This window comes from Ixodes scapularis, unplaced genomic scaffold (assembly GCF_016920785.2).
Source record: "Ixodes scapularis isolate PalLabHiFi unplaced genomic scaffold, ASM1692078v2 PGA_scaffold0__279_contigs__length_252992795, whole genome shotgun sequence".
Classification (NCBI taxonomy): domain Eukaryota; kingdom Metazoa; phylum Arthropoda; class Arachnida; order Ixodida; family Ixodidae; genus Ixodes; species Ixodes scapularis.
The window spans coordinates 57,825,157-57,896,947 of NW_024609835.1; the positions used below are offsets into that span (position 1 = coordinate 57,825,157).

The 71,791-nt window shown below is 46.7% G+C and overlaps 2 protein-coding genes across 2 annotated transcripts; both read right to left on the minus strand.

Annotated features, from left to right (window-relative positions):
• Positions 1-1,753: 1,753 nt before the first annotated feature.
• LOC8027995 lies at positions 1,754-40,626 on the minus strand. The gene is made up of 2 exons (XM_002410141.5): positions 40,125-40,626; positions 1,754-4,680 (listed from the first exon to the last, which is right to left on the minus strand). The coding sequence occupies exons 1-2, from the start codon at positions 40,399-40,401 to the stop codon at positions 4,043-4,045; spliced, it is 915 nt and encodes a 304-aa protein (XP_002410185.2). The 5' UTR covers positions 40,402-40,626; the 3' UTR covers positions 1,754-4,042.
• LOC121834775 lies at positions 28,311-30,950 on the minus strand. Its single transcript, XM_042288549.1, has 5 exons — positions 30,774-30,950; positions 30,217-30,423; positions 29,685-30,144; positions 29,447-29,622; positions 28,311-29,078 (listed from the first exon to the last, which is right to left on the minus strand). Exons 1-5 carry the CDS (start codon positions 30,887-30,889, stop codon positions 28,595-28,597), a joined length of 1,443 nt encoding a protein of 480 aa, XP_042144483.1. The 5' UTR covers positions 30,890-30,950; the 3' UTR covers positions 28,311-28,594.
• Positions 40,627-71,791: the final 31,165 nt, after the last annotated feature.

A 71,791-nucleotide genomic window follows, 5' to 3' on the forward strand; every position in this document is an offset into this window, starting at 1 on the left:
GAGTTACATCAGGTTCACGGTGAAAGAGAGAAGCGCAAAAGACTATAGAAACATTTACGCTGATCGAAAGGGGCTTTAGGACTACCTAATAGATGGCGCCACAGTGCCAGCGTGTTGAAAGCCCCTCTAACCTGTGAAAACTGGCACGAGTGGCGCGCACGCGCCACTTCTGGGGAGAACATGGCGTCTAAAATCTAGCTCAGTGTTGCACTATGCCGCCATGATCTTCCCATGGGTAGGACGTTGCACGTGCCTCCGGCATCGACGCACCTTGCGTTACTTTTAAAATATGAAGTAAGCGTGTTACGAGAATAATCCCTGGAGAAGGAAAACAAGAGGGACAAAAGACAAACACAAATCTCCATCCACAACTAGGTGACTGGTGCGCGACCGAAAAAATCCGCCTGGTCCGGGTATCGAACCCGGGACCTCTTCATTACAGGTGGAGCGCTCTTCCATCTGATCTAACCAGGGGTTAGACGTCAATAGAGCAAACAGGTTTTATCAGCCGCCACCAGTCTAACACCAACAAGGGTGAAACCTTGCAGTTTAAGGTTATGATTATAATGCAATTAAATGCAAAGGTGCAAGCGAGCTGGACAGCTCGCTTGCACCTTTGCATTTAAATTGGATTATAATCAAAGCGTGTTAAGCGGCTATGCCCGAGTCCCACTAGAGCGACAAACAAACAAACGACAGTGACAAGCCTCAAAAGTTTGCAGCATGCTCGCGATGGTACCCTTTGCAGGCGTTTAGTCGTTCGGTGCTCGTGAAGTAAGCACGAGTGATTGCAAGCCTGCCAAAGATACCCTCGCGTGCATGATGCTCGTGTTTGAGCATAGCATCCTTCATTCTACAAAGACTGTCAAATCCCGAAAGTGTCTGGTTCGAGGCTTGTCGCTGTCGTTTGTTTCCGCTTGTTACTCTAGCGGCACTCGGGCATTAGAGAGGAACGCAACGCGCAGAGCGCAGTCAAACGCAAATGTGTGAACCAGACTTCGGGGACACGCCACCGTTTCCCATTTCTTACTTGACTCTGGCGGAATAGAGAGCACCGCAAGATCGGGGCCGCAAACGGACCTCTCACGAACGTACAAAAACGCGTAACTTGAGTATACAAAATGCAACGCCTCATTTTAGCCACCTACACATCCATATGGCACGTTGATTCACGAGGGTGACATGATGCTATAGATCAACAACACCGCTGGAACATATCACCAGCAGCAACACCCTCACTAATCACCAGTAAAAAGTGAGCTGAGGAGGGGCTTGTCGCTCTTTCTTCGAGCGTGCTTCGTGTTGTTTGTCAAAAAAGAACAAGTGCAGAAATCATCCGCGAAAATATATTTGAACTTAGAAGTAGTAATGCGCTTAACTCTGACCGAGAAACTGACTGAAGACAGGATTGTTGGCGGTTGGTTCGCACTTTGGCGACACCGTGAAGAATGATGAGCTAACTTTCGACTGGCGTGACTAAAGCAACCCAGGTTGCCGATAGCGGTTTTTACAGCGGAGCCGTTAAGGGCTAGTTTCCCCAGGATCGTGTCCCCCGCAAAGAAATTAAGACACCGAGCTCTTGACACCTACCGCCATTTATGAGCGACGGCAACAAGGCACGTATCTGGTTGCCGCCGTCGCTCATAGATGGCGGCAGCCTTTTCGCTCTGGCTTGCGGACTTGCGGCCGGCCATTACTTTCCGTTGTACAGCTCCACTGGTCTTCCTTCTTCACCAAAATGGAAAAGCTGGAAGTCTTTTTTTTTTTTTTTTCCTACCTACAAATGTAATATTTGCGCTATGGCAACCAGACCAATGCTTTTGCCGCGTAGCTTGATAAACTTGCAAAAACTGAATACAACATCCCAAAATACGCACTTTTTCTGCATAAACAGCCTTTGTCATGTTGTTGCCTTTTTAGCTGAAGTTTTTTTTTCACGTTTCATGAACATATATAATTCGATGTGAAGTTATACGAGTACTGGGCCAGCCTCGAGTGTGCCGATTGCTGAGAGGCGATAAGTAGAACGCAAGTGTACATTGAAATACAAAAACAAAAAGTGTAAATACTTGCAGTTTATCTATGTTAACTCGAATCTAGAATCGTTACCGATTTATTATCGCGAGCTACGTAAATCCTGCCAGAAGAACAGCAACCAAAAACGTATGTGCATGTACACACACGTGTAACAGCCGCCAATTATTGCTATCAACGAAAGGACCCTACTGTTAGAATAGAAGGCGCGGGTAATTTTGGCCTAAAGGCAACATCTGCTTTAAAAAATGTTATGCGGACTTCGTAATTCCCTTAAGTGTTCTCACTGGTAGCAGCCTAATTGCGAAGAATCCCAAGACCGAGAAAAAAAAGCGACATGTAAGTGCTGTCTTTTTTTTTTTTTTTTTTTTTGTCTGTATTTGATTATACAGGTCAAGGCCAATAGGGCGATAAATGAGAAAAAAATAGAGTTTAAGACTCGGTCTCGGGATCTTCGTGATTACACTAAATTTACACCAAATATTACGTCATGATAGCAGCGATGGATTTCATACGCGCCCCGTCCCAGTTTCAATGCTGAGCGCCGGAATGATTTTCAAAATGTCATTAATGAAAAGGTAAAGAAGCGCAAGGTGTCGATAATTGTACTCCGCGACCCCTTGCTTGTACTCCGTTGTTCTTATTTGGGCCTAGTGATAATCAGATCAACTGCTCGACACACTCTTTCTTAGCTGTTAAAAAGTGCAATGCAAAGGAACCTGCGAGCCCACGTCACTGTAAAGAACGCAGGAATAAAATTACCGCAATCAACACCGCTCGAGAAACATCTGCACGCCCAGCATTTCCAAGAAGCGCAAAAGAGGTCAATCATTTTGGTAGAGAGGGACACACCCTGACACGCAAATGCCACCTGAGCTAAGACAATGAGCATGACACTTTGGAAGCGTATGGTCCCAGCGCACACTTTCGTTCCTGGATAGAAAATTTCTCTGGGTCCTGACATTAAATGGAGTTCTTCCGTAGAATATAATGACTGCTTCTCCGCCTGAGTGTTTCTCGGTGACACTGAGTTCTGTATGTTTAAAGACGTATAGAAAGACGGAACTAGTCAAGAGTTTGGATTCAACATAACGATAAACTAACATTGAACATTAATCTGTAGAGACTCAGTGTTCCGAAACACGTTAAAGTTGTCATGTACATCATCTCTTCGTGCAGTTCACTAGAATCACCTTGTTTCGTAGACTGGAGTGCTTGACTTTCAGTGACCTTTCCAGGGTGTAGACACACGGGGCGTTTTACAGTGTGCAGTTGAGTTAGGTTTAGCTGCCGGCCAAACCGAGCAGCATTGTTGCTCGGCTGGCCAACAAGCCCTGGTGCCAAGGGCCAAACCCGTTGGTCTCGCACGGGCGTTACGAAACACCTATCCTAACGTACTCACTTTAGTTCATTAGTGCACATCAACGCAGATGATACGCCAATCGGTATACGGTACAAAACAAACGTATAGCCCCCGTAATATTAAAAGTTGTATCAAATTATGACTTTCTCCGGTGCATCTCAGACACTGGTAGCACAGCGCTCACTTTGTACTTGGAACCCTGTTCGCACCAACAGGCTCTTGTTCATCTACCCCAAGCTCTACTTTACATTTATCTCAACCTCCCGGAACATATCGAACAACCTCCAAAAGGTGGCCGATTACATTAAGTTTTGGCTTATGGCACAACTTCCCCCTACCATCACAGACTAATCCCATTTTCTTTCGCAGGACCACGTTGAGTTTAACCTTCCTTTTTTTTTTTTTTTTTTTCAAGGGCACCCATATGGATCGCTTCTTCTCATTTGAATTCATTGATGTGGTGTTAAACTAGCTCGTTGATTGAGAGTCATAACGGTAAGGGGCAACCCTCAAGGCTCGCCTTGTAGGCCGCCCGTACCAGGCCAGAAGTAACGATACACACAATGGCCCCATTTGGACGGGCATTTTTCAGCCAAGAAGACCGACCACGTTCAGACCATGACCCTGAAACGGAGCTGCTGAGCCTCATTCCGCCGTATCGGAGTCGTCCTCGGCGACAGCCTTGTTGTCTCCGTGGAACGCCTTCTGGCTCAGTGCCTTCACCTTGAGCCTCCAGTACTTCCGCTGCAAGTCCGCGACGGCGTGCTGTTTCTTCAGCAGCTCGATCTTGAGCTTGTGCTCTTCCTCCGCGTGCAGACGCTGCAGCTCCGCCAGCTGGCGTTCTGCGAGGGCACGTGCCGCCGCGAAGTTGGCCGTCCTGCCGTTGTCTCGGCGGTCCTCGGCGGCGCCATCGGCAGAGCTGTCGTCGGCCAATTCGACGTTGGCGACGATCTCCTCGACCTCACCGTTGCTCTCCATCACCGGGGCCCCGGTGGCGGTACGAGCGTACGTGCGGGACACGCCGTCCGGAGACCTCGGGTTGATCCGCACGTCCAGGGGCTCCTCGTCGGTGTTTATGTGGCGGCTGTTGTTTCTAGCCGGCGTGCAGCTTCTGTTGAGGTTGGTGTGGCAGCCGTCCGACGAGCGAAGAGGAGAGTCGGGAGGGTCAGGCACCTCCACTTTGATACGGGGCAGGAACGGCGACGGGAGGCTGGGGAAGCCCAAAGGCTGCGGCGTGGACCGCAGGAAGAACTCCATCTCGCGGAACCGGTTGTGTTCTTCCGCTGCACGAAAAGGACAGAAGAGGAAGAGTACGGTCAGTAGATGATGGCGAATCTCGATCAGACAACATGTTCTTTTCCGAAAACATCGCGCAATCAATTCTTTTATTGATAAACTGGCTCTACTATGCTAGCTTGAAGAATCTGTAGCGTCTACCTTCCCGCAAAGTACTTGGGAGAGATCAAGAAAGTATCTGCGCTGTGGCACTGATCATGAAGCTTCACCATGTTGAATGCCGCAGCGTACTGTTTTTCCCTTCTTTTTTTTTCTTTTTTTTTTTTTTTTTGGGGGGGGGGGGGGGGGTTTAGACATATGTTTAGGCTCGTCCTTCGCCAATCTCCCCACGTAGATTGCAGTGATTGACTGTTCCAAGTTTTTACTCTTTTCCGGAAAGTAGACGCTCTATATTGCTTAGAGTGTATACAGAAGCTCCACAACAACAGTTCGGACGAAAGACCAATGACAAATAGAAGATTGGACAGTAAAAGCGCTTGTCCTGTCCAGTTTTCTATTTGTCCTTTGTCTTTGCAGCTATCTGTTTTTCTATCTTCAATGTGTAACCAACTAGACCATCAACGTATATTGTGCGCAGTAGATTTTGAATGAAAACAAAAATTCTACGACTGAAGAAAGTTGGGGTTAATTGTACGAACATTCGGTCGAGCAATAAAAAAATCGGTTTTCGAAGAAACACCAACGAAAACGTGCCCAATATTGTTCGAATAGTCACAGGTAATTTGATCGCCCGTTCGGCGTCGTTTTATACTATAGTCACCGACAAGATAAGAACGGCACGAAGGAGCTTCAGTGGTAACCCCTCCAGCACGAGCTTCCTAACTTCGACAATACCTTGGGGCGCCGCGTGCACCTCGAAAGCGCGCGCGGAGACCAAGCCCGGCGGAAGGCATGGAGCGCGTGCTCAAGCAATATCCCTTTGGCTGGAGCCCGTGCGTTCGAACCAGCCGTTTTCATCCTGTAAAGGGGTATTCACACGAGGGAGAAATCCCGGGGATTTCTCCCCGGCACGCGCATCCCACGACGAAAACGTCTGGCTTTGCCATGTGCAAAAGCCTCGCGTTTCGTCTCGTGATGCGCGCGTGCCGGGGAGAAATCCCCGGGATTTCTCCCTGGTGTGAATACCCCTTAAATGACTATGCGATGAAAAACTGAAAGAGAGGAGGAGGTGAGAGCGCGCGAGGACATCAGAACGCCGAGCTCTGGTTGGACTGATTAGTGGTTATGACTAAAGCTTGCTGCCTTTGTCTCCACTGGACTCGTCGAACGCGGTGGAACGCGGAACGCCGGGGTCCGGCATTTGGCTTTCGCGTTCGAACGCGTTCGACGGGCGCAGTGGAGACAAAGGCACCAAGCTTTAGTCATCACCACTAATCCCCCCAACCAGGGCTCGGCGCTTGTGACGTCCCCGCGCGCTTTCGCCTCCTCCTCTCCCTCAGTTTCTCGGAGCATACAACAAACTAAACACACATTTGCCGCTATACTCCCCTCAGTAACGGGGGGGTTAGTAGGTTGTGAGTGCGTCGTTTTTCCCGGTCACTCGAGCGCTTGTTACCATCAGGCTACCTATTGTACGTGCATAAAATGCAGCGCAATTAAACTGGCACAGCAAATCTCCACCATTTTTGCCTTTCAGATTAAAATCTAAAGTCGCGTGACGCGTTGCGACGCCAAGCGCGCCGCAGGATGCCCAAAGAGCTATGAGAGGACACGAGCAAGTTCTGCTGCCTATATTTAGGATAATCCGAGTTCGACGACTCGGCTCCAAAAACCGGAACGCTCCGAGTTGACGTGCTTTCAATTTTGACAAGGTTGGTCGCGAGCCTCTCCAATCCCACAAACAAGAGATGCACTCCATCCGGGCGGCATCAATGTCTCGCTGGCGTAAGTGGGGCCGCGCCACAGCAGACATGCACACACGAACGCAAACACAAAAGAGTGCCGTGAACTGGTTAGGCTTCGGTGGGGCTGTGGCTCACAAGACCATACACAGGCACACAGGCAACGCCAAATAAAGAGAGAAAAAAATGGAAAAGAAAACACGTACTACCGTGGGAGAATTCGACCGTACGATTTGTTGTGTAGTTTTGCCAAACTCTCGCGGCTGCGCGGTAGTAGTCGCTCCGCCAGACTTTAAGTTTATGAAGCCTCTCCTCCGAAGCCAATCGATCAACTTTCGTGCGAGCGCGGCATTCCAATTTAAGTCTGCTTTGTGACTGGACAATCAACTTGTAAGAAACATATAAAAAGCCATTCCGAGCTGCGCTTCACTTATCTTCGGTCGTTGTCCCGGGGAGAAATCCTCGTAAGTTTTTGATACTCTTAATACATCGATCTCACCAACCAGCTTGACTACGCCACCGCTGCCGCAATGCATCGAGGGAACTGTAGTCTTTCTACACGTGCGACGACCTGGCTGGAGCTCTGGGCGTGCAGGGCACGAACAGTCTCGTGCACTGCCGATTGCCTCCTGTGAACTAAAGTTATGACTGCCTCGCGCATGCGTCGAATGCTTGGTAAGATCGGTCTATTCGAGCGGATCCTCAAAGGCATTAGCAAGCTCCATCTCCAAAACAGGCTTGGGGGCGCACAAGAGCGCTCTGCCTGGGTCGTCTCAGGTTCGAACGTTGGAGTAAAGACGCGGGAACGTTAAACTCCCCAATTCCATCGCAAGGAATGGTGGTGGCGCAAGCTTGTCATGCGCTTGCGTGTAAGCCTTATATCGGCACCGCCTTTACGTCGAAATATTTGACATGCTCAGTACGTAAAACCCAATTGGGGCTGGTCCAGAGAATCGCTGCTAGCCTATCGTTCCTCCATTCTTCGCTGTGCTTAATTTGTTCTTGTTGTGCCTGTAGTAGATGCAGTAATTGCAGTTGTAGTAGTAAACTGCAATGCTTTCAGGATCAGTGAGTGTAGCACAATTTCCATTTGACAAATGAGACCGCCGAAATATGACGATAACTCACTCGGCGGGCTCTAAGCATCCTAGGAATCTATAAATCATAACGACGCGCGGCCTGGACCTGTGACCAATGAAAACGTGACATTTCGTTGACATTGCGAGCGCTGTTATTACAAAATGCGTATGCTTTTGTAGACCATAAAAGCAAATAATAGTAGTCGGAAAATGTTAATATTTCGCGGAGAGGAGAACATAATACTGCGCGCTCGCTGGGTTGAATTGTAGTCCAGGCTGTATGGGCAACGGGCCGCGCGCCCATACAGCCAGGCTGTATGGGCAACGGAGGTGCGAGGATCCTTCGCTTGTTATTGGATGATAGCGACTCTGGTTTAGGAACATGTTCCTCCCATCGCCGGAGATCACCTCGGTGTGCTGCGATCTTTGATTTTTTTTTTTTTTTTAATAGGGATATCGGCCGCGTATCGTCATGATTTAGGGATATCCAGTATGCTTAGAGCCAGCAGAGTGAGTTATCACCATACTTAGGCAGTTTTAAAAATTTCCTCATGGCACCTTTAATAAATGTACAAACAGTCATTTCTGGTACGCGTATAATGATTATTTTTTTTTACCGCAGTCTGATGATCTTGTATGTTGTAAACACTTTTACATTTCTTGTAGCTCAAGTTTTTTTTTTTTTTTTGCCTTTTTCCAGGGGAGGCTGGAGTTGCGTGCCGAACTAACAAAATAATATGGTGCAACACCAGCAGAGATAATGAATTTAGAACAAAGGCAAAAGATGAGTTTCACGGCAATAAGTACACGTCAATTTATAGCCACATGAAATAAATTCGAGCCCCTTATGGAGCGACACGAAGGCTGCTTGGGCCCAAGGCCTTATTCACTCATACACGTATGTCCAGCCTCGTGTAGTCACTCTTGCTGGAAGAAACCATCATTGAAAACAGGTTAACTAAAATTGTTTGATGAGCGCCAGAGGAGGCAACATTCCGAATTTTCATCTTATAGATTTTTTGACGCGGAAGGTGAAGTACAGCGATGCACAAGCCTGGAGCAATCGGAAGAAGCTCTTCAATAGAAAATTTACGCATCTACCGCTAAAGTAAAAAAAAAAAAATCCTTTGCAAAAGGGTTGCACAGTACACACGATAACGCAACACCATACTTCCGGATTCTCAAACTTGTTCCTTGAGAGGGCATTCAAATACACCTTGCAGCCGATTTTTTTTCCGCTCCGATAAATTTAAAGTTAGAACACTCGCATTCGTGTCCATGGCCGGTCAGCGAAACAGCATTCCTCACGCTCGCAGGTACATGTACACACAGGTACACACACGTTACACACACACACAAAGAAAGGGAGACATACCCAATAATATTGAAATACGAGAAAGCTTGTATTCAGATTACACACACCGGCTAAAAAGAAATTAAAAAAAAAACGGGTGCCCGAGAAGAATCCGCGCGACGTCTATTAAATAATGCTCGGTACGGATTTCCATCTCAGAAAGCTCCAGCAGGCCATAAAAAGAAACAAAATCGAAGCTTTGGAAAATACCGAGCCTGCCTCCACAAGAGTCGATCTCTCTCTTGAGGCAGAGATAAGCCCAGAGGGAAAGATGGTCCGCAAAGGTAATCATGACTTCTTTGAAAATGCAAAGCCACGCTCGCAGAAGGTCAGTTGTGTCCCGGGCTGCCTCATGGTAATGCGGAATGTGGACTTTAGTGCCGAATCGTGCTCGTCGCGAGCGAACGCTGCGGCACTGCATCGAAAACAGGTCCTGTCGTATGCCTGGCTAGCAAATATAGTGTCTCGTTCGCTCGCGACCGTTAAAGACCCGATCCGGTCTCTACCTCGTTAAGTTCTTCAGGATAAGAAATGCAACGTGTCCCTAGTTCTTTTGAGTTTTTTTCCTTTCGGGCACGCGCAAAAGAAAACTTGCCTTTAAACGACCATAGTTACTCCGAGCCGATTAAACATTTTCCCCGCTATTAAAGGGGTCATGAAACGATATCGGGTCGGAATGTTCATTACAGAGGCGTACTGGTCCTGGTCTGGCCCAAGTATACCCACACAGAACACCACTGATTCAGAAGCTTCTTTGTGGCGATGAAATTACGAGGATAAAAGCGGACTATTTCTTTCAGTCTTGCCTTCGCAAAGAATGTTATCCCATAAAAGGCGAAAGGTCGCGAGATTTATCTTTGGGCCTCGCACGCGACCAACGAGGCTGTATTTTGCAGGCCTGCCCTAAGCGCTTCGGATGCGAAACCTAAGCGCAGTTCACAAATACTACATAGACCATTCCGATAACGAGCTTCTTCTGACCGCGGTGCCATTTTAAACGTTCGTGCGTATTTAAACGTTCGTGCGATTCGCTCGCTTTCCCAAGCAACGAACATCAGCGTCCTATAAACCTTTGCTTCGCTTGTCAACCAGGGCGGAAAATGCTGAGTCACCGAGCTGCGCAGACGTATACGCAGCGTCCGATATACAGGTTGCACGAACGTTCCGCATGCCACGTTGAGCGTTGGCATGCGGTCGGACCTAAAGGGGCCATGAAAATTTCACCTTCTTTCTCCTTAGCTTGAATGCTCAACTCAAAAGCGATTTGAGAACTCACGTCGTCGCGACGTGCTTGGGCACCGGTGCGATGACTCTGAGCTTTCGCCGTTGCTTTTTAAGCGCACCATGGAGCTTGCCATCGGGGAGTGATGATAAGTTCCGTCAGGGCACTCTTTGGCCACGAACACGAACACAAATATTCGTCGACGGACTGATTGTCGCCGAGCGCCTACGTCCGAGTGACGCGATTCTCGTGTTTAACGCGTGAGTTGGGGTTGGTTTACGTGCTCTGGATACAGCGGATGTAACGTAGTGAAAAGGCGGAGAGCTTTAGAAGGAAAAGAGGTACGAAATAGTCCGCTATATCAATGTTTCTACCGAAAAGCTGGCCTTCGGCTTTCTACCCTCTTTTGTTTTCCCGCTAAACGATATGCGATTAATAAAGCCCCAATCTAAAATCATTTACCCCAGCCTAAAATTCATTACATGGCCCCTTTAATGCGAAACGGAGCATGGGCAGTGGAGAGTGCACGCTGGGCTGTTGATTTCTAAACATTGGTCTGGTGTATTAAACGTGTTTCCTGGCGGCCATAGCTAAGTGCGCCAACGGTGAACGCGTGCTGACATCGAGCTTCCACAGTTTTTTTTAAACGTGCATTCCGTACCATCAAGATTGACGGTCTTAGCAGCATATTAATGTGAGCGCTCGTTCTGGAGCATACGCTCTAAACATCGCCCCCAAATATGGCGTCCAGTAAATACCCTCTATAGACGTGTTTCGTTTCGTTTCCTTCTCAGTCACGTGGGTTCCGTTTCTGGTATGCGGGACGAAAAAATAATAAAACATTTAAACCTGGAATTTGGAAGAAACTATAGGCAAGGGAAAACAAGAATGTGGGACAATCACGCATTTTTCATGAAGTTATTCCAGCGGCGTGGAGAGATAAGAACGATGTTTTGACGCATACCAGAAGTGACGACATTCAAGATGGCTGCGCCCTTCTGGAAAGGTGCATACGTGGGCTAAAGTTTCACATTCAGAGCACAACACTCAAAAAAAAAAAAAAAAATTGGCCGATTTTAGAGCCTCACAATTTTCACCTGCATCCGATAACGTCTTGACTCGTACAATTTTAATTTAATAACGACCGCTGAGCGCTGAGGTCTCACTAAATATATATTTCCTCTTCTAATTAGCCTTTAAAAAAATTCTGGCTGGATTACTTATTTGTTTATATATTTTAAATTGGCCTTAACTCCTGCACGGCTAACCAGACATGTACGTAACGCGTTACTAGGAACGAGTTACTCCTACCTAGTTACTTTTTTGGTAACGAGTAACCTATTATTTTTTTTTAGAAAAGGGACGAGTATCGTACTTAGTTACTTTGAAGGCCAAGTAAGGAGTAACGGTATTTCGCTAGTTTTGAGGAGTTACGGGTACGACACCGTTTGAACAGCCTCGTTTTAATTCTAACCTGAGTACGCGTCTATTGCGACAAATGCAGATGGGCAACCCGAAAAACAACTAGACAGTATGACAGTATTGCAACGTTTGTCGCTGAACACGTCAGTCGAACTCTTGTTGTGTTCGTTCGTTTTGTTATCGTTCCCCATCTCCGGGTTTACAAGATGTCGATGTCTTTCACCCAGCGAACACAATAATGTTCGTTGGTTGAACCTTCTAGAACCGTGAAAACAGAATATAAACCCGGAGGCTGCAAACGCGGGAAAACACAGAACTATTATGAACTTCGAACTTTAGAAGCAGAACGAAGAAAAAAGAGGGCGGAATCTTAGATTCACCAGCTCTTCCTGGAGCACAACACCACGGTTCCTTCGAGCGCGTCAGTAGAAAAACTCAGCAGTGCAGCCATAGATGTATTCTTACGGAAGAGGGGAAACATAACTGAGGAAAACATCGATGGGCAGCTACTGCTTAAAAGGACCATGAAATGAGCTTTTTACTTTTGCCAAATAACTTTTACATTAAACCTTCAATGTTCACTGAATGCCGAACAGGCATCCGTTTTTGTTTCGGTTTATTAACTTCTACACAAATAAATTAATAAAATATTGACTTTTTCTTTCTCTCCAACTCACCGCAAAACAAGCTGCGGCGTAATTTTGACGGTCGTGACGTCCGCCGGCACCGGAACTTATCTCGGCAGTAGGAGAATGGCAGCGTTAACGAAGGCGAGTTAGCGGTGTGCCGGTAGGTTCCACTGTGCTGATGGCGCTGATGCCACCGACTCTCTCCTGTTCGGGGGGCGACGGAAGCCGAAGTGTAGGAATCGCTTCGGGTTTCAGGCGGCCGGGGGGAAGGGGGGGGGAGGGGGGGGGGGGGGGCTTTTGGAACCTGTTTGCATTCGTGGAGAACACTGTGAATACGGCTGTAATCACACTCGGTGTCAAAATGCTCCGCGCATACACGAATGCCCTTAGACCCGGCGTCCCTTAAACCGATGAGCCTGCAGAAGGCGCTTCGACGTGGTTCATCGGGTAGCAAGCGTTTAATCTGCAACTGTTTCTTTTAACCACCGGACTGCAGAAACTGTGATTCGGGCACTTCGGTACGCTGCACCCTCTCGGCATGGCGACCGAGCGATCGATCACAAACAATGTAAACGCTACTCGAGCAGCAAAAAAACGAAAGTCTGCTCTGCGAGCGCGACCAGGTGCAAACCCGGGCAGCAGACGACGCTCGGGGGTTGACTACGCAGGCGCAATCGGGTGTTTCTCTTGCTTGGTTTACCACACGATAGATGGCGCTTGGCTCTCAGCATTATCAAATTAGGCAATTTTCGTCACATTTCTAATTAATCTACAAAACGTGGATCTGAATATTATTTAACAAAACTTTTAGGAAGCATTTCCCGGCAGTGCTAGCCAGGTATGCTCTTACCCAATAGGCGACGTGGATTTGGCTGACGTGCTGCGGTTCCGCGGAAGTATCGCAGTGAAAAGGCTGAGAGCTTTCGAAGAAAAAACGGTGTAAAGGAGTCAGGTTGTCTTTTAACAGTTCTATAGCGAAAAATTTTTTTGGACTCTATTTTTGTGTTCTGGGTTTTTTTTTTTCACACCTTTTACGACGTGCGAAGGATGAAATTCGATTTCAAGATCGTTTCATGGTCCCTTTAAGAGCAACGACCAGTGAAAAGAAAACAATAAACCATAAAAAAGGCAGCTGTGTATTTGGTCGTCAAAGTAACGAGACAAATAAGTCGTTACTTTTGAGGTAAAGCAACGCGCTCCTTTCGAGAATTGGTAACGAGTAACGTATTTAGTTACTTTTGGGGATAACGTCTACATTTCTGGTGCTAGTGCTGGAGCAGACAGGGGTAACTTTATTTTTAATAGTTTTCCTAACCACCCAAACTCGAAACCTGTTAATGTTGCTGTTTACTTGTCCACTCCCCCTAGTGATCCAGTCTATATGCACCCTTGCAGCGCCTATCACCCAGGAGAAAAATGCCAAGTCACTTGGCTATGGCAATGCCACGTAAAAGACAAGGCCTGCGAATGACATCATCATTAGTGGAATCCCGAACGGTATAATGCGGAGCGCAAGTTCGTCTGCTTCTTCAGTAAGGGTTGCGGTGACGTCAGAACGTCGAGCTCCGATTGGAAGTATAGTGGGTAGACCTCAAGGAAGCTAGCCTTGAGGTCCACCCACTATCCATCCATTAGAGCCAATAAGAGCTGGGCGTTCTGACGTCAGTCAAACCGCAATACAAGAAGCAGACAAACTTGCGCTCCAAATGGACTCCCCCCCCCCTCGTCCCCAGTTACGTAGTTAACAAATCCAATATAATGGATGAAAAAAAAAGAAGAAAAAGGCACGAGATTACAACTTGGAACAAGTAAAAGAATACACAAAAGGCAAAACAAGATTGCTATTCAAAACGTGAGCTTCTCCCAGAGGTGTGGCAAGAGCAAAACGATGTTTTCCCGCATAGTGGAAGTTCCGCGATTCAGGATGGCGGGGCCCGCCTGGAAAAGGTCTACAAGAAGGCTGCCGAGTCAGACATTAGGCTGGAAAATTGTTCGTCCTCGTTCTCCAAGAAATTTCCGCCGTACACGGGGCGCGTCCCTGTATCTCGGGACGACACCTGAGCCGGGCCACTCGAGCAGACGTCGTCGCGCACTTATCAACTGCAGAATGAACGGCGACGCTATCTGCGGATTCGCTGGGTTCTCCGCTGTCCTCTCGACACGTATCTCACTGTCCTCGGCGCACTTTCCTCTCCTTTCTCCCCGAGTTTGCCTTTAATTATTTTTTTTGTCGGTATCGAGTGCGCGTTCAGATACTTATTCAAGGGTGAAGAGGAGTAAGCCACGTCGAGGGTCGGCCGTGTGTGTTCCTGCGCACGTAGGGGTAGATATAGTAAAAGCAGCTGCTGCGAACCAGTAAGAGGATTTGCAAATCAAGGTTTAAGAAACTGAAGAATTCGACATGTCTTCGCGTAAATTTTGGAGTAAAAGCTGCTACATTTATTGCGGGGATTCGAAATATTAATAGAATATTTTTAAAAAAAGCTTTACGTAGAAGGGAAGGTACTTATGCGAGTGAGTGATTCTTGTATAGGACAAAAGGGCTAAAAAGACGGCAGACATGTTAAAGGACGACGAACGTCACACGGCACTACTTGCAAATAAAGCTTAATAATAAAAAAAAAAACATACACGCCGTGATGTCACACGTCTTTTTGATAACACGGTGTATACGCTTTTTTGTGTGCATGTGTGTGTGTGTGTGTTTTTTTTTTTAATTAAACTTTAGTTGCAAGTAGCGCTCTGTGGTTTTCGCCGTCCTTTAACTGGACCGTTAAAATTTTAAAAAACAACGTATACCGAATAGTTCGAATTCTTAACAACAACTCATTGTCACCTACGACCTCGTGGATCGTGGACAGCAGCCTATAAGGTCGCAAAATCGCTGGCCGCGATCCACAGGGAACCAGAGCAAGCAATGCATGCCAGGACACCTAGCCACACCCTGTCACTTTTAAATTTTTAAATTATCGACGACTTGTATTTAAAGCGTCTTTAAGCTGAATTGATCTTCGATATGTCGCTCTATTGGCGACGTGAGCAATTGAAAGCGTTGCTGTGATCGGCCTTCCACGATTGGCCGAATGCGTACTTTGACCGCAGCAAAGGATCTCATACGAAAGTAAAGCCCGGTTCAGACAGTTGCGTTTGACTGCGTTTCACTGCGTTGCGGCTGCAAGAAACCAGGACATCCCTGCTGCTTATATCGCGTGCCAAGATGATTCTTTGAATTGGGTTCCACGCTTTATACGAAGCACAGATGTGCCGGTGACTCGCTTTCGGTTCTCGGTGCAACGCAGTCAAACGCACTCTAACGCAAGTGTGTTTAAGTGTAATAGAAGAACTTAACTTTTGACAGAGTTGCCAGTGTTGGTTTCAGAGCGCAACAATTTCAAGCTTCCATCATGTTCATTACAAACACCATTGAGCTTGTTGTTCGCAAGGTAATGACGTCACAAGAGGGAACCCATAAGAGAGCGCCACAAAAAAAAAACATCTCGCCGCAAAGCTACCAGAGCGAGCTAGCCCGCGCTCCTGGCTTTGAGACGTGCATTTCTAGCGCGAGTGCTCGTTTTGCGGAAGAACGCTTCGAAGCAGCGATATTGCGACCTCTTGTGCTTGTGGCATTGGCGGCAGCCTCAACTTAAAGGCCAAAAACCAGACACGAGCTTCTGCGAGGCAGAAGATCCTCCTCAAACTGGGAAAGGAGGAAACAGGCAACGGTGGGCAGGGTAGAAGGGAGGAGAGGAGGAAGCGGGGAAAACGTGGAGAGCGCGAACAGGTCGCCGGCCTTTAAGGATGAACGAAGTATTGGCAAGTATTGGCCTCGAGACCCAGATTGATGTGAGTGGAAGCGTGCTTTTGTTTATCCGTGGTTCTCCATGATGCACGTGGTGATTCCATCTGTCCAGAATACGGGTAGAGACAAAGCATCCGCACTAAAAACAGAGCGCACGGGCAAGGGTAGAGAGCACGAGCTCTTAGCAGTTGATTCCAGTGCGCGAGCGCTGCATTGGCGCCTCCCATGGCTTCGGCCTTGCGTGCGTCGTTTTGTTCGGAGTGAGTGTAAAACAAAGCGTAATTCTGCTTTTCACCACATGAGCCGCGTCGATCGAATCTCGAGGCGATTAGTTACCGAACGCTAAAGAACTTCAGGCAGTGGTTCATTATGTTCGCACTTCTCGTTTTCTGATTCGTTCTTCGGCGTTTTCATCGACTACTTGCACAACCTCGTTTGGAGCGCGGGGGAGCAGACGTGAGTGGCTGTCTACTCTCGACACCGTACGGCACTTGCGACGCGAGGGACTGCGGACATCGCGGTGTTACTCCGCAGTACGCAGAGCCTACACGATTTCTTTAAACGTTCCGTTCGTTTTTTTTTTTTTTTTTTTTTTTGTGTGTTGTGCGGTTTTAACACCGGTCTCAACGCCAACGAAAACGACGAAAACGTTTGTTAAACCGCAGTCCCCGCGAAATGCCCGGAGGGTGGCGCTTTAGTCGGCAAAATATAGCCGCGGGCGAAAACATCAAAAATTATGGTCTATAGACGATTTAGTAATCGCCTGGTAGACGTAGAGATCCAGCCAGACTGAACATCTTGATATTTTTGCTGCCCCCCTGTGTGCGCATCACGAGTCGCGCGGGCCGCGTTCATAGACAGTGCGTCATAGACGCGTTGAGGGAGTTTTGCATGGGAGCCGCCATAACCGACCTTCAATATTTGTTTCCTCTTGTTACGTTTACTTCACTTTATTATGACCACAGCAGGGCAAGTTATTGCCATTTTAGATTCTACTGTGTCCTTCTCCCTAGCGTTGGCCTTTGTATAAGCTCGTCAACGCCCGCTTCACTGGCTCGGCGTCTGGGTTAAAGACAAGATAAGGTCAGCAATGGCGGCCGCAATCTGGCGCGTGTGCAAAGAGTCTATAACTCGGTGAGAATAGTAATCCAAGTCATGTTTTAATGATCACCGACTACGAAGTGTCGATTGTAGTAATAGTAATATTTATGGTAGTTCAGAAGAGCCGCGGCGTCGATCAAACTTACAGTCGATGTCGCCAGCGACGCAAATACTGAGGCGCGCCCATGAACTGGGACGGTGCCATGTAGACGCCCGCGCAGAGAGCGAGAAAGAGGTATACAAAAAAACAATCATTTGGAGTTTGATTTTCGTCACTCAGCTCAAGACAGCTGCGACGTTTCCAAGCCAAAACACGGCAAACCCACTACAACGCAGATGAGAATGATTTAGAAATGTTTCTAACAGGGTGGCATTTCGATAAAATCAAAATAAGCAAGGTATCAGGTAGATGCGTGAGCCTTGACTGCCTCTAGAGAGCCTTTGACTTTTTCGGCAGCAACATTCACTCGTTTTATTAGTCTGGGAGAAATCTCGCTTCTGACATGCCATTCTCATAACCCGTCTAAAAGCAATTTCCCTTATGTAACAATGTCGTACTGTATTATGCCGACGAAACAAAGGCCAAGCTTGTTGGACGTACAAGTTAAAAAAACCTAACAACCTAGATTTTTTTGTCGCGTTTAGACAGAGTTTGCTTGACAAATGACATTTCGGCTTAAATCTTGTCACGTGAGATGAACTTTAACAATGATTCAAGCTGCCAAACGCGACCTTGAAACTGGAACTTTCGCAGGATTTGGTTTTATGAGAAATTCCCTGATGTATTCTTTTACGAGACGACGACGCATCAGGATTTTAGAAAATTAGTTCGCTGAGGACATACTGTATGTTCTAAAAGAGGTAGTTGGCATAAATCACTTTCAAAAAGTGTCACTTCGTCACTTTTCACGCCAGTCATGCCTTAAAGGGCATCTCCGCCGTAATTTTGATGGTCACCGATTTCTTTAAAATTTTCACCATGTATTTGGATGCCCTTCCTGAGCATGTGTACAAAATATCTCGGAAAAATATTAATTTTTTTTAGAAGAAAATGAATTTTGAAATTTACATGTACACACCCAAATCACTTGCTGCAGCCCTACTGGCAACACTGAGCACGAGCGGCACAAGGAGGCTGCCATGATGGCGCTGACGTTGCCGTGACGTCACATGTTGGTCAGGGTGCTCGCTTTGTAGCTAGTTGGTGCTAGCGACTGTCTGCTTTTTGCTTATGTTATCGGTTTATACAGTTATGTAAGAGCACGTAATGGCGACTGGAGGAAATTGGTGTTGTGTGTGGAAGCGTCGCTTGAAAACACGGTCTACTAAACCCGTCTATTGTCAGACCCCAAGATATAACAAAAAGTGCCTCCAATTAAAAGGCATAACGTCGATCAGTTTTTCTTGGCGTGCTAGCAACAAAAGCTGCCTTACCATTCCGCTTCGGAAGCGGCATCTGGGTCCACATGGCGGCGGATCACGAATGCAGCCGCCGCTGGCGGTTTTCTCGGAGGCGATGCCGGCGGATCGTATGAGAACGGGTTATCGTCATCGTCCTTAACATCTAGCAGCCTATCCTCATCGTTGCTCGATTCAGACGAGCCTGATAAGTCCATTTTTATCCGCGGCACGAACACAAAACAGTGACCTGCTGCCAGGCTGGCCAGGCTCAAACTGCACACCAAAATGGCGGACCAGTCGAGTGGCAAGTTAGTTTCGGTATCGGTTTCAGCATATTTTAACGATTATAAATTATGTAAACAGTTTTTTCATGATTTAACCGCTGCTATAGGCTAAATTTTTAGTACCCTTTCCGAAAATATGTTTTCATAGAAACACTTCCACAGACTAAGCAAATTTTGACATTTTTCACACTTTTCTTGACGCCACATGGAGTCATTTTCGTTACGGGCGTGGATAAGCGACTCCAGATAGATCTTGTGACAACTTGCCGTCGCTGAAAAACCATGCCTTATGTCTGCATGTTCTTTTTTTTATTTAGAAAACAGACTTCATATGTGCCTCTAGATAAGGAGAGCCAGAATATAATGACGCCTCCCTATCACTTTCAATCGACAATATCTCGACAGCTCTGATCTCGACAGCACATTGTGTAATTAGTACCATAGCGCTCGGCTGCACGAGTGTTCGCCTTAGAACAAAACGCAAAAAAAAAAAAAACGCTCAGAAAAGAAAAATAGCTTTGATGAGGACTGCGCACAAGTTGTGCGCTAAACTACCTTAGATTAACGAAACTTAAACCTACACTCGTCTGCGTTCTCCACCTTTATCGCGTGTTTGCTCCCTGCCGAGCTCGCCGCATATACATGTGACGGTCGGAAACGACACAAGTCATAGCAGCACGTACTCGAACCCCAAAGAGTCCGAAGTCTCCCCGAGCTTCAGGCATCGTTTGCTTAGTACGATGCCTGCCCAATCCCCTAGAAAGTAAAAAAAAAAAAAAAAAGAGACTGATACAGTAAGAAGGAACGCGACGCTACGCTATACTTCGTTCACCCTTAAGCGGGAAACACATGTACGACGAAACCTTCCGATCCGACGTGCGGACTGCCGGAATGACCTTGGGGGGAGGGGGTTTTCGTAGCATCGGAGAGCGTTGAAAACCCTCGCCACCGACCGTCGTATTGCGCGGTCGGACGTCGGATCGGACGGTTTCGTCGTACATGTGTTTCGCGCTTTAAGGGTGAACGGAGTTTAGAAACTGCAGCGCGGGGCTGACTTCTCAACAATCGAAATCCTTCCGTCGGTCGAACCGACATCCGCGCAGCAGCTGCCGCTAGCAATTCGTACTGCCCTGCCGTGTGTTGTCGGTATGAAGTCGCGCTCCCGTACGAAACATCTGCTCTCAGCTATATCTGCAAATCCCGCGCACCATAACAAAACGGAAAGGTCGTTTAGCTCTGTCTCCTTAGTTATAGTTATGCCTGTAACAATGCGCCATCATGCAGTCGGGTCCCAAAGCCCTAATTATTGGGCCCTCATTATCGCAATTTCTTCTCGGCCGAGCGAGTGCATCGACACCCCCCTAATAACGACGGGGGCGCTAAGCTTGGCTAAGTCCGTGCTCCTCTGCTCGTAGGTCGGTACTCGTTGTTTCGAATAAACTACAAAATGCGAAACTAAATCCGGGGACGGCAGTAATCTTTTATATTACGTTATCCAGCGTGGGTATGGTGCTAAGCGAGCGATGTTCAGCTTAATAGTACGGCGCAAGGTGGCTTAAAATGAAGTCAAAAAAGCTCTTAAAAAAAAAAAAAGAAAACCGCGTCTTTACGCCGTGAATGATGTTGATTGGGGCGAAGCTCTGGAGGTGCTTGTCTGCGTAGACGGTGAGCCGCAGCATGCCGAGCCTTTCGTTCGTTTTCATCCATGTCAGAAAGAGAATGTGTGGTATGGAACGTGGTTATATACGCATTTGAGCATGTGACCACAGCGTGACATGGATGAAAACGAACGAAAGGCTCGGCATGATGCGGCTCACCGTCTACGCAGACAAGCACCACCAGAGCTTCGCCCCAATCAACATCGTTCACCACGTAAAGATGCGTTTTTTTTTTTTTTTGTCCTATACGAGCACGGGAGCACGTGCTCGCGTGCTCTTGAGCACGAGCACCCGACGCCGGACATCGGACGGACATACGGACATGGCTAGCCCCTAAGGAGCTTCGCCCCTAAAACGAGTTCGAGGTAAATTTCGGAATATTTTCATCCCATGGATGCGGATATAACCTTCGTTTTCCTCGAAGATACAAATAAACCGGAAAAGAGAGGATAAACCTCCGACCAGTTGTTATGTAATACGAGGATCTTTCAGCCGCCAAGCGCCTGGCAAGCATGCAATTGCAAGCTTGCCAGGTATATTGCCCCCGCACTGACACCAGTCGTGGCGTCTTTTTCTTATTTTAGGAAAATAGCAAAAGAGTGCGCGTGAATACATTTGATAGGCGCTGAAGATGCGCAAGAGCAGAGACTCCGAAAACTCCTTTTATGACGTAACGCTCTGGGAAGGAGGGGCATCAGCGGTACTCTGAAAATCATTTTCTGCAGCCTCCGTGCACCAAGTTAAAAAAAATAATCTTAATAATCGTGGTCCTGGAGGCCGAATGAAGATGATTTAAGCATTTTTATTCAAATACAGAACCGCTTCAGTTTATCTTTGAGACAAACTTGCAGGGCTTGTCTGAAAATGCGCGCTTGTTATGGATACCAATCAGTTCGTTTGATATTACTGTGCTTTATAAATACTCACTTATATTTATTTCGGTGTCGATTGCGTAAATTGTCTCTTTATCTTAAGTAACTGTAGAAAACGGAAAATGTATGTTGAGTGGACACGGATGCCCGCGTTCACGCATATACAGTGCCACTCGAGGTGAGCAGTTTGGGCGGCAAGTATAACCTTCACGTTTTTTTCCCGAAAGCGGTAAAACCTCAGTGCAGGTCGACTAGGGGACACAAATTGGGGCAGAAATGATCGTAAAAACAAACAGGAAGCCACAGAGAAACAAAGACTTCAAAATCATCGTGCTTGACGCGGGAGAAGTCACAACACGCATGAGAGGGGGAAGCGAGTGGAGGAGAGTTGCATTAATAAGAGAAAGGGGCTTAATGTCAATTCGTATACCATTATCCTTCTACCCGAAAGCAAGACTCGCATGTCAGAAAGAGGCAGGACGAAAGAGTAATAGTGCAAATTGGCTTTTACAGATTAATTTTTCGGTCTTAAAAGCCTTTAATTTATAAACACCAAACGTCAATAGAAATTATGGCAAAGACTAGATTTTTTTTTTAGACTTCGCTTTTCTTTTTTATTTATTACAAGCGCGCATAGCGCACAAAGAGTTGTATGCTTACTTTCATAAGGAAACCATGTCGTTCGGATAAGCGAAATGGGGGTGACCGATCACTTACTGAGGGAATTAACAGTCGGCTGTTAAGGTTGCCAGCATACGCACCCGTCACATTGACAGTTTAGAAAAACGCTATTTAAAACGCACAAACACTCTGCCATGAACGTACCGAGGCACGCTGCTCTGAAGCCAGAGAACTAAGATTTCGGAGAAAACGAGACAAACTGGGTGTAGCGAGTGAACACCAGCTGGGCGGGTGCGAGGAAACAAAGGATCCTTCGGCGACATCTCGATCTGAAACGTACCCGAAACCGCGAAGGTTGCGACGGCTCCAGCGTGTTCCTCGTGGGCGTATCAGAGGGCGTGCCACAATATCCACTCGATGAAACGTTCGGACGACGCGATCGATACGATTCCTGCTCGTAGTTGCTCATATTTCATACTAGGGATATGTTGCGAACTTAGTCGAACTTCGAGGTTCGACTAGTTCTGCGAACCTTCGAACTTTTACCAAACTTCTACAAAGTTCGACCTTCGGACAGTGTTGCTCTAAATTTTACGCAATTCATTTTTATTTTATTTTTAATTTTGGGAAAAACATTGGTTTATAAAGTAGTCGGTTTTAGATTCCTTAAGATGGCTACCTATGTATAAGCAATATAAAAGGAAACCTGTGTACGCTTACTGCCCGAATTTGTTTATTAATGCGAAGCAATAAAGAAAGTATAATTATAATGCAATTAAATGCAAAGGGGCAAGCGAGCTGGACAAGAATGATGAATATAGTTCCTGGAGAAGGGGAACAAGAGGGACAAAGGACAAACACAAACACAAAGAAAGTATGGCGAATTGCTAGGTGATTGTGTTACATACACGAAATGTTCTAGCATCACAAACGCTTTGCAATACTCTGAGTTTCCAGACGCCTACGTTCATGGCGCTGTTCATCAGATAGTTTAACGCGAACCATGTGTATACTTGACAGTTGTTCCTTGAATGAAGCGATACTACCGCTAAGCGGGCTGATAAACCTGGCGACCTCCACGAGCCTTTGATACTGTCGAGCTACTCTACCTCAGTTTACGCAGGTGGTCGAGCTCCTCCTTGCCTACCCCTCTGGTCAATCCAACCAATCAGCGTCGAGCACCTACACCCCCCCCCCCCCCCCCCCCTTCCCACCCGTCAACCAATTACTGTCGAGCCTCGCGGCCATACTTTGATGTGGGCTTCACGAGGTGCCGAACGCCTAACCAAATAACGTTTCAGGTTAAAACAATTTACCAAGCAAATATTGCAATTTTCTCTCGCTGCGGTGCAATCAGTTCGTTCTCAATTTTTTCGTGAGTCGAAATTTAGTCGAATTGTATCGAACTTTGCAACAGAATCTCGAAAAACTTCAAACCTGGTATTGTTTTACAGCGGTTTGGAAATTATTGTCGACAAGTCAGCGCGAAAAAGAGAAATACAGTTTATTGACAAAGGGCGAAGGGGTTAGTCGCGCAGGTGGGGCTAGTTTACTACTTCGCATAGGGGAAGGGGGAAAGGGTAAGGTTCTTCTATATATATAAAAACAAACTCAATAGACCTTTTATAAAAAATTTCAAAAGGTCGCACGCGAAGCCCAGCGCGGTCCTTTTCCCCCGCGGCATCTATAGCACTCACACTGGAAAGAAAGGGTACGCAGTTGCTCGCATGGCTTCGCCCGCTCGCCTGCGACTCTACCGTCGCCTCGATCGTCTGCTACAACCGGTTCTGCACACCTCTCGGCATCGCGGACGGTGCTGCGCTTTTTGCAAAAGGTTTTTCCACAGCATCGTGTTTTCGCAGATTTTCTGGGGTCACGGAGAAGCGGCTGCACCCAAGTACTCGCATCTCTTCGCGCCTAAGCGCGAGGTTCCCAAAGATACCTGTGGGCCGTGGCTCATGCTTGAAAATATAAAAATGCAAGTAGTCGTTCTTTCAGCACCACAAACACACAAAAGAATGCAGCACACCTAGCGGCCGCAAACTGAAGCTGCGAAAAGGGGTCAGAGTAGGTTGTACTGCAGTAGCTAACAGGGTGCGTTCGAGCTTTGGTGTTTTTCAGTGAACCACTGACGCTCGCCTTTTCTCTTTCGACATTTTCGAGACGATAGTCAGATCTAAGTTCTAACGCGCCAGCGTGGGGACGAAAACGTTGATTTGAACGTTAATATATGTTGGATGTAGAATTTCGTTGTGCTCATCTTTAATTGGAGTAGTCGTGCATTAGAAAGAAGTCGCACGCAGTTCCACGCTAAAAAAAAATGCTAGTAATAATGGTAAGGTGGTCATTCAGAGCATGCCCAAGGGCTGATGTAAGCTTAAGCCAGGGTCACACTGCCCATACCATCATACAAAAGACAGTCTGCAAACACGAGTCAACGCAATATCCGTGGTTCGAATGCCGTGCACCAAGTTTTTTCCTGAACTCACTGCCATGCGGCATTCGAAGCACGGATCTCGCGGTGACTCGCGTTCGAATCTGTATAGGCAGACTGTGTTTTGAATGATGTATAATAAGCAGTGTGACTCCGGCTTAAAGGGGCCCTGCAAGCACTTTTTTACTGATTTTGAATTTGCACCAAACCTGAGCGCACTGACCGTAGTAACTTAATGTAACTTTTTTTTTTCTCAAATTTCGCCTTCTTTTAAAAGTTATAGGCAGATTAATATTACAAAAACAAGCAAAAAATAACCTCCCTCATGACGTCCTTGGTTGCTTGAGCGGCCGTGAACTAGAGGAGGAATAGTGAGCTCAGCGAGCGCTCCCGGCTGCCGCACTCCGTGTTGACGGAGCGAGAGGGCGCCACTAAAGCGTATTCTGGATAGGCTGTATACAGCGGGCAGTAAGAGCGGCTCTCATTGCATTTGCTGCGCGATTAAACACTAATTCGGCATGACACTTCATTGGCCACAAACGACAGCCAACACGCGGTAAAGATCAGTTCAGAATGGGAGTCGCTTCCCACTGCCGTAACGCGAAATGGCCAAAACACAAGACAAAGCTACTCGCTGAAGGCCTTCGGAACGCTCGGAGCCGGTCGGATCCTCCAGTCCGTAAACGACCGCAGCGCCGCCGCGTACTTCCGGGACCTTTCCGTGTCGGTGCCTGATCCCACTACTCCTTTCTAGTATGCGCCGGCTTTTCCACCGCTTGGTGGCGGATATGTCGACGGGTCATTTCTTGTTTCCGTACTTTATAAACTGCATTTGTTTCTTTTCTGATCTAAAATACTAAACAAAAACTACTTTTATAAATAATTGAAACGGTTCGCGCCACTTCTATTTTGTATTTCGACTAAAAAGAAGCTTTTAGCGGCTCTGACCAGTAGTAAGCCCAGGACCAAAGACGTCACATTTCGAGCGCTTTCGGTACCGCGGATCGCCCCCGTCGGTGGAGGAGGTTTCCGCATCGTCCGGTTAAAATATGATGCACTGATATTTAGTTTCTCTCTCCGTGCCCGCTGGCTTGCCCCAACCCCAAGAGACGTGGAAACCGCGAAAAAGGTAGACGTTTAAATATGATTGCAGGGCCCCTTTAAGCGTCTTCCGGTGAATGTTTATGCTTGGAACAGCCAGATGTTTTATCCGAATTTGTTCCATTTCAATCGTATGTGCAAACGTTCTGTTAAAGCCTCGTTTAGATTATTTCAAACTTAAATAAAAGTTGGCGTTTTTTTTTTTTTCTTTCACTTACACCTAAATTTGAAAAGAACGGGCTTATCTTTCTATAGAACTTCACTATGTTAAAATGCACTGTGGCGCAAAGTATTTTTTCCCTTCTATGAGTTAGTGCTACCCTGCTCCATTAATATGAACCTTATTAATGAGTCTTTCCCTGTTGCCGGTGAAAATTGGTTCCCAATTAGAAGGTTGCAACGTATATTCCACATTTCATGTCAATTAAACTCTTCAGGATATCACTTAATTAGCGGAAAAAAATGTTAGTGCATTTAAAACTCGGCGAAATTAGTAGAAAAAAAAGTCTGGCATAAAGAACTGACATTTATGCCGCTTGTTCGCTTGGGATATTTAAAGCTTAAATATGTGTTACAGCTTTCGATGAGATGATCGTCTCTGACTGGAATATGCGTCGACAGAAATTGCTATCTGGGAATTTGGTACGTGCCATCATTAACATATATCCTATGTAATATCCTCGCAAATATGTCATATTTTCGGCATTTTCCAAAACTTGAGCATGCGGGCAAATGATAAATGTGCACAATGACCATATTGTTTGGAAAAAGAAAAAATATTTTTCGTGGGACCGGTTTTTCAAGACCCTCGGAATCAAAAAGCAAAGCACAACCTCATAGAAGCCGCCAATCAGGGACAATAAAAGCCTCGTTCTCATCTGTGTCAGAAACGGTATCATTCTAGACAGTCGATTGACGCGCTTTTACTGTAGAAATATAATTATAATTTGATGAATCAACTATCGTGAGAATGGCGCGGCCGGCAGCGGTTTATGGAACCCTTGTACTCACAAATCAGTAAAAAAAAAGTGTTTTCCACGTTTTGATTAAGGACAAGGTCGGCGTTCCACTTTACTGCTATAATCCATTTTATGTGCAATTTATTCGAGAGTTTTGAATGAGTGGAATCGCTGAACTGCAATCCTTACATCAATTCTTGATTTTTTTTGTTTGTTTACCTGTTAGTAATGTTTAACTACTGTATATTTGGCGTCCAGCTGTCTACATATTGCACATTTTGTTTCCACTGTTTCTCAACTATATTGCATATACTTTGTTTTCTGCGTTTATATTCACCATCCCCTTCCGTGATGCCCCTGGCCCCGAGGGTAAAGTTAATATATAAATTAAACTCTCCAAGACATTACTAATCTTAATCTCTCTCTTCCTTCGTCTCTCTCTCTCTCTCTCTTTCACGCTGTCTTTCATTGTAAGGTAAATGGCAACAAAACTGCATGACATGATAACAGCTAGCTCATTCTGGAAGGCCCCCTCGAAACTCGTAGTCGACAGCTGCGCAAGGCGCGTCTTAGCATGTTCATGTTTCTTGGTTCGTGATTTGTTGCTCTTGGGCTGCTTTCTTATGGGTTGACGCCGTAAGTGCCAGCGGGACGATAACGAGAGATTTCAGAACTCGCCGCGACCCGCGTTAATCGGGTTGCGAGTGACTACAGAAATGCGATGTGTTACTTGAAGTAATCGATTACAATTACAATTACTCTCGGTTAAAAAGTATTCAATTCGATTACTCAAAACTCGAAGAAGAAGAAAAACAAAAAGTAATTGTCCGTTGCTGGAAAAGTAAGCGTTACTTTTTCCGATTACTTCAGATAATAAAAGCGACCGATTTTTCTGCCGGTTTGAAAACGGGTCTTTCGCGTTTTGTCCATTATCGGATTAGAAACGCCGAATTATAAACTACTGATGTTCTAAAATCCACCATTTTCCTGTCGGAGTCTTGGTTCGAGGATTCCTTGTCAGGAAAGTTGCGGAAACAAAGGGCGCCATTAGGATGGTGAGGGGAAAAACAGCAACGGTTAGGAGTTTACAAGCAAATAAATCAGTTTACAAGTAAACTGACTACCTGGAATGAGCAACGTATAAATCTGTAATCGGGCATCACTGGAAATGTCTCGTACTTTAGTCGAACCTGAGGTTTGACTATTTCGGTAAACCTTCGAATTTTCGGTAAAACTTTAACGAAGTTCGACTTTATGCCGACTTAACCAGCGCTATCCTACTTCTACGAAGAAAACAAAAATTTCGAAACATTAATTTACAAAAAAGCAAATTTTTTTCCCAGGCACTGTTAGGAAAACATAAGAATTTGAATTCAATTGAACTGAATATTTAAAAAAGTTCAAAGAACAATACACCCTTTCTGGTATTCAAACTGGCCACTTTGAATACCGTCATCATTGAGTGTATGTCCGTTGCGCCGTAGCAGTGGTGGCCTTTGCTGACAAAGATACTTCCAGGCGGAGGAGAACCTGTACAAGTTTACCTCTAAATCTGAGATGTCAGTACAATGCGGCGCACGAATTAGGAACAAGTGCTGCGTCATCATATTTCTTGGTAAAATCCACACTGCGCACAAACAACGGCAACCGCTGTCTTGTGTACAGTGTTGTATGCGTTACCGAAAAAAAGTAACTAAATACGTTACTCGTTACTTGCAAATAAAAGTAACGCGTTACCGACCTACGTTACCTCAAAATAAAAGGAACGCGTTACCGTTACCGTTACTGATAAAAAGTAACGCACGTTACTGTTGCGTTACTTTTTATTCACGAACTAAAACATTTGCTGTTTCGACGTTTGATATGTGCGTAAGCGCCATAGCTAAAATATGTCCATGCGGAAACTTAATTACGCTCTCTTTTTTAGGGTTTCACCCGAATAGTTAAAAGAAAAACGCGGAAGTATATATGAAGCTGATTTATGACATGTTGGCACGGAACTTAACAGAAGAACCGACCTCCCTCATTAGCAAAGAAATTAAGACCAGCCGAGATTGAAACGTTGAATGTATTTTATTCACAACATGTCGAAGTACCGGTAGTTGCTGTGAACAAGTTCCTCCGTTACCCGAAGCACACTCCGCTGTTGTACTTCAGCAACAGCTGAATTTCGAAGTTGGCATCAGACATTCTACCTCGCTTCTTGGTAAACACGTCCGCGCCTACGCTAAATAGGCGTTCAACGGATGCGCTCGATGGTACAGCCGTGTTCACTTTGAGAAACAGCTTGTGCATCAGAGGGAAGCTGTTTTTTAGCTCCGTCAGTGCAAAATTGTGTGGTACCAGAAAGTACCGTGAAAGCTCATCATCCCCGGACACGGAGGTGCATGCATTTCCAAACGGGTTTCCAAAGAAATCCTCTTCTGCTGCGTTCGCTTTTAGTGGGGAAGCCGGGCTCTCGACAAGCCGCGAAGAGACTGTCAGCTCGCTCTTGACGGCCGCGAGGGCCGCATTTCGCTTGGCTTCATCCGAAATCCACGACAGCTTGAATCTCGGGAGCAGTGTAGCGGCAACCAGCAGGTCCTTCTGACTCATCACATTGTCGAACCTGCAGCAGCGAAATGTATATTGTATTAGCGAAATAACTGTTGTACTTCATCCAAAGGAGCGAAGTTCGTAGGCGCGCGGGACTCCCCGCTTCCAAGGGGAGCGTGGCGAAAGAAGACAAGCCTCATATCGGATGGGTTCTTTGCGTGCAGTGGTAATAAACACCACTGAGTAAAGAAAACGAGTCGTCTGAGCGATCACCTACGGCGGAATTCGCAGGCCACAAGTTTCAAAACGTACTCTCTACGCGAGAAACATTGATCATAAAACCGTTCAACCGACGGTTTTACCCTTTTGGCTCTCCCGATCGACATCACATTTCATAGTTCTCTCAAGCAATTCATGCAATTTACGCGTGTCACAACTTACCTTTTGTGAATTCCGGCCAACAGAGAAACAGCTAGAGGTCCGCAGTAGCGCAATCCAGCCATCTTCTCATACTCGATCTTCTTGATGAGGACGTCCAGCGTCGGAAGCAGATAGCCACTGTGAATGTAGTTGTCACCTTGCAGGACATTCAGGGCGCAGCAGACAGGTTTCATGACCTGTAATTAAACGACAAATATTTTAGCAAGAAAGTCACGAAAACTACCTAAATTTAATGTACCCTGCAATACTCCTTGATGAAGTTGGGCTCGTGAGGTGGCAGCAGCCTCGGAATTCCTAGCTTGCAGAAGAGGACGTCTAGGTCTGTTCCCCTTTCTAGAAACGTGTTGATAGCCTCCATGGCCTTGAAGGTAGAGTTCCACCTTGTAACATTTGGCCGAGGCACGTAGATTCCGCAGTGGGATTTGATCAGATCAGCTGCTTGCGCGGACTGTCCCTGCTTATTCCAGAGCTTTTGGCACTTGGAGAACACACTTTGCTTAATCGTGGAATATTCCTGATCAACAGTCTCTGCACGAGCCGCGTCAACGGTAGCGATGAGGTTCAAAGTGTGTGCTGAGCACCGGTGGTGGGGTGGCAGGCGGTGCCTTCCTTCTTCGGCGCTCTCGATCAGCGAACACAAATGCACTGGCTGACAATTTTCTTCGTCTTCATCGTTGGCTTCCTCCTCACCGTAGATCCTGCACAAGCGCAACAATATATAGACGCGTGTACCAAGGAATAACATTTTTAACAATGTAACAGAGACTCACCGAAAAGCTTTCACGAAATTCGACCCGCTGTCCGTGATGACTTTCGTAATATTGCCCAGAAGGTCGAACTCGTTGAATATCTCCTCTAGAGTGGTGGCAAGCCGCTCAAAAGTTACGCTCCCGTGCATACGGCGGCAAGCCAAGGCAGCGACCTTTCTTTCTAAAGTTGTCGGGTCCAGCCAAAGGACCGTGACACCAAGGTAACACCTGGAAAGTTATTGGCAAGCGAACTATAAAATATGATAATGATCAAGGTTAGCCACATTAGAAATGATACCCGTATTTTTTTATAATGAAGTGCTTGCGCTAGGGAAATCGATATTAAGAAAAATATGGCTTCGTAGATTATGGCAAAGCAAATTTCACGTGAATTTAGATATTTGAAAAACACCATAAACAGACAAAAAGGTAAAAAAAAGAAACATCAAAACTCAGGGAAGCAAACGTAGTAGCTATCAACAGACTCATATGTCTTTGAGTAAAATGGTAGAAGTGCCGATAGGTCAACCGTCAATCGTATGGTTGTAAATAAATGTCAATTGAGCTAAGAACAGTACCTGTGAAAGCGAGTCCAGCAGTCCGCGGTGACTGCCACAAACTGGAGCTTCTGAAACGTTGAGCGCAAACTGTCCTTCAGGGCATCGAAGCGCGCCTTAAGGCGTGTCATGAGCATCGGACGCGTGAGCACGTTCCTCTCTGGGGCTGTTGCTTTTAGTAACTTCACAAATGAAGGCTCCTCCACCATCGAGAAAGGCTGCGTGGCATTAATAACAAAATCTTCAACCAGTCTGTCAAGCTGCACCTGAGGCACGGACTGATGGCGGACTAAGTCGTCGATCTTGGCTTGCTTTGTTGGCTGTGTGGAATTCGCTCCAGGGCTCTCGTACGCTTGAATGATTCCCCTCTTTTTTGTTGAAAGGGCCTCGAACGCAGCCAAGCTTTGTTTGTGTAGTTTCTGCGCAAAACAAAGAAGCAGATTGCTGATTAAAAATATGGCGATATGCTTTCTGACATGAAATAACACAACACTCCGCCAAAGCTGTATTGATAACATCTGAGGGCCCACTCAATGCAAAATCGGAATTAAATTACAAATATAAAGAGCAAGAAACAAAAATTTTTGCTTACCTTTACATGCTTCTTCAGGTTGGAGCTTGAGGACTTGGCACAACTTAAGAGCTTCAGCTGTGGCTGACACAGAAGGCACTTAAAGATTAAATTGTCATCTTTGGCTTCTGTCAGTTCGAAGTATTTATTGAGTCCTGGCCAAGGCGATGAAGCTGCACTTGCCGTAGCCATCCTACAGGTGACGACAACTGCTTGCGAATGGCTTTCGTGAGGGGTTTTATCGTCTTCAGCTCTGACAACTGGTGCGCGACCTTGAAGATCCGCGTCCAGCACGGTTCAGAAGAAATTGTTGGGAAGCGTCTCTCTGGCGCAGTAGGATTGCGGGTTCACTCTCGCAAAAAGAATAGCCCCTGGGGTTCCACGAAAGGGTTAGATTAGGATAGTAGAAAAAACTGAACCCTCTCTCCTCGGAGGATTAGGAGTTGACCTCGGAGGACTTCTATCATTGTGCCTGCCACTGCCCGTGACAGCGTTCGTCGAAGTAGGTCAATGGGCGTGGTGTTGGGGTTTCCGTAAAGCAGGAATGTTTGCATGTCCAAACAGGACACTACAAGAATCGCCAGGCGACACGACTTCGACGAATCGTTCGGCGCTCTGCTTCCGGCCGTATTGTTTGTTGTTGTTGTTGTTGTTTGTTTGTTTGTTTTTTTGCCGGGGGAAAGTTATTTTTGTCAAATCTCGCCCGTGCCCTCCACGGTGGCCTTGCTCTGCTCATCACGTGAGTCCGGAGAGCCACACAGCTGTCGGTCAATCGCTCAAGGCCGCCTCCGTTTTTCAAGTCCCGAAAACGGGAAAAAGAATGACACGAAGGTGTCATTCCCTTTCCCAGGGGGAGGCGAAACGCAGGCTTCGACGCAGGAATCTCCCATATCCACCCGAAGCCGGACCTCTTTGGCCTTCCAGCCGAGGCGACGGCGGTAGCGAGGTCAACGAGCCGCGGGAGAAAACGAGTGGCAGGTGGCGTGTCACGTCAAATCTGACGAGCACCGACGTCAAAGAAAAGTCGAGGACAGCGGCATTTTCGGACTAAGGAATTTATGACTGGGAACTTAAAAACACACAAAAAAGAATTTAAATTAAATTTTTTTAAGTTTTAGGAAGTAAAGTAACGTAACGCAATATCGTTACACGTTACTCAAAATAAGTAACGTAAGTACGTTACCCGTTACTTCTTTGGAAAAGTAACGAGTACGTTACGACGTTACCAAAAAAAGTAACGCGTTACCGGTAACGCCGTTACTTGTAACGCGTTACCGCCAACACTGCTTGTGTACACCCTTCTAATTCGTTTTTTTTTTTTTCTTTTTTGCGTTGTGTTGTTTGTAATAACTATGAACCAACTAGCCCGCATCGCCACCCTAATTCAGTCATCATTTCTTTCGAACCCGGATCCAAGCACTCCCTTGGCACAAAGTCGGCCCTAAAGCATCGGGATGAGGAGGAATTTCGTCAAAGGGTTCGTGGGTGGGCGCTTCGCAATGGACAGGTCTTTCGTTCACATCATCGCTGAGACAAATCGAGAAGGAACGAGGAAGTGAGAAACCCTTTCTCGTCTGTCGTTGACGTGCGAAAATGGCTATGCCCATCGAAATACATTTTCATGACCGCCTTTGGTACCGCAAAGGTTAAACAACTGCTACTGGAGCCGCCAGATGGCCCTGAATTTTGAAAAAAAAAAAAAAGGCCTATTAACGGCATTATGATAGCAAATATTGAAGTTTTTTTTGTTTTGTTTTTTAATAACTAAGCTAGTTTGTTAGAATTCTGCACCCTTCCTTCGCGAAGTGGTGCTAACTTGTTAGTTTATTTATTTTTTACGCGCATGCGCAAAATATTCGAGCTTATGTCGAACTTCTTGTCGAACCTGGAGCAGAAAGTTCGAAAAAGGTAAACCTGGTCGAACTCGAACCGGGGCAGATTCGTGACATCACTAGACATCGTCAGTTTTCAAAAAAAAAAACAAAAAAAAAACGAAGTGCTGAGTGCAGCCAACTGAACTGAAGCGTCTTCGAGTGACCTTGTGAGATCGAGCGAGCTGAAACGGCAACAAATACGAACGCTCCGGATAGCTGAGAGAGCTGTACACGCTTCCATATGTGCGCCAAAAATTGTAACTCTATGCACGCGTGTGTTCCAGAGACGAAAGTCAGGACAGGTGCGATATGGCCTCGTGATAGAACACAAACCGTACAGAACTTTGCTGTAACAACAGTGTGCCTATTCAGCGGGGTTGGCGGCGTCGCGTTACAAGTAGTCACGTACTAGTTACACTTTCGAAACAGTATACGCATAACGTATACATACCTCGCTCATTCCGAGATACGTCGAACGTACTTACGTTTCTGGTTACTTGTCGAAACTTAAAACCAATTTCTGCGTCTGTGTTTCTTGGCGCCAAAGTCACAAATTATTGCACTCTCCCCAGATACCCTCACTCATACGGCATACCTCTAACGTCAGAACAGTACTACGTTTTAATTCGTAAATATAAAGTAACGCAAAAGCAACGCGCGTTACCTTTTCATCGGAAACGACAGAGTTGTAAGCGTTACCGAATAAAGGGAACGAAATGCGCGTTACTCGTTACTTGCAAAATAAAGGAACGCCTTACCGACCTACGTTACCTCAAGGGGCGCGTTGCCGTTACCGATAAAAAGTAACGCATGTTACTTTTTATGTATAACTGACGGTAACAGTGTTTCTGTAGTTGTTGTTTTTGCAACAGCGTTTTCCGACACCGGGACGAAGGGCGTGGGCGTTGGGGTGTTTCTAAAGTGGGACTTTTTGCGTGGGGAAAAGGCAGGCAAAATTTTAATGGTATGTGGAATGAGTGCAATAATCGACGATGGTGGTGCTTACACTTCATTTCAACTTAAATCCAGACGCAGTCCACGCTATGAGCTAATGGGACCAATCAAGTGCAGAGTGAAAAGCGCAAGTCACTAGGCCTTATGTGTTTATGATTGGTTCAGCGATAATAGAGCAGGTCCAGAAACATGACGAACACCAAGATGGTTCCCTTTTGACGCTGTTTGATTGGTCTCATCAGCTCGTAGCGTCGGCTGCGTCTGGACTTAAGGTGAAACAAATTAAAGGAATAAGAAAAAAAAATGAAAGACGTTTACAATCCCCTGTAACGCCGAATTAGAGCGTAGCTCTTGAGGAGGAGGAGGAGAAAGGAACCGCGCAGTGCATTATGACTAAATTTCCTCGCTAAATTTAGCGGAAATATTTACCCCCTAATGTTAGCGGGGAAATATTCCCGCTAAATTTAGCGGGAAATTTTTCGGCTAAGTTTTGCGGGGGAATTTGTTTGCTAAATTTAGCTGGAAAACGTTTTCCGCTAAACTTGGCAGGAAAATTTTCCGCTAAATGTAGCAGAAAACTTTCCCTGCCAAATATAGCAAGAAAAGTTTCCCCGCCAAATTTAGCGGCAAAAATTTCCCCGCTAAGTTTAGCGGGAAAATTCCTCCACTAAACTTAGCAAAAAAATTTCCCCGCTATATTTAGAGGGAAAAATTTTTCAACTAAATTTGGCGGGAATTCTTTCCGCTAAATTTAGCGGGGAAACTTACCCATAATGTACCGCGCGGTTACGCCGACGCCGACGGTGACGCCGCTCAAGCCGGAAATGGGCGCCGAAGAGCTGCGCTCTAAACATTTAAGTGTACTTTTCTAGGTCTTGGGAAGATGTAACGAGTAATGGTAAATCTACGTTACAGAAAAAAGAAACGCGTTACCGCCAACACTGAACCGCAACGGAAACGCTTTCCTTTTTGAGGTAACGCAGGTTGGTAACGAGCACCTTTTGGTTTGTAAGTGCAGGAGTGCCGAATTTCGTTCCTCTTTCGTAACGACTACGAAACTGGTATTCAGTATAACCATAGCATATAACAGATCCTTGAAAAGCTTATCTTTCGAAAAGATATGGTGTCGTGGGCGAGAGATGCAGTCGTGCTACAATGTTCACTTATGGACCCCTTAACCAATATGCGGCACGGGAGAGGACACGATTGAAGGCACGGAGTATGCACGTAAGCGTTATGTTTTTTTAAGGAGTTAATGGCGCGTGTGCACATTCACGTCGCGTCTATGTAAAACGTTCGTGTACAACCTCGTGTGGCGACGTGAGCGATCGAAAGCGTCGCTGTGGGCGGCCCACCACAATTGGCCGAATGCTGACGTCAGCAAAGGATGTCTCAACGACGGAAATAAGAGGAATGCAAGAACTTAAATTTTGACGGTGTTCGCAGTGTTGCTTTGACAGCGCTATCATTTCAGGCTTCCACCATGCCAATTACAAACACCATCGAACTTGTTGTTCACAAGGTAATGACGTCCCGAACGGCAACCAAACGCGGGCGCCACCGAAACATCTCGCCGCCAGTAGCGTTGGAGAGGCCTGAGCACGAGGATGTCATTTGTGTTTCAGTCTTTAAGAGGCCAGAGTTGACGAGAAAAAGAAGCGCGGGGCGTTTGTTGCGGTTGCCCGGTATTTAGCACGCGCCCGTTGCCTTGTTGTGTACCCGCACGCTCGAGGTTCACAAAACGTCCAAGTAGCGCACATGAAGGCACCCTACGTCCAAGCGTTTGTATCGAAGCCCGCGCTGGAGGCGGGACGACTGAAGGACTTCCTTGATGGTGACCTGGGAATTTCGGACAACAAAGGCTCATTACGCTTGGGGCTTTGTGTTCCGTAACAGTGAAGTGACAATTGACCTTCTGCGAAACATCCAGCGTCCTCCGCGGTACCGAACGGAATGCTGGGAACATCCTGTATAAAAAAGGCTGTAGCAGACGACGGAGGCGAGGGAAGAAACGCAGGCGAGCGAACGAGAGCAAGCAAGCAACTGCGCCACCCAGTGTGTGTCGTTATCTCTTCAGCGTCACGTGGTAGATGCTGCGGGAGCAACCATGAGCATACAGGATGTTCCCATGATTCTTTGGGCGCTCCACGCGCGGCCTTTCAGGACTCTCGCAGACGGTCTATTGCAACGAGACGTTGCTATTATCATTTGAAGTGCCGTCGTCTAACCCGCTTAAAGAAATATTTGTTCGTTTCTCTGCTAAGGCGAATACTAACCGGGCAGTGCTCGGGAGGTTTCGGCGAAAGTATAACCACACGTCACAACGACGGTATAGAACAAGTGACCCATAAGTTTCTTAACAGTCTAGTTACATCGCACGCTTGTAATCACCTCATTATCTTTTAAATTGGTGAAAATAAACATATGGCTCCAATCAGAAACTTGCTGAGCGTAATCGAAAACCCCTAAATCAGTATATTTGAGGTACCTTGCTACCACTAGCCCATATATCAACTTTACTACCCTATATCAGTCAATTTTCGGATGATTTGAAGCACGTGTGACGCTAAAGTTGCCGCTCGTGCAACAAGAGGAAGGCCTGCGATGCGAAAAAGCGACTGATCGTTTGGAGGTTTTCGATGACCAAGTTTCTAATTAAAACCATATTTTTATTTTCACACAAAAAACTAAAAAATTGAGCCTACGGATACCATGGGCGGAGGGTTAATCCCGGCAGAGGTGCCCGCAATCTGAAGAAGGCTTATTGCGGAGAAAGCGCCGTGTAATCGAGATTTCGGTGGACGTCAAATGATATCCCCAGGTAGTCGAAATTAATACCCAGTCCTCCGCTGAGGAGTGCCAGGTGCACTACGTTGGTTTGGTACGTAAAAATCCCAAATCTGATAACTACTAAAGCTTATCGCGAATAATTAGTATGATATTTGCTATCCGTACGTTCGTCGTGGCAGGCAGTTTTAGTTCGTTCCCAAAAATAGTCCGTTTCTCTCTCAAACACACTAGACTTGGGAATTTTCGAAAGTCCTCGCAGAAACACCGCTATCACGTCGGCCTTACAATGACATGCGAAGTAAGCAGCAAGACAGAATATACGGGCATGACATTTGCACGATCCTACGGCCCAATGATAGTGAGGTCTTGACAGTTACTAGCTGCTATTTCTGCCTATTATGCAGTCGTTGAATGCAAGTTAGCAACGTGAAAAGCAGGCTGGAAACAGATAGATCGAACCACTTTGAAAAGGGTCATACTGGTGGACAATTCTTCCTGGCATTTCCGAAGAAGTGAAGACAGCCCGAGCACAGCTGTGATGGGCGCCCAATGTGCGAGAGAGACACGGGTGCCGATAGCTTTGGCTTCATTGTCAAGGAAAGTTGTCTCCAAGTACATCGTCACTGACGGTGAGGAAACAGCTTGAACACTAAACAATCACATATAGACAAGAGAGACACACACACAAAGCTGCGTGTGTCTGTCCTGTCTATGTGTAATCGTTTAGTGTTCAAGCTGTTACATCACGATAAGCGCCGATAGATTCGACCTTTTTCTTTCATTTTCTGCCGTAGGGATGTGGAAGAATTCACGTGGTCACAGGACACAGCAGTGGGAATATTTGGCAGTTGTAACTTTATTATTATCATTGAGTGTGGCATAGGGCTCTAATACTCTTTGTAGTTCTTGGGAGAAGCGATCCACCGGGCCCCTTTTAGCGTGGGGCGCCAAGAGATAGGAAAGTGTTTTACGGTAAAGGAGCGCGTCGGAAAGATAAACAGGCGAGCTCTATCGCAAAGTGTCAAGAGGAGCACACGAGCCTCGGGTCCCAGAGTGGATTCATAGAAAGTGACGACCGCCTTTTATTTTAGTTTTGTTTATAAATTACGCTGCGTCACCACCGAGCACTATACAAAAAAATATTTTATTATATCGAAGATTCCATTCCCGTTCGGGGGAAAAAACCGTCTGGCAGTTTCTCTGCGACCCTCATCCAAAAAAAAAGAAAAAAGACGGATCAATATTTGTGTTGTGTTTGGATAGCGGACAGTCAGCCCCAATGGTCGTCTGGTATCTCAGCTGTAGATGAGAAATTTAACCAGTGCATCGGCCCTGGGGGTCTTTAACGTGCAGCGCGCAGTAGTGCTACACGACCGCACGCCGGTTGATGCTCACCCAGACCGAAACGTGCACAGGGTGAGGACTGAGCCCGGGATCCCCCGGTTCTGCAGTGCGACCTTTCGGTCCACGTGGTCCGAGCTGCGTTGCGTTAACACACTTGGCCACCGATGCCCTCAAACTGATTAGGGATTAGCACTGCTTCGTGGCTATCGAAATATATCGAGTCTAGTCGTAGGATACCCAAAGACAGCAGTTCTGCAAGCGTGGCATTTTCTAGACCAGTTAGAGCATCAGTATGCAGATTCAACTACACTTTTTTCCTGCTAGGAAACAATTTGTCTTTAACACTCGTTCGGAAAGATTGATCACGGCGGAACCGCGTGCCGCTGAATAGCAATGTGGCTGCAGGCAGCAGCAGTGTCGCGCACTGGAACGGAGCCCAGCTCACGCAATCGTCGCCGATATAGCACGTGGAGACGCAGCACGCAGTGAAAAGCGCCTGGCCAACGAAAGAAGCTATAATCGGAACGGAAAAGGTGCAGACCTTTACGTAATGCGTTCCTCGAGCCTAGTTACTTTTCTATGTAATTAAGTAAGTTACTTTTTAAGTGCAGGAACAAGTAACTTTTTTGTTAGTTTATGACGAAGTAACGACTAAAGGCATTTGGTTTTATCTAGAGGACCGTGTACAAAACAAGTAGCCTACCTAGTTCTCAGCCCAGCTCACGCCTGTAATACGGATGGCGAGAAAACGCTAGATGGATCATAAAAAGATGTATGCAAGGTACGTCAGTACAACCACATTTATCCCGGAACGAACACGTTAGAAAACAAGTAATGATGAACAAAAACAAATACTGGAAATAACTACTGCTTCACAAAACAAAAAACAAAAAAAAAAAAGAAAAGAGGCAGGGTAACGATAAAATAAGGCGTTATTTTTTTATTTTTTTTTTAAGCTCAGTTAACGCGTTTACCTTGATTCGCAATAACGAGTAACGCACTTAGTTTCCTTTTGAGTGAGTAAAGAGTAACAGTATTTAGTTTCTTTATTTCAGTAACGTTTACATGTCTGAAAAGGTGCCACTCCTGCCGTTCTGCCCAGGCCGTACAGTGACGAGAGAGGAGAGCAAACACATAGCAAATCGGCGGTTGAGATAATCGATAAATTCCCCCGTGCAGAACAATCGAAGCACGCTTCCGAACGAACCTCGGCGCGTGGGTCTGGGCCGAATGAAGCGCGCGCGCGTAGCTCGGTGATAACAGGAATGCAATAAGGGCGCTAGGTGTTCACCAACTTGGTCGGGGACCGAAAGTTTGGAGGGATCCTAATTTCGCCCTCTGCCGTCGTCGCTGTTACCTAGTGTTTGGTGGCGCTCATTTTGGACTGGAATACGTATATGCATTGGCCCCCGATCTTTACTTCGCCATGTGGACAGTGGTCTACTTGCATGAGCTGCAATGATGTCACATTTGCGCGCGGCTGCTTTGCGTGCGCAAATTGTTTTATTTCTTTTCTTTTTTTTTTTTTTATAAGAGAATTTAGAAACAGAGGAAAAAATAGGCGCCAGAAAGTGGACGGCTTCGTACGCGCCTGCTTTGCTTCGGTAGATCGCAATATTACTGATCCCAGGTATGGATTTTGCAGGAAGCTGCTCGTAATTTGCGTGAGAAGTACCACTCCTAACGTGAACTTTCACTCATTCGATAGCCTTGAAATTTTATCGGGTGCAAATAGATGTAGTGGTGCTCAGAGCTACGGGAACGACCTGTGCGTGGATCATAGAAGCTCAAGGGGAGGGGAAGAAAAGGGTGTGCAAGTGTCCCGCCGCCGGTGCTCACCTGTGAAGCAGGACTCCTTGGCGTGACAGCGATGCCTGAGCATGCTGCCGGTTCCCTTCTTGCTCGAGTAGGACACGAAGTTTTTGCAGTGCACGCAGCGCGCGAAGTCGCGCAGCTCCCCGTCGAGCACGACCAGTTCGAAGTCCTTCCACGAGGCGCTCTTGGCGTTGAACTTGGTCATGAAGTGGAAGCGCTGGGGCTGCCGCCGGTGAAGCTCGTACAGAACGTCCTTCGTGAAGGCGCCGTGAAATGGCGGCGCTTCCTCGCTGGAGGACATGTCGGCGCCTCCTCGACAGCCGCGCCGGGGAAGGAAGCCGGGCCGGGCTGCGCGTGAGTCAACATTCTCCACTCACGGCCCATGACGCATGCACACTCTCGACGCAGCCCGCACACGCGATCGATTCTGCACGCGGCTCACGCCGCCTCATCCCCTCCCCCCTTCCTTATCCACGGCGTCCTCCTCGCCGCCCCATCGTCTCTCCCGCCGTGCCCGGGAGAGCGTGGACGCCCTTGGTGAGCCAGTCGCTCCTGTTCGGCGTGCGCGGCAGCGTTCCTGATAGAAGCTCCAAAGAGCGCCGCTGTAACTTTTATAGCGCTGCCATCCAGAACGATAATAGTGAGAGGATGGTGGAAGCGCCTGTTCGGCGAATGCTGAATTCTCCTATTTTATACTGTTGCCGCCCTCCCTCTAACCCCCCACTGCCCCTGTCCCCTGAGTCCAGCTCCTCTACACCCTCCCCCCCCCCCCCCCCGGTCCATAATCTCCATCTGATATTTCTAACACGGGAACACCCCCAAGAGAAAGAATCGCTGATAAACTCAGTTTAAGGTTCATCCAGCTTACACAAAATGGCATAGAGCAGTTTAATTAACAGAAAAATCAAGCTGATTTTGTTATAGTTTGGCGTGGTCGTCATCGATAAGGATTTGGATTACGGATTATGGATTATTTGATTCATATCAGCAGCTTGCTCAAACCAGAAGGGGGAGGAGTGGCTGTGTGGGCATATATAGAATGCTTGGGAAATAAATAAGTTAGCTAAGTTTGAGACTAAGGTTGTTTGTTTGTTTTTTTTTTTTTTTTTTTTTTTTTGCACCACAGTTTTAGGTGTTAAACGACATGATTAGCTACCACCAGCTCGCATGCGGGTCCATATCACATGAGCGAATGACGTTTTAGCGAACAGCGGCTTTTGAGCGAATTGACGTTTTAGCGAATAACGGGGGCGCGCGTTAACCCATCCGCCGCGCTGCGCTTACGCCGCTTCGCGGCGACAGTCTGCGGCGCCTCGTTTCAAAAATGTGAACCCATTTGGCCCACCCGAAAACGCCGCTTTGCGGCGTCCGAGTATTCGCTAAAGTGTCATTCGGTGAAACGTGGGCGTTCGCTAAAACGTCATTCGATCAAGTGAGCGCCTCCCATCGCATGCTCTCTTACAGTCTTTTCACATTGTTTACGTCCCGCGTATTTCCGCCTCCTGGGCCGGTTTGCTCATCTTGCGGCTGCGGACGCGGCCGCGGCCAGGAGGGATTTTTACGTCACGTGACCAGCTCCATGGGGACAAGGAAGTACCTAGCGTCCCTCCCTAATGGCGGAGAGATCCACATCGCTTCAAGAACAAAAGCCTAATTTCGCTCGCAGAAACGAATTGGAGGGACTTTCAACTGGAATCTAATTGACCGCACCTTTATACTGTAGGAGCGGCAGGTAAAGTTACGGCCAGGGAGGGCAAATAGGAGCCAAAATAAAGAAAAAACCAGACGAGATAAAAGCGGTAGCGGTATTTTTATATACCTCCGCCGGCGCCGCGCCTCGCGCCCTCTGTTGTGGTCGAGAGGTTAAAGCGCCGGTAGTTGTCGTCGCGGCGTGAAAGTTCCGGGTTCAAATCGCACTAGGAACTTCTTTTTTTTTTTTTTGTGTGTATTTTGCGCGTGTCTTATTTTCGAACTGTGATCCTTTTTTCGAAATCATCCACTTGCACTACAGCGCCTTACACGCTTTTACTGTTAGTCCCACCTGTTCAATCGAAACACCGGGAAGAAGAAAAAAAAGATCAACGCAAGTTAACGCGCTAATGCAATCATTTCGTAATGTTCATTAAAAGGAAACCAAGCTAACAGCATCAGTATGGCTTTCACACAAGCGGAGCCGAAACAAGCATCCTTTCCCCAGCGTTTACAATTTTATCTGTTTTCAAATAACGTTTTTGCTACGATTCCTTTAATAAAAAGAGACGCCTATTTAGGACTAATAAAAACTGCAGTTGTAGCAATTAAAAAAAATAAATAAAAGAAGCAAAAAAAAAAAAAGACAAGCAGCTGTGGATACATTGATTGAGCGAAATCCTACAGGCAAGTCAGCAGGTCAAACGTCTGAGAAAGTAGTAAAACTGAACTAAAAGAGATCATACTTTTACTTGCATGGAATGAGATAAAAAGTATATTTATACTCTTTACGTTTTGTTGTGGCAATCGTTTTGTAATATTAACACACTACTTGTTGAATTTTAGTTAGACTAGCAGACGATCACGACCAAATGCAAAAATGAATCAGGCATCGACCATCGCAAACCCTCTCTCTAATGCAAACACCTAAAATGACTTTGGATCAAGAAATGGAATTAATTATAATTAATTCCATTTCTTGATCCAAAGTCAGTTTAGGTGTTTGCATGAGAGAGAGGGTTTGCGATGGTCGATGCCTGATTCATTTTTGCATTTGGTCGTGATCGTCTGCTAGTCTAACTAAAATTCAACAAGTAATGTGTTAATATTACAAAACGATTGCCACAACAAAACGTAAAGAGTATAAATATACTTTTTATCTCATTCCATGCAAGGAAAAGTATGATCTCTTTTAGTTCAATTTTACTCCTTTCTCAGACGTTTGACCTGCTGCCTTACCTATAGGATTTCGCTCAATCAATGTATACAGCTGCTAGTCTTTTTTTTTGGTTTTCTTTTGCTTGTTTTATTTTTTTTTTTAATTGCTACAACTGCAGTTTTTATTAGTCCTAAATAGGCGTCTCTTGTTATTGAAAGGAATCGTAGCAAGAGCGTTATTTGAAAACACATAAAATTGTAAACGCTGGGGAAAGAATGCTTGTTTCAACTCCACTTGTGTGAAAGCCATACTGATGCTGTTAGCCAGTGTTGTACGGAACGGCGTTCCAAGGAACGGTGTTCCTGGAACGCGTTCCTTTTAGGAGGAACGAAGGAACGCCGCCGTTCCATTTTGTATCTCTGGAACTGGAACGGGAACGCGTTACATTTTTACTGGAACGAAAAGAGTAACGGCGTTCCTTTTTTCGTCCAGTGGGGTAATTTTTATTTTATTTCTAACAGGGAGAGTTTGAATGTACAAAAACAATATCTTTACGAAGTGCAGGATCTCGTCAACTCTTTGGCAACTAATCTTATGAATTATTTTCTGTTGTCCTCGCTTGCTAAACGTTTTCGGGTGCAGAAGAGCTGGTGGGCGTTGATTCTTTTTTGAGTGCCCGAAACTGCGGTGCACAAAGCAAAACTTTTAGTCGTAGGAAAAGGCAAAAGAGGAGGGCCGTTTCAAACTGAGCCCCTTTCTTTGGTCCCGCGAATCCTCATACACTAAGAAATCTAAGGCCGACTACAGCCATTTCTGAACTTCATAACAAGACCTACAGTTACAACAAAATCAGAGGTTGGCAGACATCGAACGCAGCCCTGTATCCAGAGCTTATTCACTTAAAAGATACAACTTTTTTTACTTTTTTTTTATTTTTGAGCTGAACAACAAATTCAACGTTTACAAAGAAGCATTTGTAGTTTTCAAGACTGTCCTTCCAAAAGCCCTACACTTTTTCTCCCTTGCTCGTCTTGCGGACAGCAACATCGAGACGCCACTATTGTTAAGTTCTAACGGGGGACTTTGTTAAATTGAAATGTTTAAGGTTGTTGCAAAATGCTCGTGCGATGTGGGGTAAAAGTACATTCGGCTCGTCTGAATCGTCCACTACAAACATGAATATGGTTAAAAGCGGAAATTTTTAACTTGAATATATCAACAAATGAAACCCTGCTTCCGCTTGTTTTCTTCTCCTGGTGCCTTTCCATCACGACATACAAACTTGTATACACCAACTCAACTCTCCTACGTCACGCCGCGGTGGTGGCGCGCCGGACGCACTTCCGGTCTGTGGCGGTGGGCAGAAGTCGCCGTGCCAGACATGCATTCCTGTGTTCCCTTGGAAGAAACGAGACAAAAAACCTGCTTTCTCGTCAAAAAGCTGCGACGGGGGTTGTACCGAGAGAGTCTGGAAAGGTTTGAAGATCAGTATTCATGTGTTTTTGCCCCCTCCGTTCGTCCGAGAACGTGGATAGTAGCCGTGAAAAGGGCAAACCAGACGCTGTCGAACTACGATTGCGTGCGCGGGCAACACTTTGTGGTCGCCAGATGTATTTGCTTTGTTCCAACATAAACGAGAGAAAACCGCCAAGTTGTCCGAACCACCCACGAGTTCAGTGCGTCTTCAAATTCACACGGCCGCCTGATCGTTCGAACTTTCGTCTGCTTTTTCAAACGTCTGCTTTTTGTCGTCTGCTCGTTCAAACAAAAGCGGCCCGTAGACCAAAGTTTGACCCTGTGATTGCAATAAGAAGTAATTGCAGACCTCAAAAGACTTAAGTAGGCTCGGTGTAAAAAGTAGATACAAGATGTTGATCATTGGTACCGGTGGTCATCACCGACTTGTTACGCTCGTTCCCGCTTCCGATTTTCAGTATCGACGTCGATCATCGCCGCTACCTTCTACACTTTTGCAACACGAGCGACGTCGCTACCGAAAATAGCTGGAAGAATCTCATCATGGTTCTGGCGTCCATTCTGCAGCGTTCATGCGAATGAATCGCCGCACGTCAAATTATTTACGGAAAGTTTAGCGGCGTAACGAGCCTTGATAATTTCGCTTAAGCGATTGAAGTGGTAAGACATTGCGATGAGGACGTAGAATCGACAATTCCAACGCGAAAAAGAGTAGGTAGACTCACACAGACGCCGACAACGTGACATTCGAGTGGTTTGTTGACGCGGGACGCGGTGCTTCTTGCCCGTACCCCATTACTCATGCGTTCGAACTGTCGTCTGCTCTTTCAAACTTGGCTGCTTTTTGTCGTCAGCTCGTTTAACGACAGCGGCCCGGAAACCAAACGTTGACCCGGTAATTGCGATAAGAACTAAGTGCAGGCCTCAAAACACTTTTGAAGGTTGGTTGGGGTAAGTAGGCTAAGTGTAAACAGATACAAGATGTTTATCATTATTGTTACCAGTGGTCATCACCGACTTGTAATGCCCGATTCTACTTGCGGTTTTCAGTATCGACGTCCACCATCTCAGCTACGGTCCACGCTTTTGCAGTCCGAGCAACGTCGCGTCTGAAAACAGCGAGCAGAATCTCATCGTGGGAGTCAGGCTTTAGCGCACATTCTGCGGCGTCCACGTGAAATGAATCGGCGCACGTCACATTATTCACGCAAAGTTTTGCCTCGTTAGTTTTGCTGAAGCCGCTCAAATAGTCAGACATTGTTAGGAGGACGTAGCATCAACAATTCCAACGCGAAAAAGAGCACGGGGACTCCCACCGACGCCGACAACAACGCAATTCAATGGTTTGTTTATGGGCGACGGCAGGCTTCTTGCCCACCATCCACCGCGCATGCGTGGCGCCGGTAGCGTCCGCTAGGGGCACTCCGGTTTGTTTGTAAACATGAGTTGGTGTATACTGACTCATAATGGGATAGATAAAAAAACTGCTTGATTTAATTAAATATGGTAATCATCAAAACACAAATGTAACGTATATGTAACGACACGTTCCATTTTTTTAAACTGTAACGGGAACGAGTTCCTTTTTCACAGATGGAACTTGTAACGGGAACGCGTTCCAAAAATCAGAAGGAACGAGGAACGAGTTTTCGTTCCTTTTTTTGAGGAACGTGTACAACAGTGCTGTTAGCTTGGTTTCCTTTTAATTAACATTACGAAATGATTGCATTAGCGCGTTAACTTGCGTTGATCTTTTTTTTTCTTCTTCCCGGTGTTTCGATTGAACAGGTGGGACTAACAGTAAAAGCGTGTAAGGCGCAGTAGTGCAAGTGGATGATTTCCAAAAAAGGATCATAGTTCAAAAATAAGACACGCGCAAAACACACACACACACACACACACACAAAAAAGAAGTTCCTAGCGCGATTTGAACCCGGAACTTTCACGCCGCGACGACAAGTACCGGCGCTTTAACCTCTCGACCACAAAAGAAGGCGCGAGGCGCGGCGCCGGCGGAGATATATAAAAATACCGCTACCGCTTTTATCTCGTGTGGTTTTGTTTTTTATTTTGGCTCCTATTTGCCCTTCCTGGCCGTAACTTTACCTGCCGCTCCTACAGTATAAAGGGGCGGTCAATTAGATTCCACTTGATAGTCCCTCCAATCAGTTTCTGCGAGCGAAATTAGGCTTTTGTGCTTGAAGCGATGCGGATCTCTCCGCCATTAGGCAGGGACGCTAGGTACTTCCTTGTCCCCATGGAGCTGGTCACGTGACGTAAAAATCCCTCCTGGCCGCGGCCGCGTCCGCAGCCGCAAGATGAGCAAACCGGCCCTGGTTTGAGCAAGCTGCTAATAAATCGCCTTGTTGTTTGCTCATCAATTGTTTTTAATTACCTCTCAACGTACCGATGCACGATAAGGCTAAAGCTGTGTCTTGGTCTCAGTCATGGAAAATTTAATATTTTACCATTGGCGGAGAAAAATACATAGCCTCAACTTTCACGAATATTGCCCCGTAATGCCGGGGCCAGACTATTTATAAAATTGGGGGAGGAGGGGTGGGGTGTATGCTTATTCAGCCTAAACTTAGTTTGCCTCAAGGGACAACTTGTTTCTCAGCTGTAAATGAAAAACTTAGCCAATTCAGTACAAACTATAGCCTGGGGTCTTTGGGTCTTTAATGTGCATCAGGCAGTAGTGATACACGACACGCCGGAACGATGCTCATCCAGACCCAGGGATCCTGGGTTCGAGCCCCACCCCCGCCCGTACCGGCGTGCGGTCGTGTATCACTAGTGCGTGGTGCACGTTAAGGACTCCAGGCTAGCAGTGGTACTGCACAGGCTGTATTGCTCATCTACAGCGTAAACCGGTGTCGCCGTACTTCAAGGGCGGACCGTTCTTACGCTGTCTGAGCACAAACGGCAAATTTGGTTTTGGTCTGGAGCATCCATTCGTAAACGCATATAAGAAATATTGCTGATGACGAGAGAGCTCAAGGCTGCGGTCCCACGGCAGCCATCTTGAACAAGGCGTTAGTTCAACCAATAGATGGCGACACGCACCCGTGGGGTGGCCGAAAACTTGGTTCACAGTGGGATGGCTCGTGCACCATCACGTTGCGCTCGTGGCCTTGCTCGCGCCGCTGCCAGCTGTGCTTAGCTAGCTCAAGTAGCGTGGTCCAGTAAACGGATGTATGCGAGAATGTCAGGCTGGGTATAAATTGTTCTCTGATATAGGGACATGCGGTTCGGCGGTTGTAACGGGCTTTTGCAATAAATCTTACCAAGAAGGAATCAAATGTTGATTGACGTGTTAAAATTCTATCAATGAAAATTTCTTCTGCAGGAATGCACGCTCAGTAGACTCAATCTTCCAAGACACCAGTGGAAACGGACGTCAAGTAAACTGCTTTGCGATTTGCGGTACTTCCCTCACCATTTTAATGACGACTAAAATAACGGTCACGAAATATTAGAGAGTTTTAGTAGACCGTTTTCGCTTTCCCGCTCCGCTCTAGGGAAAGCGGAGTCGCCATGGCGCATGCGCGACCCGCTCTGGGATTTGAGCGTGTAGCGTCAGGATAGCTAGGTTCGACATTGTACATGTACCTTTTTTTAGTACACGGAAGTGACGTCATCACGTCTGATTGGTTGGAAACAAAAGTGACGTAATTTCCCTAGAAAAATGTGGGCGGAGTCGGCAAAACTGGGTGGAGTTGGGTACCGGACGTGACAACAAAATGACGTTTCGTTTTGTACCGAGTACGTTTCAAAAGGTACTTGCTCGGAACTAGGTGTCATTGGCAGCATGTGTTCGGCGGCGAGGCGTCGCCGTCTCGTCAATTCGTCTTTTTCTTTAATAGAGCTTTTTTTTTTCGCCAGAAAGGCTGTATCGGGAACACCGCGATGCATTCGAGCTCCCGGAGGAGATCTTTTGGAAGCAATACCGCCTGCCCAAGATCGTGGTGCGGTGGTTGTGCGACGAACTTCGCGAGGAACCGGAGGTGGGGAGAGTGCATACCTCGTGGACGGTCATGACTGTGGAGCTTCAAGTGTTGTGTGCACTGCGCTTCTACGGCACGGGGAGCTTCCAAGGCATGGTGGCGAGCGACGAACACGTAGCGCGGGACCAAAAGATAGTCAGCGTTGCGGTCCGCGCCGTGTCCGTCGCTATCGTGCGTCGTCTCGGGGTCCAGCGTGGCTGGATCCACTTCCCCGAGACGCCGAGCGAGAGGTTCGACGCGGAGAAGGGCTTCAGGCTGTTCGGCAGGATACCCGGCGTCATCAGTTGCGTGGACGGGACCATGGTCTCCATCATCGGCCCGTCCAAGAACGACCTCACCGTCACGAAGGCGGCGTACTGGTGCCGCAAGTACTTCTACGCCCTCAACGTGATGGTGGTAAGTACACTCATGTTACGTTGTCAAAACGCGCCCCAAATCTCTAAAAAAAAAAAAAAAAAAAACGTATTGCCGATACGGTTTAAGTATGCCGTTTTATGACCGCGGGCTGTGGGGTCTCACGACTGCGCGAGCGTGTGCTCTACGTAGCATGTGAGCCGTGAGACGCTTCTCCCAAAAATAATACTTGTCTGTTAAGACGTGCAAGCTTCCGTAAAAAAAAAAAAAAAAAAAAAAACATTATTTTTGTTTTAAGGTAGTTAGTTGTACCTTGCATCCAGGAAGGTGTGTTGACATGCATGTGTCAGACAAAATAACTTAAAAGGTTCTGAAATTGCGACTGCTTTGTGAACCATAAGTACAATCTACTACTTGTGAATTCAGGTAATTACATGTCAATATCTCTCTCACTTTCAGGTGTATGACGCCGACTGCCGGATAATGTGCATCGACCCACGGTATCCCGGGTCGGTGCACGACTCCTTCGTGTGGCAATTTTCCTGGCTCCGAAGCCAACTCGAGCAAGGGCAGGTGCCACGCGACGGCCGGTTCCTGCTTGGTGAGCATACTAAATTCATTCCTTACGCACACGGTGGCTCCCACTGCTTGAAAGCCACAGTACCACACGTACTGTGCTTGTTGTGAGGCACACAGACACAGTTGCTGGAACTCCTTGAAGTGAGACAACACCCAAAGTTTGGCCATTAATCTCTGTTTATGTCCACATAACTCTCACACTCTGCAGGCTACGAAAGCCACACTAGACCAATCTCACGACAGTGATAGACTATGCAAGGCATGCAACCGCAGTGCGAGTCGTTGTCCGGTTCGGCCCACTCACTGTTACTGTCTGCCTGTACCCTCTTGCTGGTTGGTTTTTGCATGAAGTTGGAGCTCTTTCGCCGATCCCTGAGGGCTCGCCTGGTCGCTTTGACGGTCGTCAGTTTGTACGGAATGGGATCAATTCCTCCTTGGCCACTTGGGGCTCGCCAAATCTGTCCTCGGGTCGTCTCTGTCCCACACACTGGATTCTTTTCCCTGACCCTTCTTCTTCGGTCTGCCTATATAGCTCCTCCTATTAGACCCTCCGTGTCCCAACAGGACCTGACTCCTTTCCAATCTAACCACCCCCTCTCTTTTCCCCATCTCCAACTCCACCGAGGATTAGGAAAGAGGTTCGTCGAACTGGCGCCTTATCCCCTTGCTTGCCAAAGACAAGGCCAGCGTGTTCTTCTCTGCCCGTGCCTAAGGTCACGGCCACACTCCCAAAAGCAACAGAGCTTTTATCTCTCGGATGCAAGGGCCTAATAATGCACTTGCATACAACACAGCACCCCTAAGGAATCGTGCACACATTCCAAACAACCCACCAGGAAAACGCATAGTTACATGAAATAACAGGGAGTTTGCAGGCAAGCTGGTGCTAATTAATCATAATGTAAACTGATACTGTAGTGCAGAAATATTAACACACTTTAAAGTCCCACTTAAGTTACATTATAATTGACATAGTTGCACACAGCTGTTTTCTTGCCTTTTATTTTAAAAAGTAAAGAATGTAATATGTTCCATCCTCTACATGTGCAGGTGACAGCGGCTACCCCTTGGAGCCTTGGCTCATCACCCCTGTCCCCGGGAACCACGCGATCTCCACCGCTTGCGGCCGGTTTAATAAGGCGCATTCCTCGATCAGGTCTGTTGTGGAGCGCTGCATCGGGCTGTTGAAAAACAGATTCCGGTGTCTGCAAAGGCACCGGGCTCTGTATTACCACCCTTCAACAGCCACCGCCATTATTTCGGCATGTGCAGTGCTCCACTACATATGCCTTGCACCGAGCGAGCCAGAACCGGAGTCAGACTCCGACCCTGAAGAGTCAGAGTTGGAGTCTGAGCCGAGCTCGGACGGTTCTGAGCCGAGCTCGGAGAGGTCAGCGTCGGCTCCCGAGAGGCTGGCTCCTGCCGGCCCTCCGGTCGGCCTTCCGGTCGGCCTCTCGGACAGGGGGAAGGCTCTGAGGCAGCGCCTTGTCGCCCGGTTCGGAACCCGCCGCAGACTTGCCCGTGCGGAGCGCCACACGCAAGGGGTCCGCCGTCACGACGGTAGTCCCGACCACCAGCGACTCCGTCGGGAAGCCCCTCAGCGCCCTCGCTGCGGTGGTGCCCAGCACGGACGCCGCCAGCGCCAGGGAACCTCTCGCCACCACGACTGAGGTCCTGACCACCAAGGACTCCGTCACATTCTTGCCCTCAGTGAAGCCCTCCCCGTGGAAGCCGTAAAGTGCACACTTCGCTTCCTGCTCCACAGTCATGGCCGTCCACAAGCTACATACTCTCTTCAGCTCCTACACCTTGTGAAGTTCGTCGCACAGCCAACGTGCTGCCTCCGGATACGTGTCGAGTGCGTCGCGATGAAATCGATACAGCCTTTTTTTATTTTTATAAGCAGAAGGCACGAGACGCAGTCGACAGTGGCAGAAAGGGTTCGGAGGTTTAGTTGCCAGACCAACAGGTCATCTGGATTGCCCCTGCAAAGAACTCAGAAGTAATTTAGACTACCTCTAGAAAGAAATGCTTGATTTTGCAGAGATTGCTTTCTTAGTTGCTGATTGAACCAGAGATATTGTTGTCATGGACATTGTTTCATTTTACAAATGTTTCAAAGCGTCTTGCCTTCTGCTCCATTTTATTATCTCTTTTATGGTACTTCATCAAAGTTAGGTGATTCTGTTATCTCAAGACAGTGCACATGTAGTTTGTTTTGAAAATTGCTTTATTTCTTAAAGAAAAACCTGTGACTTCATGAATAAAAGTGTGATAACATGGAATGTAATATTTCATTTTTGGAAGTAAAGCTGAGCATCGACTGGAACCATGTAAGCAATTGGGCAATCTTAAGTATATATCACAGATATCTTGTTGAACACTCTGGTCTTATTTAAGCACAATAGTTAAATTTCGAAAGGAAATATATATATATATATATATATATATATTCTCTGACTAGCATACCACCATATAAACACTGGACCACTTTGAAAGAATTATCACAGATGTTGCGCCAAACATTCTTATTTGAGCACAGCAATAGCAAGTTCTCGAAAGATAAAAAAAATTGTTTCTGACTAAAGCAGCCGTCACTCGCGCGCTCCCCGTTGGTTCCGCCGACCCCTCCGCTGCCCCCGGCACACCCGGCTCCTCGTGGTTCGACATTTCGGTTTGAAGAAGGCGCGTAACGCACATCCCGCAAAATATTGGAACAACTTTCTCTCCAATTAATTCTTAAATGTATTGCAAAAGGGTACAAAAAAGCGGTTTGTTTTAACAACGCCCAAAAGGTTTTGATTGTTTTTCAATACTTTTACCTGTACTAGAACAGATGCGACGGCCAGCGACGCACAGGATTGGTTGCCGTTCCTTCGCTAAACGCAGGAACTGCTCCCCGCGTCGTAGTAAATCCTACCCCGTATCCCGCGCGTAGGGACGCCTCAGGGAATGCGTAGCTACTTCCGCTCGTCGGTGGTTGGCTCCGGACGTCGCTGAAACGGGTGACGGGTGTCAAGTTTGCGATGACGTAGCGGCGTCAAAGTGGGCAGAGCCGCCACGTGAGTGTTGCTAGGATACGCTCCTCCTTTGCATTACGTCACTTCCATGTACCTTTTCTCAAATGTCCAACCCTGGATAGCTAGGTTCGACATTGTACATGTACCTTTTTTTAGTACACGGAAGTGACGTCATCACGTCTGATTGGTTGGAAGCAAAAGTGACGTAATTTCCCTAGAAAAATGTGGGCGGAGTCGGCAAAACTGGGCGGAGTCGGCTACCGGACGTGACAACAAAATGCCGTTTCGTTTTGTACCGAGTACGTTTCAAAAGGTACTTGCTCGGAACTAGGTGTCATTGGCAGCATGTTTTCGGCGGCGAGGCGTCGCCGTCTCGTCACTTCGACTTTTTCTTTAATAGAGCTTTTTTTTTCTCGCCAGAAAGGCTGTATCGGGAACACCGCGATGCATTCGAGCTCCCGGAGGAGATCTTTCGGAAGCAATACCGCCTGCCCAAGATCGTGGTGCGGTGGTTGTGCGACGAACTTCGCGAGGAACCGGAGGTGAGGAGAGTGCATACCCTCGTGGACGGTCATGACTGTGGAGCTTCAAGTGTTGTGTGCACTGCGCTTCTACGGCACGGGGAGCTTCCAAGGCATGGTGGCGAGCGTCTAACACGTAGCGCGGGACCAAAAGACAGTCAGCGTTGCGGTCCGCGCCGTGTCCGTCGCTATCGTGCGTCGTCTCGGGGTCAAGCGTGGCTGGATCCACTTCCCCGAGACGCCGAGCGAGAGGTTCGACGCGGAGAAGGGCTTCAGGCTGCTCGGCAGGATACCCGGCGTCATCGGTTGCGTGGACGGGACCATGGTCTCCATCGTCGGCCTGTCCAAGAACGACCCCACCGTCACGAAGGCGACGTACTGGTGCCGCAAGTACTTCTACGCCCTCAACGTGATGGTGATAAGTACACTCATGTTACGTTGTCAAAACGCGCCCCAAATCTGTAGGAAAAAAAAAAAAAAAAAACGTATTGCCGATACGGTTTAGGTATGCCGTTTTATGACTGCGGGCTGTGGGGTCTCACGACGGCGCGAGCGTGTGCTCTATGTAGCATGTGAGCCGTGAGACTCTTCTCCCAAAAATAATACTTATTTTTGGTTTCAAAACGTGCAAGCTTCCGTAAAAAAAAAAAAAAAAAAAAAAAAAAAAAAACATTATTTAGTTGTACCTTGCATCCAGGAAGGTGTGTTGACATGCATGTATGCATGTGTCAGACAAAATAACTTAAAGGTTCTGAAATTGCGACTGCTTTGTGAACCATAAGTACAATCTGCTACTTGTGGATTCAGGTAATTACATGTCAATATCTCTCTCACTTTATGGTGTGTGACGCCGACTGCCGGATAATGTGCATCGACCCACGGTATCCCGGGTCGGTGCACGACTCCTTCGTGTGGCAATTTTCCTGGCTCCGAAACCAACTCGAGCAAGGGCAGCTGCCACGCGACGGCCGGTTCCTGCTTGGTGAGCATACTAAATTCATTCCTTACGCACACGGTGGCTCCCACTGCTTGAAAGCCACAGTACCACACGTACTGTGCTCGTTGTGAGGCACACAGACACAGTTGCTGGAACTCCTTGAAGTGAGACAGCACCCAAAGTGTGGCCATTAATCTCTGTTTATGTCCACATAACTCTCACACTCTGCAGGCTACGAAGGCCACACTACACCAACCTCACGACAGTGATAGACTATGCAAGGCATGCGACCGCAGTGCGAGTCGCTGTCCGGTTCGGCCCACTCACTGTTACCGTGTCTGCCTGTACCCTCTTGCTGGTTGGTTTTCGCATGAAGTTGGAGCTCTTTCACTGATACCTGGGGGCTCGCCTGGTCGCTTTGACGGTCGTCAGTTTGTACGGAATGGGATCAATTCCTCCTTGGCCACTTGGGGCTCGCCAAATCTGTCCTCGGGTCGTCTCTGTCCCACACACTGGATTCTTTTCCCTGACCCTTCTTCTTCGGTCTGCCTATATAGCTCCTCCTACTAGACCCTCCGTGTCCCAACAGGACCTGACTCCTTTCCAATCTAACCACCCCCTCTCTTTTCCCCATCTCCAACTCCACCGAGGATTAGGAAAGAGGTTCGTCGAACTGGCGCCTTATCCCCTTGTTTGCCAAAGACAAGGCCAGCGTGTTCTGCTCTGCCCGTGCCTAAGGTCACGGCCACACTCCCAAAAGCAACAGAGCCTTTATCTGTCGGATGCAAGGGCCTAATAATGCACTTGCATACAACACAGCACCCCTAAAGAATCGTGCACACATCCCATACAACCCACCAGGAAAACACATAGTTACATGAAATAACAGGGAGTTTGCAGGCAAGCTAGTGCTAATTAATCATAATGTAAACTGATACTGTAGTGCAGAAATATTAACACACTTTTAAGTCACACTTAAGTTACATTATAACTGACATAGTTGCACACAGCTGTTTTCTTGCCTTTTATTTTAAAAAGTAAAGAATGTAATATGTTCCATCCTCTACATGTGCAGGTGACAGCGGCTACCCCTTGGAGCCTTGGCTCATCATCCCTGTCCCCGGGAACCACGCGACCTCCACCGCTTGCGGCCGGTTTAATAAGGCGCATTCCTCGACCAGGTCTGTTGTGGAGCGCTGCATCGGGCTGTTGAAAAACAGATTCCGGTGTCTGCAAAGGCACCGGGCTCTGTATTACCACCCTTCAACAGCCACCGCCATTATTTCGACATGTGCAGTGCTCCACAACATCTGCCTTGCATCGAGCGAGCCAGAACCGGAGTCAGACTCCGACCTTGAAGAGTCAGAGTTGGAGTCTGAGCCGAGCTCGGACGGTTCTGAGCCGAGCTCGGAGAGGTCAGCGTCGGCTCCCGAGATGCTGGCTCCTGCCGGCCCTCCGGTCGGCCTTCCGGTCGGCCTCTCGGACAGGGGGAAGGCTCTGAGGCAGCGCCTTGTCGCCCGGTTCGGAACCCGCCGCAGACGTGCCCGTGCAGAGCGCCACACGCAAGGGGTCCGCCGCCACGACGGTAGTCCCGACCACCAGGGACACCGTCGGGAAGCCCCTCAGCGCCCTCGCTGCGGTGGTGCCCAGCACGGACGCCGCCAGCGACAGGGAACCTCTCGCCACCACGAGTGAGGTCCTGACCACCAAGGACCCCGTCACATCCTTGCCCTCAGTGAAGCCCTACGCGTGGAAGCCGTAAAGTGCACACTTCGCTTCCTGCTCCACAGTCATGGCCGTCCACAAGCTACATACTCTCTTCAGCTCCTACACCTTGTGAAGTTCGTCGCACAGCCAGCGTGCTGCCTCCGGATACGTGTCGAGTGCATCGCGGTGAAATCGATACAGCCTTTTTTTTTTTATTCTTATGAGCAGAAGGCACGAGACGCAGTCGACAGTGACAGAAAAGGTTTGCAGGTTTAGTTGCCAAACCAACAGGTCATCTGGATTGCCCCTGCAAAGAACTCAGATGTAATTTAGACTACCTCTAGAAAGAAATGCTTGCTTTTGCAAAGATTGCTTTCTTAGTTGCTGATTGAACCAGGGATATTGTTGTCATGGACATTGTTTCATTTTACAAATGCTTCAAAGCGTCTTGCCTTCTGCTCCATTTTATTATCTCTTTTATGGTACTTCATCAAAGTTAGGTGATTGTGTTATCTCAAGACTGTGCACATGTAGTTTGTTTTAAAAATTGCTTTATTTTTTAAAGAAAAACCTGTGACTTCATGAATAAAAGTGTGATAACATGGAATGTAATATTTCATTCTTGGAAGTAAAACTGAGCATCGACTGGAACCATGTAAGCAATTGGGCAATCTTAAGTATATATCACAGATATCTTGTTGAACACTCTGGTCTTATTTGAGCACAATAGTTCAATTTCGAAAGGAAAAAAATATATATATATTTTCTGACTAGCATACCACCATATAAACACTGGACCACTTTGAAAGAATTATCACAGATGTTGCGCCAAACATTCTTATTTGAGCACAGCAATAGCAAGTTCTCGAAAGATAAAAAAATTCTTTCTGACTAAAGCAGCCGTCACTCGCGCGCTCCCCGTTGGTTCCGCCGACCCCTCCGCTGCCCCCGGCACACCCGGCTCCTCGTGGTTCGACATTTTGGTTTGAAGAAGGCGCGTAGCGCACATCCCGCATAATATTGGAACAACTTTCTCTCCAATTAATTCTTAAATGTATTGCAAAAGGGTACAAAAAAGCGGTTTGTTTTAACAACGCCCAAAAGGTTTTGATTGTTTTTCAATACTTTTACCTGTACTAGAACAGATGCGACGGCCAGCGACGCACAGGATTGGTTGCCGTTCCTTCGCTAAACGCAGGAACTGCTCCCCGCGTCGTAGTAAATCCTACCCCGTATCCCGCGCGTAGGGACGCCTCAGGGAATGCGTAGCTACTTCCGCTCGTCGGTGGTTGGCTCCGGACGTCGCTGAAACGGGTGACGGGTGTCAAGTTTGCGATGACGTAGCGGCGTCAAAGTGGGCAGAACCGCCACGTGAGTGTTGCTAGGATACGCTCCTCCTTTGCATTACGTCACTTCCATGTACCTTTTCTCAAATGTCCAACCCAGAGCCTTTTATACTGGGAGAGTTTGGCGGGTGGGAGGGGCTTACGGCCCGCTAGGTCTAGCGGACTCAGCGGGCGCCGCTTCCGCCATGATGTGCCTCCCGGCGAGTGGGTCCCCATTGACATGCGATGTATACGCGTGTAGGTTGTTTTGCCGTTTGCGCTTTTGTTGGCGTAAGGAGAAAGTCGAAAAATCAAGCATTTTGTTACGTTAATCATACGTTAATCCTAAACTTACCTCGCACAATCGAGAACTCGGCTTCCAGTCAGCCCTTCTTGGTTTGGTTTCCCAGATCTTGTGCCTTGCGCGGTTTTCTTTTCCTTGCGGGAACCGGTACATCCTGAACCCCTTTTTCGCGTTGTTCGAGCACCCAATGGCACTGCAGCCCCCCATTTCTTTTTCATCTAACGTCTGGCAGAGCGCAGCGCAGAACGATCATTTTCATCGTCGTCTCTCGCTCCATGGACTCTAGCGAGCCGACTGCCGGCTCGAGTCAGTAGGGCAAACGGGTTTTATCAGCCGCCACCAGCCTTACACAAAACAAGGGTGAAGCTTGCAATTTAAGGTTATAATTATAATGCAATTAAATGAAAAGGTCCAATCAAGCTAGACGGCAAGGCACATCATGGCGGATGCGCACAGTTGCCAGACTGTTTGATCAGTGCTGCCAGACTGGCGGCTGGATCAAAAAACCGCCGAACTCTCCCAGTATAAAAGGCTCTGGTCCAACCTAGCGATCTCCGCTATCGTCGCCATTTTAAGAAGTACGTTCCACTCTCAGTAAAGGTTCACTAGGTGTTTTTCTGGAAAGGTGGGTGCTCGCTATTTGAAATCATGCTTGGGAGCGCGCTTGACCGTTATGATCCTCGCTGCATAAGATGGCTGCGCAGACTTTGTTTGAAAAGGCGTCCCCCAGGAAACGTTTCACGGTGATCAAGAACCTCTGGCTGCTTCGAAAAATCGCTGGCCGCAATCCTTCCACGGCCCCTGAACGGTGGGAACAGGTGCTGCCTTGTCTAAGCCAGCAGGCTCGAATTTTCTATGCGAGATGACGACGACGACGTTGAGAGGATGACACACCGGGCGACGGCGGTGTCTCAATCTGAGCCCTAGGCCTCGGTTCCCCGGAGGCGGCAGCTTCTACTTCGGCTGGACTACCTCCTTGGAGCATGCATGATTCTTTGACCCCAGTGGACCCCAGTGAGCAATAGCGCCATTATGTTCCTGGTGCTCCTTCATGCACTGATCGAACGGCGTGCAAGATCCTCATAGCTCGCTGTTCACCCGCCCAACCCGCCTCCACGAAGTCTGGACTTCTGCGAATCGGACTGCCACCCTCCCCAATACCAACAACCCATGTCGTCGTCATCTTGCACGTATATACTCATCACATTACCCTGTTCCCTAGACGCGGCACCGCGAGCGTCGGTGGTACGGGCTGCTACTTTCCGCGGTGCCTCGGCTCTTCAGAGCCAAAAATTAGAGGTTAAAGACCAAAGACTAAAGCAGTCGGCAAACGGACAGATATTTTGTTTGGTTACTTCAGGCAGCTGCAAGACAATGAAAATTAGGGAAAGCGAGTACTCTATTTATATCTCTACTATTCTTTCCCCAATGAAATGGGTCTTTTCTTCTTCGTATGCTTCGGTTTGTGATATGGTGCCTTGGTGTTTATGTACACTGCGCGACACTGTTAGCGGGAGCATTCAATATCCTGGTTTCATTTTTCACCTTAAATTCGAGGGGCTGACATTTGCCTATTGGTGTGGAATAAAGCGCTCGTTTGGGGCACTAATCTGAGCGACAAATTTTCAGCTTTTTCAATAGCTGTCAAAAAAATAAACTGCAAATAAATGCAATTTTTTTTCGTGTTTGTATTAACAGTGGAGCGCAGTGTATGTATCTGCCTTGGGGGGTGACATGAAACCATTTTACTTGACTATACACTTCTTTTTATTTCTTTTGTGTTTTTATGAAAGTGCGTTTCCATATTTTCTGCCTCACTTGTGCTACGGTCTTTTCTTGGAATAGAAGGCCACGCAACATAGGCTACTCTTACAATGCTGAATTCAACAGTAACACTGTAATTTGGTTAGATGCAATATTCACACGCACATCTGAGAAGTAAAATGGGAGTCGTTAGTAAACGTTTTTTATTAAAATATTTCTAGATGCCTTTCAGCCCAGTTGGACAGGTATTTCGCTCAGTACAAAAGGTTGAACATGATTTACTGTGATAATTTTATGCATTCTAATATTAAACAAGCAAAAAAATGTCCATGGTGTTTGTAGGTTTCGTCCAGCCGTCAAATTATGCCGTCTGCGCACATCACTGCCTGATGCTTCACGACGAGCCCTCTCTTGTGGTCCTCTTCTGATTTTTTGATGGACGGCATATGGGCATGCTGTGCGTTCAACAAAACCCCAACAGTTGTTCAGGGGTGTTCCCTTGTCCTTGACGGCCTAATAAAAAAGACAAAGCAAAACACTCTTACAACACGGCAGTATTTAAACACTACCAAAACATGTGATATGGGACTTGTTACTCCTCTAAGATAAAGCGTATTTCCATTGTAGGGTTGTAAAAAACTGGGTATCGTAAGTTAATATATATATATAGCTGTTCCTTAATTCTGCTAAGCTTTGAGGCCGTCAAACTGTGCATGCGAGGCCCGTTATGCCGGAATTCAAAACGAAACTTCTGAAAACTGTTCTAATCTACCACTATTGCTTAGAACTCCAGGGTTGTGTTTGCTAAATTTTGCATTGTTTATACCTGTCTGGTTTCCACCAGACAAAAAACTGACGTAGAATATTCTTTCGACCGTTATTGGTAACTCTTTTCAAAACACCACCGGGTAACATATTCGGCCGCCATATTTTGGGCATCGCTTTTAGTGCGAGACTTGTGACTAGAACCGATTTCATATTCAGTATTGACGCACCATTCGTGTCTAATACATTCTTGGGGAAAGTTAAACAATTCAAAAGTTGCGAGCGAGTGTGAATAAATAAAGCTGAGGTGAATGGTTTCTTTGGTGCAGCTTGCGAGCGCTATGCTCGTGATCAGCTTTCAGTGGCATTTTCGACAGGGGGGCACATACACAGATATAATCGGCGTTCAAGCACGCGCACCCGTACATCTGACAGCATAGCCATAGGACCTCCACAAAAACGCGACGACTTTACCGACGCCGTGCTGGTTGCAAAGTGATACTCGTTCACTTCGTTTGATTATGCTGTTTTGTGTTACATAGAACTCAAATCGAATGGTTTACTTTTTACGCGCGGGGCGTACGCTTTACTTCTTGATTCAACCTCTTTCAAGCTGAGGTCACGGTCAAAAACATCGACACGCATTGAGTAAGTGCAGCCATCTTGAGATCTAAGCGATCACGCTAAGGACGCTGAGGGCAGTCCGCTCTACAACTTGTGAAGCGGAGCGCACGCTCACTCCGCTAACTATTAGCGGCGAGATGTTTCGGTGGCGCCCTCGTTCGGTTACCTTTCGTGACGTCATTACCTTGTGAACAACAAACTCGATGGTGTTTGTAATGAGCACTCTGGAAGCCTGAAATCATAGCGGTCTCAAAGCAACACTGCCAACACCGTCAAAATTGAAGTTCTTCCATTCCTCTCATTTCCGTCGATGAGGGATCCTTTGCTGACGTCATAGTCAGCATTCGACCAATTGTGGTGGGCCGACCACAGCGACACTTTCGATCGCTCACGTCGCCAATAAGCTCCAACTCAGAGCGGGCCACGCATGCGCGGTGGAGACGAGGCTTCTCGCAGAGCGTAAAGTAGAGCAAAGAGGGCTCATAAAAGTGGCCTACTAATACTCACAGATTACGAACGCGCTCGTCGTGACTTGTCCTGACACTGCCCATGTACACCTTTTCACCAGACAGAGCAGCTATGCTCGAAACAATGGAAATGCGAAATTTACACAAACCATGCAGGGTCTCACCTGTGAGCACAGCTCCAGTTTCGCCGGGGTCAACCAAATATGTTTGTTCATGTCAGCGAGCAGGTGGTCGAACCTCTCGTTGATGTGACCCATGATGAGGTTCACAGAACTGAAGAACACCGACAAGTTCCGTCCAAACGCTCATCCAAGTACGAACAGACGGTTGGGGTCGGCCAGTCGAGGAAGAACCATGCAAAGCGTCTCGCCAGATTGGCAACACCCTGCGCCGATCTGTCGGGTGCTGGTAGTTGGAGACCCGCATGCAGAGCAGCCAGGTCCTTCTTTAAGCAGGATAGCTTCCTAAAGAGTTTCTTTTCTACGTTGGAAATAACCAGCAAACCGCGTTCGGAAAGGAAGCTTCGGCGCTTGATGGCACGAGGGATACGAATCATATAGATTCGATGTCTCGCCAGCTTAATCTCGTCAGTAGAAGCCTCCTTCCTTGAGAACAGCGGGGATTCATGCGTGCAGATGCCTTGCAAGCCTTGAGCAACACTGTACTCGTACTACGCAAAAGGATGTACTCGTAATGCGCAAACTTCGTTCTTTTATTTTATTTTCTACTTCGAATAAGTAAATCTGTGTCATTTTTAATTTGTGTGGAGCAGAAGCTACAAGAGCGAGTGCTGGCCTTTCAGCGTCCTTGATAAGCACGCGCGCTCGTGCAGTGCAAGTACCGTTTAGAGCAACATGCTCATGCTTATACCTTCGGCTTCACTCGCAGACAAGGTAGAACGATTATATTTATATTTTATAGCATAATATTTCTTCAGGTGTGTGCCTACTCTTTTGTGTTCATTATTGTCACCTTCGTTTTTACTACCTCTACAAACAAGCTCCCTTTCACTCTCTTGGTGTTAACGTTTAGGTTTTTTTGTCTTACTGGTACTATAAACGTCCACTTGTGGGGCTACGCAAGCAAATTTTTCGAACCCGCGCTCAAAACGCTCTTACCCTGAAGAAAAACGCTCTACTAAAACGCGTTTTTGGACCTCCGCTTCCCATTCCGGCGAAGCAGGCCGCGCATGCGCAGTTTGGCACCCCTAGAGCCACTCGATATGGCAGCGTAGCTGCCAGAGTAGCGCCACGCTTTTCCCTGTGCCGCTTCTGACCGTGATTGGTCACACGCGGTACCATAGCAACGAGCTGAGCTGGCTCGGTTTCCTCAGCAACCGAGTGACTATTCGTCACGTGACCTTGCAAAAGTTGTGATGTCACCGGTAAGATGGCAGCGCCCAGAGCTGGTGGATACGAGTTTGTTCGGTGCGCGGTAGTCGTTATGTGCCACTGCTTGCCGACGATTTTGGGCTTCTTCGTGCTCTCTGACGCAGGTATAACGTGAAGATCTGAAAGAGTGTGACTTTATACCTTTTCTGTGCAAGATCGCTCTGGATATTAGCACCTGTGCGACAGCATCAGTCATATTGCCGTAGCGGTGCTCGTATTCCTGGATGTGTTCGAGGATCGATAAGACATTTTGCATGCCATTTTCGCATAATCCTAGCCTTGTTTGAACGTTGGAATGTCTGAGAATCAATGCGAATTGTATGCGTCGCATGTTGGACCTTGGGGAAGTTGTTTCAGCCCCAGGTAACCGCGTCATCACAAACTTTTAGCGAGAAAGCTCCTGCGATCTTTACGTCTTGTACTAATCAACGATCTTACGATACAGCTTTTAGGATAACATTTTCGCATTTTCTAGCTTCCTTTGAATGTTGGAATTTCTGAGAATCGAAACGAAAGGTATACTTCTTGTGTAGGGCCTAGGGGAAGTTGCTTTAGTCCTGGGTCACCGAATGATCACAGCAACTTTAAGCGAGGAAGCGCCTGCGACCTTTAACCTATTGTACTAATCCACGATTTTACGAATTGACAGTTCTGAAGATTTTGATATAACGTGCTTTCTTAGCAATAGCTTGCATCTGATGGTAGTGTTTTTTTGTTTTGTTTTTCAAGTGACAATCTGGCGTTTGCTCAAATGACGTATATGAAATGACCTGCTCTATAAGAATGCATCAACACACATTATTAAATTTATATGCTTAGAGGTGTGTTCGTCTTTGTAATTAACAAGTTTCAGAGAATTATTTTTTACGAGTGTAATATTTATTTTCTGTAGCTGGGCCTGTTTTGTACACATTAATATGCGTGTGCTATGATGCTATCATCGTGTGTATGGTTCTAAATATCCTCTTTGCAATGCCTACAAAAGCCAAAATGACGTCAGCCGACCCCAGCTCACGCATTTGACACGAAAACGGCGTCACTCGGACGTATGCGCTCGTCAACAATCAATTCGTCGATGAATATTTGAATTCGCGTTCGTGGCCAATGAGTGCACATGAGTGCACTTGCGAATGACAAGTTCTATGGTGTGCTTAAAAAGCACGGTGGAAGCTTGGGGTCATCGCACCGGTGCCCTAGCATGTCACGACCGCGTGATTCCACTGTTCTCTTTTGAGTTGAGGATTAAAGCTAAGGAAGAAGAAGTTAAAGAATCATTTCATGGCCCCTTTAACACGGGTATGCGTGCTACACCAGATAAAAATATTGACTATTTGCATGCCGGTAAACTTCCGGACGACCACTTTGCCTGTCGGCAAGAACACCTCATATCCGGCGTCCGTCTCTTTTGATGGCGTTAACAATCCCCTGTAGACCACCGTGCTGTCCTCCTTGGTTTAACCCCGTCGACTGTTCATCGCCCAAAACTAAGGTGATACCGTCGTCGACGTCGCTCTCCGGCAGTCGGTGAGATAATCTCATCTTGAATGAATGATTGGGTCTTGAAGAAGTATGGTGCTAGGCATACATTCTCTTACTAGGGGGCAGTCGAGCAGCAGTCATGTCCCAAGGCAATCGTCCTGTCATGGCCGGCGTAATCGGATTTTGTTCCATAGGAGCGAAGTCCGAATGTACAAGGACGGTACGTTCGTCCCACAAAGCCGCCGCCATTCCGGCAGCGCGGAAAACCACTCGCCTTGTCCGTGCACGCTGCAAATCGTCTCATTTCACTGAAGAACAGGCACTACTCCTCCAGAGGCCCGTGCCGTACCGCCATGCAAAGCGTCTCTTAGGTCTTTTACCAGTTCCCAATTAACGAATGGAGATGTCAACTAGATAAAGGTTGCCGCCCGGCGTCGCTAGCAGTACGGTTACCATAGAAACCTCCCAGGCCCAAAATGGAGATCACTATAGGCGCTTCTGACGTCGTGTATCTAGATAATTTTGCTTCGTGTCGCTACTCTGGCAGCTACGCTGCCATATAGAGTGGCTCTAGGCACCCCCGGAGCGGAGCGGAAAATGAAAACGGTATACTAAAACTCTCTATTGTGTTTCACGGTGTCCGGAAGATGTTGTAAAGGTAGTTGCATTATAGGGGGTTCCCACAAAACAAACGCCGTTGCAATCTTTTTGGAAGTACCGACACACATAATGTTGTAAGTACAGCTAAGGAGGAATATAATGAAAACCATCAGAAGAAATAGGAAGACGTTTATTTGCAATGATGACGCTATGAATGAACGGCGTTTAGCAACGGCAAGTTATGAGCGTTCGGCTATTTATAAGTTCACGTGATACTAAATTTTGTACATGCGTTTTTGTCGGGAGATGGTGTTGCGGTGATGACCTGATATCGGACGACTCGTGGCAGACGAACAAGCAAGTTTCTTCTTAGGGAATGGTAAGTGTCCAGTGTCAAGCACAACACGTGGCTACCGACGTTGTCGACGTTTCGAACATTTACCGCTTTCGACAAAAGTCCTGGCACCTGGGCTAACTTTCTGGAAAGACTCGAAGACTTCCTTGAGTCCAACGCCATCATGAACAGTAACTGAAAACGATCCACTATTCAATCGGTGGGTGGCGAAACGTATCCGCATCTGCGGAGTCATGGGCGATGCGCACTCTAAGTGACTGGAAGTTTACACGATGCCTGCCACGACGTCCAAAGACGTCATTGACGTTCTACGGTCTCTTTTACCTACTTTTGCCCTACCGAAAATACTTTTCTCTGATAACGCGCCAAATCTTGCTTGAAACAAAATAAACAAGTTTTTGAAGAAAAAAAAACCGGCATCAGGCATCACATTAGTGCACCATACCATCCTGCAACTAACGGGCATGCAGAACAGATATGTGCGAAACAAAAAAAACAAAAAAAAACAAAAAAACCCTTTTGAAGCTTACGGAAGAAGCAGTTTAGTGAAGAATCACCAGGTTGTTTTCCCAGCAGCACGCGACGGTCTCATCTTACACGGTAAAAACACCCACCGAAGCAATATTCGGCGGACGAAGAGCCACACCCCTCGATCTCATAATACTATCTATGGCTTACGAACGAAGATCGAGAGATTCCCAGATCGGAAGTAATTGCAGTTTATTCGGTCGGACAACTCGTCTACGTAAGGAATTTCAGCGGAAGTCGGGCCTTCCATGTAAAACTTGAGTAGAAAAGGCTCTATGTCGGTTGACCAGAAGGTGTCATCTCTCTGATTACGTTGGATATCAATGCCCTTGAGTGTAAATGTAACTAAATCACAAAACTCTCTTTGTGTATTGTGTAACTGCCCTTATATTTGATAGTAGAAGCTATGGTGGTGATTTGGACCTTTCACACCAGGCTCCTTTTTCTTATTTTTCGCCTCATACTCCATTGCGGTTTAAGTATGCTTCAAGAATCTTTTGGAACGGGGACACTTTACGTCAACGAGGCCATTTGTTCCAAGTAGTCACTCAGGGAATGCTGCTAGAAATCCGTCCCTCCTATTAACTAATAAGCCGCACTTCTGCACAGTGCAGTTTTCCTGTTCCCCGTGCAGTTGTAAAGCAGCATCCTCATTGATTCTACCATATTCTGTTGCGTGTGAAGAAAGTCTTTGGGTACACGATACTTGAAACAGGTCTGGCACTGTACGTTGTGGTTCGACACCCACTAATGTCGTCGTCCTTATAGAGCCTCTTCATTTAATCATTACCTCGTCACCTCATATTGCTCTTCATCAACAGTAAGTACAATAGGCTACCGCCATATTACAATCCAAGAATTGAAAAATTGAGTCGTTCAGTCCTTCAACAAATTTATTATTTATATAATGTTATTACATTACATTACCTCGAGACGATCGACGCCCATCGTCGATCTTCAAATACTTATACCTGTATATAAATTAGACTCACAAGTGTGTGTGTGTGTGTGGGGGGGGGGGGGGGGGGGGGGAGGGGTCGATGGCGGAGTGCATGGTCTAGCGCACTTGGAGCGAAAGCTCGCGCTGCAGAAGCCACCCCGCCCCTGCCCGTTTCGATCTGGAAGAGCATCGTACCGGCGTGCGTTCGTGTATCACTACTGCGTGGTGCACGTTAAAGACCCCAGGTTTGCAGTTGTACCGCACTGGCTAAATTGCTCATCTACAGCTGAGAGTCAGACGCCCACTAAGGCGGACGAACTTCCGGCTGTATAAACATACACACAACAATTTGCAATTAGACGCATAATAACAAAGAGTACCGCGTGCCGCCTCTTTTCTTTGGATGCCTTTTTTTTAAACTAGCACAAGCTCGCGCGTTCTCTCTTTAGAGACGGTTAGAACGGTCGCACATAAAACCCGCGTTTCTCCTACCCGGCCGGTTCCTCCTCTCATTATGTGTAGTTGGTTATAACTAAATAAGCTATAATTGTGGTGCATTATTCATATTTACTTTCAGTTTCAGTCAGGGAAAGGGAGTTTCGCGGGAACTAGAGCAAATAAATTAGCTGCGCTTAGAGTATCGGCACTCTCTTCCCCAACAGTGTTGTGAACGCCGCCATTCTGGTGCTTGTGCAGAGCAGGCGCAACTGCCGATCGTCTTGATTCAAAAGTGCGACATCCTCAGCATTAGATTCGGTGTTAGGAAGCTCATGTAATGTTGCTTTGCTTTGTCGCACACTGTTTAAAGTGGAGGACGGAAAAGCGTTTCTTGTGATTTCAGATAAAGCTTCAAATAACTGGCAACCATGATTTTAAGCCACAATATGGCCAAGTGTCGCTACTCTGACGCGTAGCTTATTTAATGACACTATTCATGCTCTTGTTCAAGAGGCTTGTAATACCTGGAGGGGCCATGACGTAAGCCCCGTGGATTCCAAAGCCACTACCTTTTGCACCTGCCTCTTCCTCATTGTTCCCGCTTGTGCCAGTAAATTAGCTACGGTTCAGAGTAACGACACTTGGCCATATTGTGGCTTAAAATCATGGTTGCCAGTTCCCTGAAGCTTTATCTAAAATCACAAGAAACACTTTTCCGTCCCCCACAAATGTTTAAACAACCCGTGAGAGAGAATTGCAATATTGCATCAGCTTCCTAGCACCGCATCTAATCCTGAGGATGTCGCACTTGTCGATCATGACGATCGGCAGTTGCGTTTGCTCTGAACAAGACCCAAAAAGGCGGCGCCCAAAACGATTTTGGGGAACGGAGTGCCGATACTTGCAAGCTCATTTAGTGACTCTAGGCATGAAGTGAACTCGGGTGTATTATTTTCTTTTTCGTCTTTATTGTTTATTGATTTCAATCATATCGACTAATTAACACATTATATCACGCTACGCGTGTGTAATTATTTGTCTTAGATTTATTAACCTGACCCAGTACTTAAACCATTCATTTATCGATAGAAAATCTTCCAATATATTTTTTAAATGTGAAGGTAAAAAGACACGGAGATTGATGATGATACAGACGCCAACGCCGCCCTCGGAAATTTTTTGAACACTAGAAATCAGCAGTTTGTCTGCCATCCGCCAGGTAGCGCAACAAAACACCCAAAAAGTCTTTAATTGTTCTTAAATTAGCTAAGCTCTACACCTATTAAGAAACCAAAGCAAAATCATTGTGAAAATTTAATACATCACAATGTATGTCTATTCCAAACAATAAATGTTATTAAATGCCTATAAATCTGTTTGATGTCCAAAAAAGATATGCGTCAAAAACAGGTAAGTTTGAAGGACTCCTGGAGCGTTATTACTTTGAAAATGAAAAAAAGCCATCGTCCACCTCTTGGGCAACCATTGTAGCTCTAAATGTTATAAAATATTTCATCATAGTTTAATTATTTAATCAGCGGCATTTGAAGTACCATGACTCGAAGCACAAAAAAGTGCTACGTTTGATATAAAATATCTAAACAAAAAAAAATTACACAACATTAAATTTTTTTCTGCATATAACCGAATATAAGCACTACAATCAATCAATCAATGTTTATTTTTCTCTTGTGCTAACCAACAGCTCGAAAGCCTACTGGGTTAAGCACACACAATTGAAATACACCTGTTAAAACGGAGGTTCGGGCGAGTTGGTTGTTCATGACTGACAAGGAAACAGCGCACCCTCAAAACAAGCACTCTAAGCTTTCATGCACACAAAAGAAAGAGCCACTTACACAGCGCTGACTGACAACTCTACGTTATATTTACAATTTTTCGTTTTCTTCTTTCTTTGGGACTAGAGTTTCTATGGCAAAAAATTGCCCTTTTCTTCTTCCTTCTTTTTCCTGTGTTTTTGTAATAGGAAGCTAAACCATAAAATTATTGTGTGGCTAAGTACTCTAATTCTTTGTTGGATAATATTATGGAAGGAGTGCTGACACATCTCTCCTTTTGCCTTGCAATGTTCTCTGCTTCCATGATTTCTCTTGTCAGCTTGTCGTAGTTCCTACCTAACACTGTGCATTTCTCCAGCTGCGCTGTGCAGCCACAGTCTCGGCAGTGTATTCCCAGGTGTCCAGAGTTTTTGTTGGTGATAGTGCAGTTGTGCTCACGAAGGCGATCGTTGACGCACCGTCCGGTCTGTCCTATGCATTCTCGTCCACAGGATATTAAGGACCTCTATTATGCCCTGCCCCAAGACCGTCTCCTACAGTGCATTGAGGAGCGCATAGACACCTATGGCACTATTCCATTCCAGAATGCATCAGGCATATCCGAAGGAGAATTTTTGAACTTGCTTAACCTCTATCTCAAATCCACATTCGCTACTTGGGATGGTCATACATACCTACAAAAGCAGGGAGTCTGCATAGGATCATGCATTGCCCCTGTCCTTAGCGACCTCTATCTTGCCCACCAAGACAGACAGTTAGAGCACACCTTGGATACTTCCAAAGTTATCAAAGTCTTCCGGTATGTTGACGATTATTTAATCGTACTAGAAACCGATGATCACGACTTTACAACCAAGGTTGTCGAGGTTCTAGACAGCTTTAAAGGCTGCACGAACCCTCTAAACATTACGCACGAACTTCCAGTTGACCACTCGTTAAGATTCCTGGATCTGCGACTTTTTATTTTACCTTATCATATGTGCTGGTCCTATGAGCTCAGGGGAAAAAGCCGCTTCTACCTTTCAACTCGGCACACTCGAAACTTGTTAAGCGAAGCATTGTGCGGTTAAGTCTCAACAACGCACTTACAAAATCATGCTGCCTTTCCATGCAAGCAAGCTTCAACGGGCAAGTCTCTCGATTAAAATGCGCAGGATATCCAACCTCATTACTAACATCAGTGGCCGATTCACTAATCCTGCGGGAGACGAGCTCGATGTGGGTGCAGTGTGCGAGGAATTCAGTCGTTTTTTTAGCGAGATGTTTTCTGAAGATATTTTCCCCTTACCAGAGCATTCGCCTAATTACGACATAGCCACACAAATGTGCCCAATCAATATGTCTGTGAGCGGAATTCAGAAACTAATAGAACATCTCCCAACAAATTCTGCCCCCGGTCCTGACAATATCACGACGAAGCTACTTAAGCTTAGCAAATGTGAATCTTCCGCAATCCTCTGTTCTATCTTTGAGCAATCCCTAACTAGTGGCCAAATACCTGCTGATTGGAAAAGGGCAAAAGTCACCCCGGTCTTTAAAAACGGTCAAAAGAATGAATTCACGAACTATCGACCCATCTCTCTGACGAGTGTTCCGAGTAAATTAATGGAACATGTTTTATTTTCAAATATCATGGATCACCTGTCAGCCAACAGCCTACTTTTTGTAAACCAGCACGGCTTCCGTCGGTCTCACTCTTGCGAATCCCAACTTTTTTGAATTTGTAACTGATATACACAGTAACCTGCATTTTAAAACTGAGACGCATGCAATTTTTATTGATTTCCAAAAAGCATTCGATAAGGTGCCGCATCATCGACTAGTTCTAAAATTACGTGCTTTCCAAGTGGAGCCATTCGTGATAGACTGGATATCGAATTTTCTTTTTAATCGCTCGCAAAGTGTTTGTTATGATTACAAATCTTCATCCCATCAGAAAGTAAAATCGGGAGTGCCGCTGGGGACCGTGCTGGGTCCATTGCTCTTTCTTTTGTACGTGAATGATTTACCCGATAGTATTCTTTCAACCATCCGTTTGTACGCTGATGATTGTGTGGTGTATAGGAAAATATCTTGCATTAGTGATTGCATTCAACTTCAAAATGACCTGATTACCCTAGAAACATGGTGTAAAAAATGGCAAATGCAAATCAACATCCTAAAAACAAAATTCTTAAACTTCAACACTAAGCGAAGTGCCACAGTGTTTAGCTACTCTCTTTTTAATACACCCATTGAACATGTCCACACGTACAAATATCTCGGGGTTCATTTCACGTCAAACTTATCATGGGAAGCTCATATTAATCAGATCGTTGTAAAGGCAAACCAAAGCCTCGGTTTTTTGAGACGAACACTACATATGGCTAACCGGGAGACAAAACTCGTAGCTTACACTGCCCTTGTTCGCCCGCAGCTCGAGTATGCATCTACAACATGGAACCCCCACCAGGCTTACCTAATTCAGAAATTAGAGTCGATCCAAAGCAGGGCAACTCGGTTCATTCTTAAAAACTATACACACACTAGCATTACTACGCTAAAAAAAGAACTCGGCCTTCCACTGCTCGCGGAAAGAAGGAAACTGACCAGACTAGTTTCATTGCACGCTTTGTATTATCTGGCCCCTTTAAAGAGAGAATTGTACTGTCCTGCGGCTCATCACATTTCTCCTCGTACAGACCATTCTCAGAAAGTTCATCTGGTAACACCAAGGACCAACCTTTTTAAATTCTCTCCACTGCAATTATCACTTTCAGAATGGAACTCTCTGCCAGAACATATTGTTACAATTCAAGACTCATCTGGATTCAGAGCTGCACTTGCTACTTTTCTCGATATTTAGCAACCTTTAATCCTGTTTTTTCCTTTCTTTGTTTGTTTTTGTTTGCTGCCAAAGCCCCCCCTTATGTAAAGCCCTACGGGCGCTTTAAATAAATGAAATGAAATGAAATGAAATGAAAGACTCATCAAAGACATCAAGCAAGGGGACCACATTAAACAAAAAGAAAAAGACAGGGCCAAAAAACCGATCATTGTGCCACATATACACAACTTTTCCCACGGTCTAAAGAAAATAGCTAATAGAGTTAACCTGGACGTCGTCTTCTCAGCCCCTAACAAACTTCATAGCCTGTGCAAGAGAGTAAACACACCCACAAGAACCACAGTCAAGTGCACGAAGAAACATAAAAAAAAAAAAAACTTCGTACAGTGTACCGAAAAGGTGGTCTACTCCTTCCCTCTATCCTGTGGACGAGAATACATAGGACAGACCGGACGGTGCGTCAACGATCGCCTTCGTGAGCACAACTGCACTATCACCAACAAAAACTCTGGACACCTGGGAATACACTGCCGAGACTGTGGCTGCACAGCGCAGCTGGAGAAATGCACAGTGTTAGGTAGGAACTACGACAAGCTGACAAGAGAAATCATGGAAGCAGAGAACATTGCCAGGCAA

What these genes read in the sequence shown, in the direction of transcription:
- LOC121834775 (XM_042288549.1), bottom strand. Translation starts at nt 30,889, where the DNA reads ATGCTCATGACACGCCTTAAGGCGCGCTTCGATGCCCTGAAGGACAGT. An exon ending in TGCTGGACTCGCTTTCACAG is followed by an intron (nt 30,424 to 30,773) that starts GTACTGTTCTTA and finishes ATAACTTTCCAG; the next exon opens with GTGTTACCTTGGTGTCACGG. An exon ending in TTGGCCGGAATTCACAAAAG is followed by an intron (nt 29,079 to 29,446) that starts GTAAGTTGTGAC and finishes TCGCTGCTGCAG; the next exon opens with GTTCGACAATGTGATGAGTC.
- LOC8027995 (XM_002410141.5), bottom strand. Translation starts at nt 40,401, where the DNA reads ATGTCCTCCAGCGAGGAAGCGCCGCCATTTCACGGCGCCTTCACGAAG. An exon ending in CAAGGAGTCCTGCTTCACAG is followed by an intron (nt 4,681 to 40,124) that starts GTGAGCACCGGC and finishes CTTTTCGTGCAG; the next exon opens with CGGAAGAACACAACCGGTTC.